Here is a 72,089-nt window from a genome sequence, read left to right on the forward strand (position 1 = left end):
TTCGCACGAATATCAAGCTCGGACGAACACGTTCGCTCATCTCTAGTTGGGACCCATCTGAGAGCTTGGTCAGCTGAACGTTAGCAAATGGGCCAATGTAATTTGATCCAATTATATACCAAGAACCTTGCATTATTAAATGTGGTTAGAGTATTGATTATAGGTATGTATACCTCTGATAGTAAATACATTATGAGTGCTGTTGCTGTTTTTTGGTTCTGCTTCTATTGTATGTTGCAGCCGTGGTTTAACGTGCACCTGCATAGTTCTATTGGGAAGTGCTGACCTATTTTATCCTTTTTTCTACTTTAACCCCCAACACTCACAGCATAAATGGTAAAAGGCAGCACTCCTTACAGCAGTAGAATAAAAGAAATACGACCTTTATTCAATCCATGGTCAAACAGAATGCCTCAGCAACGTTTCAAACCCAGCGTGGGTTTTTTTCAAGCTGAATGCTCAAAGGACAGACACAGCTATAAAAACATATAAACACACCCCCATCACCACAGGTATCCAATAAAACAACAGGCATAGTTACCGACAGGTGTGCGGAGATCCAGTCGGCATACTTCTAGTTGTGGTCTCCATGTTCAGGTTACCTGTTGTTTTATTGGATACCTTTGGTGATGGGGGTGTGTTTATATGTTTTTATAGTTGTGTCTGTCCTTTGAGCATTCAGCTTGAAAAAAACCCACGCTGGGGTTGAAACGTTGCTGAGGCATTCTGTTTGACCATGGATTGAATAAAGGTCGTATTTCTTTTATTCTACTGCTGTAAAGAGTGCTGCCTTTTACCATTTATGCTGTGACTGTTGTTTCGGACAACGGGATCCAATCCCTTGTTTGGAGGCGTGCACAAGCAAGTTTTTGTAAACTGCATGAGGAGTGTGGGTGCTGCTGGCTACTAAAGTCCCCCACACACTCAGACTTAGGGATAGCTCCATCATTTTTCTTCTCCTCATCCTACCTGCTATGAATAGGCTACCAGGCAGAATCACAAATAGTGCAGGAAGAGCAGCACTAAATAGGTATGTCAGCCTGAAGAGTATCGAAGGGGGGACTTACCTAGTGGTATATGAAGTGGGACCAGGCAGTTGTCCTGTGGCTTGTGGAGCCAGAGCTAGAGTGACTCAATACATAGTGGAATAATCTCCATATTGAGGTCGTATATACAGTTAGGAACCATAGAGAAAATTTATGGGACAATATAGTAACTTTATTAATGCAAATTTATTTCCCCGGTCAGTAAGAGGGACGTTTAAGGGACAAAGAGGGACAGAGGGTCTTGGGATTAAACGTAGAGACTGTGCTTTCAAAAGAGGAACACTTGGGGGATATGGTAAAGATAAAGGGTAAGCGAGGAACAAATAAGTGGGATAAAGGAATTTACAAACATAATAAGAGAACATCCAAATATCATTGAATAAATACAAAGACACGCACTAGTATTAAACAAATAACTAATGTATACAAAAGGCAGTGAAGATAACCAAAAAGCCAGAGACTGTAAATATTCTCTATTTAAACCGTGTGGATGGAGAGTATCTGATGTTTCAAACCACCACCATGTTCTGTCTAGGATTGGCTGTCTACTACTTCTATGTCTCTATGGGGAAACCCAGTATATAATTTAATAGTGAAGCTGGTCAATGGTGTGTTGGGCTAAACGGAAATGGTGGGGAACAGGGAGATCAATTTATGCTGCGAAGTTCTATCCTTGGCTTTTTGTGTGCTCTCCCCAAGATAGCCCAACTCACATAGACATTTCAGCAGGTACAACACAATGCTAGTGTCACAGCTATAGTGATCTGGTATATGTGAGGCAGCCAGTGTGGGTGAGAAAAGATTTTGACATTTTGTAAGCTGATGCATTGCACACAGTTCAGGCATGGGTAGCACCCAGGGTTTTGGGAAAACAATATGATAGATTACACCAAGGTTTTGCTAGAATCTAGGTCTGAATAGATTAATTTGTCACATAAATTGTAGCTTCTCTTATAAGCCATTAAAGGTTGTTCTGAAAAAAAGGAGAGGAGTCCGTGGCTAAGAATGTGCCAATGTTTAAACATAGTAGAGCAAATTGCCCTACTTTCTGTGGGGTATGTAGTAATACAGGGTATATGTGTATTATTAGGTTTCATGTCAGTGTCACTCCTGGTCCTGTTATTAACCTTAATGTATGTTCCATGAGAATGGACTTGGGAAATCCCCTGTGCATAACACTGTCATTTCATTAAGACATGTTTGACATCTCGCCTTGTGCAAGACTATGCATTTGACCCTCATGTATTTTGACAAGCATAATGATCTGATAAGGCCTGGAGGGTGGTGACTTGAAAATAGCAGGCGGCTATTTTTGTCCATGGGTTTCTGATAGAGGTCGCAATGACTATTCATGCCAATTACCTTCCTAGTGACATCCAGGAAAGTGGCTTTTTGTTTATTGTACTCCATCGTAATGTTAATAGAAGGCAAGGCTGAGTTCAGAGAGTTAAGCAATATGGTATTGCTTTCTGGGTTGCCCTGCTAAAGAAGAAAAGTATTATCAATGTATCCTAGGCACAAAACACAATGCGTTACACCATACCAATGCATACTCCGTATCCCAGAATGCATTTGTTATGGACTTGTTAAATTTTGTACTAAGGGTGGTTTCACATCAGCGTGGTAATCTCCAGTCGGAGGTTTCCACTGCAGATCCAGCTGAAAATACCAGAAGAAAAAGCGCTGCATGAAGTGTGTTTTTTTCCAGCTAAAAGCCGGGCAGCTGAGTGGATACCGAGCAGATCTCATTATAGTTAATGGGTCTGTCCGGCATTGTTTGGTTCTGTCTTGAGATGGAGCCGTTTGGCCGCAGGGATTCTCTATTCCTGATCCTTGAATGGATCAGGAAAGCAGAACCCGGGATACAGATGTGAAAGCATCCTAATTATTTTTTGTTATTTCAAGATCAGTTCTTCATACTGGTTTCCAGCCCAAATGTGGCCATCGTCATGAACCAGTTTGAGAATGATTATGTAAACTCTAATGCCTTCTTTGCATAACATTATGCTTTCTACCAAATGTATATTAACCCTTTCCAATCCACTGTCTGACGTCTAAAGACATTCTGATTGAGGCTATACAGCTTCGATGTCGGAAGATGTCCGTCAGGGTATTCTTACTGTATATTACTCTCCGCTCTGTTGTCGGGGGCCTCTCTAGCATGTCACATACCGCAGTACTGGCTCTAAGCAGCAGATGGCGCCGTTATATAATGGCAGAAAGAGAAAGCCCCCTAGAAAACTCTGAATCCAAAATTGGATTGCAAAGGGTAAATAAAATAGAATTACTTGGATAAAAAAAGCATTCCAATTAAATTAAAAAATTGAGCTGCGTCCACAGATCCAAAAGTGTCTGAGTCCTTAAAGGGATATTCCAGTTGTCAAGCAAATTTTCAAAAATTTCAGATAATAAAGATATTTGTGCTCTATTTATGTACAGCTGGTTATGGGTATAGATCACACAGCCATTACCGTCTTATCCTTTCCTCCATTTCTAAAATGTTGGCTATTTTCCAAGATGGACACTGCATCCCCTCGGACAAGCAAATTTTACACAATTTCTCACTCTGTACTTGCTTCTTGCGCGCGTCCCCACTAAGTGCTGCCCTGCTATTGATCAGCAATCTGTTCCCAAAAGCTGAATAGAAAAAATAGAAAAAGCCATCCCTGGTCATTCCTACTGAGCGAGCCTGACCTGTAGCGCTGGAATACCTACAGGTCATATCCAGAGACAACCTGGGAATAAACACTTCTGAAGTGCCTGGAGCAGGTGATGGCTTATAGAGCTACAAAATCCAAAGCAGAACCACACTGCAAACTTCAATAAATTTTGATTAGCAGTAACTTTGCACAACTGGAATACTCCTTTATATAGTTAAACCATGTTTTAGAACAAATATAATGATGCTTGTGTCATATTCCATAAGCATATCTCTTCTGCAAGTGCTATTTTATTTTTTGATACCTTTTCCACTGCATATACAGTATCCATGACTGTGACCCAGTACTCCAGGGTACAAAGTGTAAGGCCGAAAACCATGGCCATATTACAATTTTGTACAATGTCCAAGTTATACAGAGCTGTATTGCGCACCCTTACAAGTTTATGGCCAATTACTTACTGTGCCTATGATTTCATATGAAGGCATTTGCAAGTTTTTAATGTTGCTTTTATACAGCAGAAGAAATAGTGCCATGCTTCATCGGACGCCATATGTTCTATCCTAGAAGCATTGCTTTCAGGGGAAAATTGTTCTGTACATAGAGCATCTGATGAAGCAAGGCATGGTAGCCCACGGGAGTATGGCCTCTGTGTGTTGCCATACAGGCTAGGTTCTGATGTGTACATTGGGCCTAAAGTGGAAAATTTACCTTTTAAACTGATCCAATAAAGTTAAATACCCCTGTGCCTGTAGAATTACATTCATATCATCAATTCTACAACACAGAAGTGTGAAGAATTATAACATCTTTTGATGTATACAGGGTGTCCCTAAATATACACACCTCAATAGTGGTTATCTATGCCCTTTCTTATTGAGTATATGATGGCAGTATGCAGTATTATCTTGTCTCTTCAGAGGTCAGTAGTCGCACGATTGCTAAAGTCACCATGTAGTTGTCAGGAATGGGTCAGGTTCCACATGCAAGAGCCCGCAGCGGAATTCGACCCTGTGTCTGGCCGCCATTTGCGTGTACCTTTTTTTTTTCATCTGTACTTTGGATGGTTGCCACAAGCCGCCGTTGGACATGCGCAATACAGATTTTTAAAAAAAATTTTTTTTTTCCACGCCGCCACTAGGGGATGACTTGGAATCCGTGACCTGTCCACAATGTCAATGGAAGCCGTGCATGCAGACACCACACGGAAATAGAGCATGCTGCGATTTTCCTCCACTCATTGAAACCACAATTGGTTTCTGCGAGTGTGCAGGAAGAATTGATTTCCCATAGCATTCTATGAATGGTATTTGCTGTGGATCTGCAGGGCAGCCGGCCTTAAATAAAATGGCAGAAGCATGTTTGCCTTTCGAACACCACTGTTGTTTGTGTAGTAGTTTGCCAAAGTCAGAAGTGTCTGGATGTTAATTGTGACCACTCTGAGCACCTAATGTGATTGCAGAAGTCAAACATGACTTAGAGCTATCCTTTGATGTCTATATAAATCTAGCAATAAAGCTTTTATGCAGATATTTTTCATGTTGAAGTGTGTATATGTTTTTGGAACACCCTGTATTAGCATAGCACCCTTAGATATAATGCACTGTAGGCAATCAGCTAAAGTGACATTTTGCTATCCATTATGAGTTTAAGTGCATTTGTTGTCTCTGCCACAGCTTCATCAGATTTGACATGAAATGGACTTATAGTTAATTCCAGAAGAACGTGGATCCAATTATAACAACTTTATAATCTCTAGCCCTGTTTTCCATGGGCGATATGGTCTAATTAATATGCTAACAGGCAATATAGTGTGAGCACAGTTGAGCCACATACACTATATTCACATGACAGCAAACAATAAAGAATTTTCTTTCTGGTTTTTGCTTTCATAGATAATCAGCCCCTTATGGTACATAAATAATCATATTGTTGAAACCTGCATCAACCAATGAGATAATAAAGTCCTGGTCACTGTTAAAAAAAACGTAACATAATGCATGATAGTACTTTACCTTCTTACAAACGAACATTGCAAGTGCACAAATAATTCTGGTACTTGTGATTCCTCATACAGCTTTTATTTCTTTTGTTGGAAATTTGCTTTTTGAAAATGGTTTCCATAGAAACTAAATAATAAAAAAGCTTTCAATACAGTTCACTTTACAACATAAACCTACAACTACTTATGGTGTTTAATAATAAATGTGGGAGCATTTAGCTTAACCTTGCAGACTATATCATGAAAAAAGTGAAAATAAAAATACATTATTTTAAAATATGTTTTGTTAAGCCAAATAATGATGTTTACTTGCAGCAGATGTACTTACAATTTTCTGATCTATGTAATACCACAGTTGTACACTTGAGGGCAGCAAAGAACAAGCTAAAGACCATCTACCAGCAAACTATACTGATGAGCTGTAGAAGCAGCAGAACCTGCTGTAAACTTGTATATAATTACATGCTATTCTCTATTTCCTCTGCATTTGATAAAAAGATACAAAATAGAAATGATCATGAGCAATTAGATGTTTTGCACCATTTCAAGAGCATCCTCCACATAAAACTTAATTTCTGCAGTTGTTTTCATGTTTTGGTTGAAGCTAAAGCACATCAAACACTAATTTGCTTATTTTAATTACTGCACTCTCATTGAACCATTGAGTACAAGTGGAGAAAATATTGAATTATGCAAGTGTATTAGTAAGCACAGGTTCCTTTGTCAGGTGGGTAGGTTACAGCTTTCTCCATTGGCATAGTTAATGTTTTTTTGTTAATGCTTTGCATTTTCCCTATTGCTAGGTTGTGTTTGCATTGAATTGTTTGGAATATCTGTGTAGTCTAAAAACAGATCAATCTACTATGTGTATCTACAGAAACCATACAGTAAACATTTTAGATGCTGAACTTTGCATTCCAGTGCAATGGAAAAGAAATCTTAAGGATAACTGCAATTCTGCAGAGCTACGAGTCTATGGATGTGCAAATATGCATTGCCTACGTGCAATAGCTATCTTTGACAATTGTTTAACTATTCAGATATATGGTTTTTCACTGTATACAGGGTTGAGGGAAACCTCTCATCCCTGGACAGTACAATATTTTTAATCCTTTGTAGTAATTTCTTTTATTGTATCATATATAAATGTATTTTATATAATAGATCTTGTAACTGTCAACTATAGGCTGCTGTATGATCGAGTAACCTTAAGAACTGATCATGTATTTACAATAATGTGTAATGCAACTTTTTCAAAGGACCACTTCTTAGAGAAAGTCACCCCATTATCTACATCAGATTTTCTACAACAGATTTTCAATTCCGTTATATAGTCTGCCTACTGACCATCTACTTTTAGAGGAACACCCCTCTAGGAGAGTATTTTTAAATGCAATATTTTGTGGTCATTTGCAAAGATGTCTAGAGGCAACTAGATGGCAGTAAAGTCATGTTTGTACGGGGATTCAACTGTAGAATGACGCAGACCTTTTGCAGTTGAACAAATAACTTTATTTTCTTCATAGTGGCCTCTGTGGGTCTTTGTAGCTAATATGTCACAAGGACTCACAGAGCAGTTTGGCATTGATTGCCCAACTACCCACGGCTGCAAATGTGTGGTGTGCATTTCATACAATACTCTGTGTAAAAGGAGAATAGCCCCAGGCCACAGAGCAAGAATACAGCCTTGGGCCAAGTTCTGCTTAGAAAAGGATACCATCTCTCTAAGAATCCCTTGGGCTTGATACTAGCCGTCTTGACGACATAGCCCACACAGTTTTCTCGAGCTTGAAGAACACGCCTCTCACTTGGCCTCATAGCAAACAGTTTCTCATTACTGCTGATGTGTCTCTAACTCAGGGCTGGTGCTTCCACAGCCCATGTGGACTTCACCACTTACTGACCTATTTCCCAGTGTCAGCACTTGGACCTACTTGTGCTGTACTCCTCAAAGATTATGCAAACTCTGGTCTCTCCCCAGTGAGAGCCTCATGGTGGCTCCACTGGTCTATTCTGCACCACTTCACACAGGATTGCCGTCACACTGTCTCTGTTTATAGTAAAGTGGCACACTCCATGGTGGATGCACTCAGAGCTGCTGTGTTTACAAATAATGATGAGCGATTAGTGGAATAGTAAGTTTGTGTCAGTAGTGGACCAATTTCATGAAAGCCATTGTAAATTGGGATGGTTGATTCCGACTCCCAATAAATTCAATGGGAGTAAATATCAGGCTTACTAATTTGCCCTTCATAATGTTTCCAATGTAGCCAAAGCCCCCCCAAATTTCACGGGAATGCAGCCACACCTGAGGAACACTGTGTTTAGGGGTCAGTCATACTACATTGGTGTTACTGAAAACAAAAGAAGGCACACATAAGGTCTCCTAGACCAAAAATTGCACCAAAGAAGACAGCAGATGTGCTGCCTGTTTTAAAAGCAGTGTCATAAATTTTACAAGGAGAAATTCTGCAAGATGAACACAACACTCAAGCACTGGCCTGCTCCAAGGAAAAGAGCTACAGCTGTTTCTTGTACTTTTCATTTTAAGAGAAGAAGGAAGAGAAGGAGCAGGGGGGTGAGGAGCGGAGAGACAAGGATGAATGACAGTGTGTTGTTAAGGATATGTAACACCCCTGGCAATGTTTGCTGGTCCATGTGTTCATGGTCAGGTACACCCTGACATCATTCTTCAAAATTAAGGACTATTATCACTCACATGGTGATGCAGGGCAAGGACGGCTTTTTGAGAAAATAAATGGTGGCTGGGCATCTGATGCTGTTAGTTAGCACAGAGCGTCACTTTTCAGAAGGCGTCTGTGTGCACTAACCAGAAGGGCAGCATTTCCATTGCAAGCAGCTGTGCAATGCTTGCATTCAGGCTCTATGCTCATGGATGGTTGGGGTGGTATTTTTTTTCCTATTCCCATAGTTTAGGGATGGAGGACTGGTTACTGATGTGGGACACACTGGTATATGGGTAGATATTAATGTTGGGGAAGGTGGTGGTGCTGGTAGCAACTCAAGTTCTGCTTTACTTTTTCCACTCCTGGCTCTGAAGCCTGCAGCCTGATCATCAATTGCGGAGGAGAGGCCTTAAGTAGGCATGCAACTGCCACTACACAAAGCTGCCTCTTTACCTATATTTATGAATCTATATACACATGCCAATCATATGTACTTTGCTACTTTCAATTTTTTAAATAAAAAATTTAATGATAAAAAAACAGAAAAACACTGCCTCTCTCTGCTCAGAGGCCACTACATGAACAGGGAGGGAGATGGAGGAAGAGACAGTTACAGCAGCGGAAGGAAGCAGGATGAGGCTGACTCTTTGCCCTCTGGTCCAGGTAGGCTCTGCAAGGCAGCGGGTTGGGTGGAGAACACATGGCTGTTCATACATGTTGTGTTGAGGTTGTTTACAGTCTTGCCACGTTTTAAACACTTACCACAGATCTTACAGATGACCTTCTGTCATCACGAGTGGTTTCAAAGTATGCCCAGGCTGCACAAGTCATGTGAGTTGGTCTAGCTGTGGGCCGGGTGTTGGTGCTGCTGCAACTAGTAGTAGCTATGGTGATGGTACAGCCCTCATGTTTGTCTGTGACACCTTACTCCCTATCTTAGCATGGTGCTGCCCCACAACATCTGTATTTCCCTCCTTCCCATGAGCTGATACCATAACTCTCTCTGTCTGTCCATTTTGGGTCAAGCACCTCAGCATCTTCCACATCTTTTTCCCTTTTGTTGTCCTTCTCCTCCTGAGTCAACTTTGTGTCACAATGAGTGGTGGGAGCTGGTACCCCATTTCCACATCCCCCTAAATACATATTGCCCATGGAGGGCTGACTGTGTGCACTGACCCAACATCATCTTTCTCTTTAGGGGAAAAAAATTATTTTGCATCAGTGCATTCAATATCTTGGTGTTCTCCCTCTGCCAGTTTTACATCCATGACACTAAATTATCAAATGGCTCCTCAGACTGATCCATGTACACTGCTTTGGATTGTGTGGGGGATTTATCATGTGTGTGAAGTAGAGGGGGATGCTCATAGCCAACCGGTGCAGACTGACTGCTGTGAGCCTGTGACTGGGAGGAAGAGGGGGTGGTGGTACTTGAGGCATGTGGTGTCAACCACTCTACAATCTGTTCTGCGTTCTACAGATGTAACACATGGGCAGAACCAATGCTAAGGAATGGCAGCAGGCTTGCTGTGTTTCCTGCAGAATGTCGAGCGGTAGAAACTTGAAGTACAGCTTGTATATTTGGGCACTGTCCCCATTTAGGGCAGCACAATTGAATTCTAAAAGCCTGTCAAAATCTGTGTTTTTCTAAGGTGGTTTATGGCGTGAATCCACCTCGGAATTTAGCCCTGTCAATAGGCAAAATATGTTTGCGAAATTCGGAAAGAGAAATTGACATTTTTAAGTCAAGAAATATACATAGCCCGCCTTAAGGCCCATTTACACTGAAAGATAATCGCTCAAAAATCGCTCAAACGACAGTTTGAGTGACAGTTTTGAGTGATCATCTTTGCATAACTCTAAGTAGCTAATTAGCTACTTAACAGTTCATGCAGATAGAGCGGTATACCGCCACGATAGCTCAGAGAACAAAGCAGCTGTTTTGTATATGCAAACAGCTGCATTGCTCTCGGAGCCTTCAGCTGGTGTACCGCTGAGAACTGCCAGCGGAATACCAGCTGAAAGAATACTATCAGCGCCACCCACTAAGAAAATTAGCGGTGCTGATAAGAGTCATTGTGATTTCTAGCTTGCTAGAAATCACGATGAACGAATAGTGCACGAACAGTGCACGATGGCCACGCATTTGGACAGAACGATTATCGCTCAAAAGATAATCCTTGTGTCTAAATGGGCCTTTAGAGGAGTCTGACCAGTGCAACTAAATAGGGATCTAAACCCTTACTGCATGAAGGTGGCATGCATCATTGTCTTGTTAAATCACCCAATATCTCTTGAGCTTGAGGTTATGGATAGCTGCCCTTATATTCTCCTGTAAAATGTTTTGATAAACCTTAGAATTCATTATTCCCTCAATAATCGCAACCTGTCCAGGCCCTGAGGCAGTGAAGCAGCCCCCAACCATGACGCTTCCTCCACTATGACCTATCTTTTCACACGCTGTATAAAATTGGTCACCATTTTCGGTCACCGATGTGATATTTTTGCCGGAACAATTTTTTTACGTGCCTAAAAATTGTTCATCAGAATGAGTACATTGGAAACCAATGGTACAGATGGTCACGATTTTTAATGAGACTACAATAACTGCATATATACGGTCATGTAAATAAGGCCTAAGGGAGAAACAGGGGCTCCAAACATAATTCACCCTTTCAAATGCACATAATTCTTTCAATCTGGCAATTTGAGAAACCTTTCTGATCCACTAGCAGATTGTAGGAGCTTCCGTATTGCACCAGTAGAGTAGGATAATAGCCTTAGCTACTGTAATCATCTGGGACCACAAGGATATATTAAAGGAAAATGAGTCCATTTGTACTGCGTTGAAAAATAAAAGTTTAGGAGTCAGCTTAGGAGCACAAGGACAATTAGCACAACTGTTTCAATTATTTTTCTTATGTTTAACCAAAATGACCATATTTGGTCACAGTCCCACCAGATGTGCTTTAAGATCCTTAATTATTGGTTTGCAGAAAGGTGTAGCTAAGGATACTTTTAGACGTAGCAGTAAATCGTTCACTCGAGTGAATAAGCAAAGGATGACACAATTTGTTAGTTGTTTGGGCGATCAGTTTAAACACGAAGATAAATTGTTTCTTTTTTTAACAGGATTGTTCAGTCATTCAGTTCACTTTATCAGTGAATGAGGACGACTGAAGGATCGGTGTTTAAACCAAATGATTAGTAAAGAAGCCACCAATGATTTTCCTGCTGGCATAGAATAAACGATGAATGATAAGCAAACAAATTATTATTTATTGTTCATTTGTTGGCCATGGTTACACGATTTGTTGAGTGATAATCATTCCATGTAAAAGCACCTTTAGGCCCCCTGTCCACAGGCGTTGCGGTATCCCGCGGTGTATCTCCGCCGCAGGAGCCGCCGCTTGGGAGCAGGAGCCTGCAGATGGATCTTCGCTGTCAGCCTATCTGACAGATAGGCTGACCACGGAGAATCGTGGGAATTTGCAGCTCGCGAGCGGACCATCGCAATGATTCTCCGCTTGTGGACAGCTTCAGATGGTGTGATTCGCCGCCGATTTACCGCCAGCGAAATCACGCCAGTGAGCAGGGGGCCATAGTTGTCCTTCATATGGGGCAAAGATTCAGTTTAATGCCAGGTTGACAGGGCAAACCCAGCACAGAATCTATAACACTGGGACTCTGGAAAAGAACTGGAAACATGAAAATACTTGGGCAAAAATGTATGGCTGTTTTTTTAACTAGTTCATTGTGTATTAGTATGAATACACCTACAGGAAAGTGGATGGCAAAAAGGTCTGCACTTGCTCATTTCTTGGGAGGACAAAGAAGAAAATCACATGAGAACAACATAATCATGAGAGCAAGATTAAGTCTTTGTGTAGTTTTTGGACTTATACAGTATCTCTGATTTGATCCAGAGATACTTCATGGCAGGCAGGGTGCACAATGGGCCAAACTGTTGTCCTATAGTGCAGTTTTTGCCTCACCACATGGGTCCATGTACACACTGTTGGGAAGCTGGACAATCTATAGATATGTACTGAACTCGTACCGTATTAAGGGAATCGATGGCTAAAGGGATAGATGGCCAATCTATTCCCAATCCTTCTGAAAGGAATAAATGGCTAATCTATTGGCCATCTATTCCCAAGGGAATAGATGGCTAAAGTGGGGTAAAAATTACAGAACACAGGGAGAATGGAGTCTGGGGGAAAGAGGAAGACATTGTGCATGCAATAGTGTACTTCATTGGGTGTAGTGGGAAAAAGGTGTCAAGTTCAGATCTGAATTTACAGGATTACGGCAGACAATGTCTTATTTTTGTGTAGTTCTCTTCTGTGTGCACTCAGCCTGTCTCTTCTGTTTCTGTCTTCTGCTGTTCTCTCGGATTTGTAAGTTTTCCAGCTATATGCTACAGTAATAAGCAGTTTTCTTCAAATGGTGCTGTGTACAAAAAACACTGTTTGGTGGAGTGGGCCCCCCCCCTTCCTTTGCACTCAATCCTAGCTACACCTGGGGCACATGTCCCGCTTGCCCCACCCTCCCCCTAGTTATGCCGCTGGGTTTTCATGTTGATTCTTGAAATGGAAAATAGGAGTGTGATACTTTCACTAACTATATGTCTGACTGCTAAAAACATATCAGAAATTAATTAGCAGAAATATTTTTCATCTTACATTTAGCTCATAACAAATGACATGTTGATAGAGTATGTGGCATTTCTGGTGTTTTGCAATCCTAAGCATATCTCCATTGCCCAGCAGCAATCTCTTATTATAAATATATTCAATGGATGACATTTCCCCCTTCTTTCATAGATCCCAATAGTGTTTTATTAAAAAAAAAAAGGAAAACAACGCTGCTTCAACACATTGTGTCTGAAAGACAGTTATAACACAGTTTTTCTCAGTAAGATCCACATGAAAAAAAAAAATGAAATGGATTGGTTTGGAAGCTGTGGAAAGGCATTGATGAATCACACTATTTGTGCAGTTTATAGGTTTCTCTTTCTGAAGCATGTGCAACATGATCAAAGCAATCTTTTAAACAGTGCACTGAATAATGCTTTCATCGCTCATCACCTATGTATCTTCCCGCTGCATGCACCGAGCAATTGCAGAGTGGAATCCAATGAAATCCTTACAGTCTTCATTTACATAAATAGATTTGTTCTCTGCAATATAGTACATTAGGCTTTGATTATTGAAAAGAGGCAAGAACTAAGAGTGAAGCAAAGGTCAATAATAAAATCTAAAGTGTACATGACATCTACAAATTGCTATCATTTAGGAATAATGCTGTTCCCATGGCAGTAAAGATATTGCTCAGTTTGCTTACAAATAAAACTGTCAGTCCCTTTGCTCTGATCATACACAAAGCAGCCGATATGTATTGGCACAACGCATTTTCAGTAAAGGTAAGCAGATAATTGTTGAAAAACAATTGCCAATATTTGAGTATATTTATGATATGGTTACATATTAGTCAATATTGTAATAATGAAAACTACCTTCCAAGTTTTACTGTTGGGTGCTTAGTGTTTTCCATGATCTTTTGTTAAAGTAATCATCTATTTATAACGTCTGGAACTAATTTAATAAGAGCGATAACCCATTATATGCTTTGTTTGTAATTAAAATTTAAGTGAAGAATTGAACAAAAATGCCATTTGTATTTGTGTTCTCTTCAGAAATGAGAACATATATTTTATATGAGATCTGCTAATGATTGAACAGCACAAGACGCATGCCCGCATGATGGCCAGCAGTAGCTTAAGCTCTACTGCACATAAAGTGAGCGGCTTCCTCTGTCCTATGCCTGGTAACCTTGGCATCATGATCACTGTGGGTAACAGTTAAATACAGACAGCACTGAGCTTAAAAACGCCCTCAAGACTAGTCATTGAAAGAGCATGTTAGAACAGATGGAAACACAAACACATTTCATATATATATATATATATATATATATATATATATATATATATATATATATATACAAAAGGTGCCCCAACTCGCAATGACTTGTACCATAATACTATCACATCTATTAGGGTTAATGGTGAACACTATTAAAAGAGAGAGAAAACCAATGACCGAATATTTTCTTAAGCATTTCACTACTATAAAATATGACAGAATGCACGGAGACAAAAGACGTTCCTGGCCCTTAAACCCAAAACTGGCTTGGTCTTGAAGAGGTTCATAATTTTTAAGACTTAAACTTCAGTGAAAAAGTTGTCTAATGATTATCCATTCAATGCTGTTAAGCAGGGGATAAAGTCAGCTGGCTATCAGCATGTGGAGGAAGCTGCTGAATTTATGTATAGAAAAATGGCTGAACAGCTGTTGCCTGGAAGAAGGTGTGTGAAAGTATTTAAACAAGTAAGCCAATGTTGTATCTGAATTACAGTTTCCTAAAAGGCATGCGGGACACTAAAATTAAGTTGACAAATGGTTGTATGCTATGATGAGGTAAAAGCTCTTTTCAACCATGATAGTAGTGGCAGATAACTGCAGATATGTTTCTCCTTGGCAGATCCTTCTGAAGATAGATATACAACTAAGGTTCACATCAAATTTTATGTTTATGTTTAGCATGTACACCAGGAAGGCTGTCACCGTAAATTCTGTGCATGTCCATGAGACTTCATAATCAGACAGACGCTAAAGAGTGTCTTTTTTGCTCCTGTCTGGTCGGTATACATCAGAATACCACAGACTGGTATGGAATAGTACAGCAGACTATTCAATCCTGAGGAATGCAGTAATAAGATATACACGTTAAACTAGACTTAAAAAAAAAAGGTATCCTTAGGTTGACGGATGCTTCTGTATGTCATCTATTAAATGCGTACATCATGACCTTTTGATAGCTTTTCATGATATATCCATTAAGCAAATACCATTATAGCTTATGGGTGACAGATGCATTGAGTGCATTCCTAACAGTGACATCCATCACCTATAGCTATAATGGCATCCATTTAGCAGATACGTCATGAAACCCTACTGAACAGTTCATGATTAGAGATGAGCGAGCCTACTCGGCCTCGCCCCTTTTTCGCCCGAGCACCGCGATTTTCGAGTACTTCCGTACTCGGGCGAAAGGATTCGGGGGGCGCCGTGGGTGAGTGGGGGGGGGGGGGGGGTTACAGCGGGGAGTGGGGGGGAGAGGGAGAGAGAGAAGGCTCCCCCCTGTTCCCTGCTGCTACCCCCCACGCGGCCACGCCTCCCCCCGCCCCCCAGCGCCCCCCGAATCTTTTCACCCGAGTACTGAAGTACTCGAAAATCGCGGTGCTCGATCGAGTAAATACTCGAAATGTGTAGATTCGCTCATCTCTATTCATGATGCATCCATTACACGGATGCCATTATAGCCTAAGGATTATGTCTCAATCTTTGTTTAACATGAATTCATGTTTTTCCTATAATGTATATATTAAACAGTGACAAATAATGCAACGTGAATTTCGCCCGATACAAACAACTGCAAGTATAGAAACCCGATGCTGTTAAAATAGTAAAAGAATAAAATCTAGCAATAGCATCTAGATGATTTATTTTGCTTGACAATGCAAGGATTTTAGATTGTTAATGTCCTGGACTGACCATACAGTATGTGAACCAACTGAGAACTTGTGGCTGGACTGTAAATTTGCCTCTGAGTCACATTTGCACAATCTGCTTGATGGAGCTTAAACAGTTTTTCCCTAGAAGAATTAGGTAAAATGCAGTGTCTACATGCACTAAGCTGAAATCTATCCAAATAGATAAATGCTGTAATTGCTGCCATTAGTGGCTCTATTAAAAATTGACTGAAAGGGGTAAATAATTATGCATTCTATTATTGTCAAACTTGGATAGACACGTAGCTAAGTTCCCTGGTGGGTCCCAGAGCTGGGAGTTGGCCTTCAACCCCCACCCACCTGCACAAGTGGTGTTGCATACAGCATCTCAGCTAGCCTATGTTGCCATGTAATAAACTGGATAGCTTATTTAACCAAACACTCAGTACATTATTATATATGCATACGCTGACTGAGATGATCATTTTTTCCTTCCATGAGCTCTACCTTCTTGATGACACCCTGGGGGTTGCCAGTGTGTGAATATGTATCCCTGGCTCACAAAGCTAAATGGTCCCTAATCGAAGGCAAGAGCCAGGCAGCAGGCTATTGAGTTTGCTCAAAAGATAGAAACAGTCCAAGGTAGGGGCCAGAAAGCAGACTACTACTGAAAAACGTGTGTCCCCTCTCCGACTAAGTAATTAAAGAAATGCATTTTCCTGCATGAGGAACTATAAGTCCTGTCATGTCCTAACAGATGAAGACCTTCAGAACCTTCTGGGAGTTGCTGTTTTCCCCCACAGGTTGCATTCCACAAGGAACTTTCTTAAAGGAGTTTTCCAGACAAATACAGTATTATTGATGACCTATCTTCAGGATAAATTATCAATAGTTGATTACTGAGATATGCCTCTCAAGATCCCCAGCAATCATTGGGGTCAGAGCCAGACAACATCCAGGCCTACTGCATTGACAGTGGCCCGGACGATCAGCTGATTGCTGGGGATGGTCAAGTGGCAGATTCCACCGATCTACTATTGATAATTTATTTTGAAGATAGGTCATCAAAAGCATTTGCCCGGAAAACCCCTTTAATGGCTCTTTCACATGGGCGCTATCTGCCCGCAGTGTAGCCGTGTGCATAGCTTGCTCTAAAGATTGCGTGAACAGGCTAATTTAAGCTACTTGAAACAGCCCATTCGCAGAATCCAAGATGCATGCTGTGTGCTTTCCATCTCCTATAGGAGTGTATGGAAAGTATGCAGCAAAGATAGGACATGTCCTCTCTTTGCACGCACCTCAGAGCTGACATGCGAGTTTGCACTCGCATGTCCTATCTTTGTTAGATGCATGAATTCCCTGTGTCTAACAATCGTCCATGTGAACGCTTCTATAGGAACCCATTGGTTTCTATATAAACGCTTTCTGTGTACACTTCTCATGCGTGCCCACAGCGCCCGCGGGAAAGAGCCCTAAGGGTGAGTTCATACATAGAAGCCAAAGAGCAACTGCTATGCAGCTAACTGCACTGACATGTAGTTTTACAGCCAATTAGTGTTTTTTTAAAACTGATTGTTAATGACCCTGTTTTTTTTTGCTGGGTAAAACCGATGCTTAACTGCAAAACTGCACAACGTTTAACCACTCAGTAGGACCATGCCCTGGACCCCAAAGCCTACAATTAGCAAAGTTTTAGACCAATAAGGCCTTATGCACACCGTCGGATTTGACTTGAGGAACCCGCAAGAGAGCCCGCAGAGCAGCTTTAAAGCATGCTCTAATCTTTCCCCACAAATTTATTTATCAATCTCCTCAGCTCCTCCTTCTCCATAACATGCTACCCAGAAAACAAATTATATGTACAACTTGACAGGTCCCCTTTAAATCCACTGTGATTCAACACTGTTACAAAAATAACTTGAAATAAATCATATCAAATAACACAATGGTAGTTTTAAGATCCGTTTTTGAAAAGCTGATTCAAAAGTGATAACTTCTGCCTTCACTTTCTGTTGTCCAGTTTGCAAATATGGAGGCCACAACAAACAGAAAAATATGTGAGGAAAAAGTATATAATTACCAGAGTTCATTTTTCCTTGCCATTGACTAATATGCTCTGAGTTTTTGTTGTAGACTGTGTACACTTAGCCTGCAGATTCAAGGTCATATTCTTTTGGAAGACATAAGAAAACAACAGAACTTTAAATGCTGCTCTGGATGTGACTGGAATGAGGCACAGTGTACAAAAATTGACAGTCAGTACAATATAAGCAAAGTATTTGAAAAGTAAAATAGCCTCATACAAGCTCATGCAATGCAGAAACTAATATAACTTTCTGCATCTATGAATGTTCAAAGACTTTTTTAGTATCAATAAGATGGCAAGAGACAGTGTTTTAGTGTTATATATAACCTCAAAAACTTGATTAACCACCTTACATATTATCTTCATTGTTCTGTCAAAGAAAATATGATACAGAAGAACATTAAAGCAGCAAAACTAGAACATATTCAGTGCTTTTTACAAGCTATAGATCTGAATCTCCATTTCCTTATGTCTGTAATTCATCAGCAATATCAAGGGTTTATGAAGGTGACAAGTATTGCTCTTGTACTGGTATTTTACAGTGCAAAACTCCAGAATTTGGCAGACATACTATGTATCTTTCTGTTAAAAAATGTGGGACACAGACAATATAGAACAACATAGTTATGATTCAGCTATACAACATCTTCGTAGGGTTCATTCACATCCCCATTGGAGCTTCTGTTCAGAAGTTCTGTCACTGATTTCTGCTAGAAAATTCCTTCCTGTAAATTACGGCAAAATGCCGAACTGCCGGTTGGAAATCGAATGGCCCCCCATTACAGTTAATCCTCGAAAGGAGCAGAAAAACAGAATCCCCTAATGTTGATGTGATTGAGGCCTTATATGTCATAGACAGGGGTCTGTGAGCTTATATCCCTGCTGATGCCCTCAAGCAGGAGTCACTAAACTGTATATATTGTCTGAAGCCCCTTCAGGTGGAGTCAAAGTCTGAGGCTGATTTCTCTGGCACAGTTTTGGTGCACATATCCCATTGAATTCATCGACATTGTAGAGCAAACTACAGGGTTCCAGCTATAGAGCACCCCAAGCCTTTTAGAAATATAATAGTTGTAGAGACTTTTTTGACTGAAATGCCAACATATCATTGCATTGAGTGGTGAAAAGATCATGACAAATTGAGAAACAGACATATTCCAAAGTTGTCTTCTGTCATGTCACAGTGACCTCCTTTACAATACTTTAGGTATTTCATCTTAACCCTTTTATGATCAATGGTCATTAATGCTCCTGTATCCAGATCATATTTTTCAGTTCTACTATTCCCACTTTCAAACAAATCATAGTTTTTGTTTATTTTTTTCAGAGATATATCTACAAGAGGACTTGCTTTTGTGGGATGACTTGTATCTTTAAATGGTACCATTTAACGTACCATATAATATATTGGAAGACTCTCCAAAAATTTCTCAATGAGAATAAATTGGAAAAAAATGCAATCACACCATTTACAGCTTTCATGGTGCAGTAAAAATGACATAATATCTTCATTTTGTGGGTCAGTATGATTACAGAAATACCAAATTTTTATAGTTCTTTTATGTACTACTACTTAAAAAAGTAAAATATTTTTTCAAAAGTTACCACCTTTTAACTCCAGTAGGCCTTTTATTTTTCCATTAATTAGGCTGTATAAGGGCTTGTTTTTTTATGAGGCAACTTATAGTTTTTATTGGTACCATTTTGGGGTACATATGACTTTTTTCCTATGAAACACAATGGGAAACACATGCCTATTCTCTAGCCAGAGAATCTCTACTTCCCTACAGCAATGCAAGGTGTTTTTGACACAAAACTGCATCACATCCATGGGGAAATTGCACATTCCTGAGCGCGATATCGAGCCAAGTTCCACAGCCAGATTTTGCACTTGCCTGTGTGAAATTAACCTCCGTCTGTGTACTTTGACAACTTGAGGTAGGCCTAGAACTTGTTCATACAAGTTGCTCAAATTACTACTGCTAAATCGCAGTCTTTTAACAGGCCTCCCTTGTTGATCAAAGGCATTGTTATCATTGTGATAAACGTCAAAGTAAAGAGGGAATAGAATTGAATATTCAAGTTGTGACTCCTTTACTTTTCCTATTTAGGACCTAAAGAATAGACCTGCTAAATTTCATGAGAAGTTAGAGAACTAGATTAGGTACATTACACAGGGTTGCCAATATTTTTGCAATTAGCATTGAATTATAAAGTTGTGACCTATATACTTTTCTTATTTAGGACGTAAGGAATGCTCCTTCCAAGTTTCATGTTTGTACGGCGGCGGGAAGTTGGGGAATTAGTGATGAGTCAGTGAGGGCTTTCGCTTTTATATTTATAGATATGAATATATATATATATATATATATATATATATATATATATATACACAGTATATATATACAGTCATTGTCAAACAAATCAGGCACCTAGAAGGAGGTGTTGGAATAGAAGCATACAGGTTCTGTCTGGTATCCTGCAGCATATAGGTCCACATTTGCTATAACTGCAGCTCTAGATCATCCAAGCTCATAGGCTGTCGAAGTTGGCGTCCCAGGTGGTCCCACAAATGTTCTATTAGCAAAACATCTGCGACCAGGCAGGCCACAGAAGTGTTATGGAGGCAAATCCTTCTCTCGCTGACAGCTCACAATGAAATGAAGGGGAGTAAAGGAAGTTTAGAGATTAGAACTGCTAGAAAATGTTTATTTTTCAAAAAAATTTTATCTGATGACCCTGATTGGATAATCATGATGATCAGTAGCTTATTATCTGCCCAGAAACCAAGCTGGTTGGCTCAGTTATTGTTGGCCAGGAGAGAGTAAGCAGAAGTCAGTTGCTGGATACTGAGAGCAGAGAACAGGGAGATAAATTGATCCAAAAGTGCAAGAAAAATTGGCTCCAATATGTTCAAAACCATATAAATAAGCCACAGAAGTTTTGGGATTCTGTTCCGTGGAGTGATGAAACTGGAACTTTCAGTCCTATGGATCAGCAGTTTGTTTAGAGGAGGGAGAATGAAGCATACACTAAAAGGAATAGCATGTCTACAGCATGGTGTCAGAGGCTCAATGATGTTCTGGGGCTGCTTTGTTTATTTTAACACTGGAAACCTGCAGTATGTGGAGTGCAAAATGGATTCAAGCAAGTATCAGGAAATCGTAGGAGAAAACATGACACTTTCTGTGAAGAAGCTGAAGCTTGGACATCATTAGATCTTCCAAAAGAACAATGATCCCAATCATACCCCAACGTCCACCAAGAAAGATTGGAAGAAGAAATCCTGGAAGATTCTGCAATGGCCGTCATAGTTGCCTGACTTGAACAGCATAGAAAATCTTTGGTGGATTTGAAGAAGTAGCTTGCAGCCTGCAAACCAAAATAAACTAGCAAACCGGAAACCATTGCCCATAAAGAGTGGGATAGGATTCCTCAGGAACGCTGTCAGAAGCTGGTGTCTGCCTATGTATCATTTTTGTAGCAGGTCCTAACAGCAAAAGGATGCTCTACTAAGTACTAAAAACACTTATGATGAAGGGGTTGAATAATTTCGAGACAGCAGTACTCATTAAAAGTTACATTTTGTTTTAGAGTTGGAGAAACAACTTGCCACATGAGTTGTGTTGAGCTATTCAAATTGTTTTGTTTGATTTTTTTTTTTTTTTCAAACAGCTGAAAATTTGAAAGTTTGTAAGTTTGGCAAATAAACCTAATTTTCAATAGAGGTTGAATAATTCTGATTGCAACTCTATCTATCCATCCATATATATGTGTGACAAAGTAATAGTGCTTTTTTTATTGTACGGAAAGTTTCCATCTGAGCTAAAAGCACAGCATAATAAACTCTTCGTAAAAGCTAAGGAATAGCAAGGTCAGCAGAGAAGACATTAATAGTTAATGCAATAACCAGTACTATTGGCATGCTATCAGTACAAAGAATTTAATCAAGTAAAGATCTTCTAACTGTGACATATCTCTAAGGTGGCTCATTTCTGCTTCATATTGATGCATACCCTGGATACATTATTGATTCAATCATTCTTTTCAATTAAATCATTGTTGGGAACAAGTTGATTCCACATTGAGGTTTCCCTTCACATTCCCTGGCTCACAGTAGCTGGTAGTTAATGTAACAGTCATTTATTAACAGACTGAGTGCTTATTTAAAATTGCCCTTTTTGTCTATAACCCATTTGTTAGGGAGCTGTTGTTGTGTTATAAGTCTTGCCAAAGCCTGCTGTCTAATTATGATTGAAAAGAACGCATATACTGTAAACAAAGGAAATGCATTGCTGTTATTAAGCAAATCGGTTTACTTTGCATATTACAACAAACATCATTGTAAGTCCTGGCTTTACATTGTAGAACAACATTGCCTTTTTGTAGATATTAAGCAGAATCAGCTAAATGAGTAACTTACAAACATTGTATTTTTTAAATCAACGAATTCATCACAATGACAGGCAAGTCACCTTCCTTCCAAAGAATACATTTCCAGTCCCTTCAAGAATGCACACACTTTTTTCTATGACTCGACTCTGCTACCTTGAATGTTTCATGTCTCCACTTCTTTATCTCGGGAGCACATGAAAAGACTGGATTTTTCCTTTGTTTCAGGAACATGTTCATTGCACTAACACCCACACTAATACCCACTGGCAGTAGCATAGCAATACCACCACAAAGGTTTTATCTCCAGCAGCGCAATTGATCTTAGAGGCCAGCAAAACTCAAGTTGCATTATGTAGGAAGTTTACTCTACTTTATGTTGTCGGCTTATCAGTTCTTCCATTACCTCTGGATATTGCAATTTGAGGAAAATACAAAAAGGTAGCATACATGCATACAATAACATAAAGTTACATACATGTATATAACATGCTGGTATCAGATTTATATAACTGTATATATAGCATGCAGCATCTGGAAAATATAAAGAAAGTAAACTAAATAGTAAGCCCACAACTAAAATAAAACAATCAATATCTCATGTTTATTACAGCAACTGAAGATTAACGTACATGTGAGCAAGCCCCATCCTATCACCAGTGTTTCACTGGCATTACCATATTGCAACTTCTGATCAAATAGTACTTTTTCAACCATATATCAACTATACATGGCCTCGGTTTTTTGTTTGCCGTACTGAAATGTATATCAAGAAGTCTTTTAACTACAAAAGGCAAGAAATGTACACAGCGTGTGTTACTTTAACACAGGATCCTATGGGCGGCATATACAACTGTGTGTCGGTGGATACAATGTAAGATTTGTCTGGCTTATCCACCATGGGTAAAGCAGTAGCATACTATAAAAAATGTCTACATTGTCAATGTTGCTGTATAGACTGTTATAAAATGAGCAGAGACATTATATTATCATTATAGGGTGGATGATTTAATGACAGCTCTATTATACTGTTGGAGACCTATCTATAGTAATATAGCAACACTATATAGTTGTCATGAGTCATGCTTCGACCATCAGATATCAGTCTGGTCACTGCATATGACTGCAGATTTCATTGCCTCATTACCTATTCAGCTCTGCTAGACTATCAGTGTTACCATTTCCGGTGGTGTCATTCTGCTCCTTGTTCTCAGTCACTCACCTCTATACCCTTTACTAATCTATCTGGCTATAAAGCTTTGCTGTTCCAGACCTCTGGTGCCAGTTAATGTTGCTGCTAGTCTGTGTGCTTTGGTGTGACTTATTCTGCGTGTCTACCTGTGTTTCTGACCTGTCCTACGTTTGACTCTCATTTTGGATTTCTGCCTGCTGAGCTTTACCTTGTTTTTCTCCAGATTCCAACCCTGCATTATGCCTGATTTTGTCTTCTGAATATCCTTACTTTGGCATTTTCCTCTGACTACTTTGTACTAACCCCTAGCTTGTTTTCTGGCATCCATCCATGCTTTTCCTCTCAGCTTGGTGGTTGGGGGTCGCTCTGTGGATGTACCCGGGGCTCCTTACAGCCAAATGCAACCCCTCCTGAGTGGGCAATGGACAAATTCAGGAGCCCCAAAGACTCTACTAAGCAGAGGGACTAGTCAGACCACTGCTGCCAATTTAGTTGGGCGGGCTAAACCAATATCATTACAACAAACAGATAAGGCTCTCTATTCATCTCCCATGTCTAGGGTGTGGGGCTGTACTCTCTATCATTTCCTGGACACCATAACAGTCTATGAGATTTCTCTGACATTTGACTTCCAGGAGCAGATCATGTCTACCATTGGTCCTGAGCTGTATGAAGATTATGGTTCCCCCACCAGTCTAAAGTTTTAAAATAATCTGATGCTTACTACAAAGATATGGTACCATAACCAAGCTTATTATATAGATACGATAACAGAATCAAGCCTACCTCAGAGATACAATACCAGAATGAAGCTTACTACATACAGTAGATATGGTACCAGACCTAGACTTACTATATATATACAATACAGATATAAGCTTACTACATAAATATGGTTCCGTAACCAAGCTTACTACGTAGATAAAATACTAGATCTAAGTTTACTACAAAGATTTGATAACGGAAATGAGCCTGCTGCATACAATAACATAACTAAGCTCGGTACATAGACAGTACCAAAAACAAGATTACTACATAGTTACAGTACCAGCTCCAAGATTACGTTTGCTTTTGTCACAATTATACTTTATATCCACTACCAGTGTAAAAAAAGCAAACAATAAAGCTGAATTGTTAAAAACAGCTTTAGCTGACATACCATTTTGCCCTCTTTCCTTTTTTAGTGGTATACTTGAAAAAAACTGTAAACTGTGTAAATCTATCCTAAGTCACCGATATAGAAATATGCCCCAAACATTTGTACATGTATATACCTTGGAGTTCGCTCATCTATAGTTCCACATGAAGTAAAGCTCCAAAGCTCACATGGTCACTGGCATTACCACTCTCCACATCCAGCATCACTCACAATGGGCCAGGCAGCTTTTAGATTGGGCAGTGAAAGCATGTGGCTGCAAGACTGCCCATGGAAAATAGAGCCTGGATCTGGAGTCTTTGATTGGCTGTAGACAGGGCTAGAGGATGTGAGAATTGTACTATAATGTTCTGCTTTAGTTTGTCATTTAAAAGTTCTATGTGACTACACGACTGTATGCGCTTTCATGCTTGCAAGCAAAAATCGCGTAAATGAAGAATAGCTGAGATCATATCCCGATGTAAATTAGCGGGGTTTTCTTGTCAATTTACATGGGCAGTTGTGGCGTATCAGCAAAAAAAAAATGCTGCTGTGTGGAGATCCCTCTGTCGGCAAAAATCCTCAGAATTACTATTAATGCTAAAATAGGGGCACCTGTCTTCTTCTCCCAGCGTTGGACGCAGCTAAACTCTCTCCCCCTCCTTTTTTTTCACTCCCTTAGAAGCCTATGGGAGCCTCTAGTGTATCTTGGCAAAAGATAGGGCAAGACTAGAGATGAGCGAATATACTCGATCGAGCACCGCAATTTTCGAGTACTTCCGTACTCGGGTGAAAAGATTCGGGGGGCGCCGGGGGGCGGGGGGAGGCGTGGCGGAGCGGGGGTAGCAGCGGGGAACAGGGGGGAGCCCTCTCTCCTCTCCCTGCCACTCCCCGCTGCAACCCCCCACTCACCCACGGCGCCGCCCGAATCTTTTCACCCGAATACGGAAGTACTCGAAAATTGCGGTGCTCGATCGAGTATATTCGCTCATCTCTAGTCTTGCCCTATCTTTTGCCAAGATACACTAGAGGCTCCCATAATCGCGGCGCTCGGGTGAAAAAGGGGCGTGGCCGAGTAGGTTCGCTCATCTCTAGGCAAGACCTATCTTTTAGGACACCATAGAAAATCAGTCGTCATTTTTGGTTGCCAATGTGCTATTATTCCCGGTACAATGTTTTTACGCGGCTAGAAATCGCTCATCTAAATAAATATATTGGAAACAAATGCTTCAGATGGTCGCTAAATTAGCCGCGTATTAAAGCTCGTGTGAATGAGGCCTTAAGGTGTGACCAACTTGATGGTCAGAGTCTAAAAGTGTGGCTTCAGGAACTTGAGATATAAATTCAGTACTGTTTGTAACCCTTACAATTTTATTACTTTAACCTCATTAAAATAATCCACAAGCAATATGGTAATAGAGATCATAATTAGAGATGAGCGAACACCAAAATGTTCGGGTGTTCGTTATTCGTAACGAACTTCCCGTGATGCTCGAGGGTTCGTTTCGAACAACGAACCCCATTGAAGTCAATGGGCGACCGGAACATTTTTGTATTTCGCCGATGCTCGCTAAGGTTTTCATGTGTGAAAATCTGGGCAATTCAGGAAAGTGATGGGAATGACACAGTGACGGATAGGGCAGGCGAGGGGCTACATGGTGGGCTGCATCTCAAGTTCACAGGTCCCACTATTAAGCCACAATAGCGGCAAGAGTGCCCCCCCCCCCCCACTGTCAGCATAAAGATCGTCCTCCTCTGGCACAGCTGTAACAGCTGTAGCAGAGAAGAACGATGTTTGCCCATTGAATTCAATGGAACCGGCAATACAGCCGACTCCACTGAATGCAATGGGCTGCCGGCGATCGCAGGATGAATGGTCGGAAAGGGGTTAAATATATAACCCCTTTCCTGCAATTCATCCAGAAATGTGTTACACTAAAAATATATACCGGCGTATAAGGCGACGGGGCGTATAAGACGACCCCCCAACTGTCACCTTATACGCCGGTAATACAGTGGAGCAAAGAATAAAAAGCATTACTTACGTTTTTAGATGATCTGCGGCGCTCCTGCAGACTGTCACTCCCTCCTGGTCCACGGCAGACAAGCTTTCTCCACGAAAGACTTTAAATCCCTGCCTCCAGAAGCACATGTGCCTTCAGCCAATCACAGCCAATGACAATGATGTCATTGAATGGCTGTGATTGGCTGTGTTTCTGGAGGCGGGGATTTCAAGGCTTGAAATCCCCGCCTCCAGAAACACAGCCAATCACAGCCATTCAATGACATCATTGTCATTGGCTGTGATTGGCTGAAGGCACGTGTCTTTCTGGAGGCAGGGATTTAAAGTCTTTCGTGGAGAAAGCTTGTCTGCCGTGGACCAGGAGGGAGTGACAGCCTGCAGGAGCGCCGCAGATCATCTAAAAACGTAAGTAATGCTTTTTATTCTTTGCTCCACTGTATTACCGGCGTATAAGGTGACAGTTGGGGGGTCGTCTTATACGCCCCGTCGCCTTATACGCCGGTATATATTTTTAGTGTAACACATTTCTGGATGAATTGCAGGAAAGGGGTTATATATTTAACCCCTTTCCGACCATTCATCCTGCGATCGCCGGCAGCCCATTGCATTCAGTGGAGTCGGCTGTATTGCCGGTTCCATTGAATTCAATGGGCAAACATCGTTCTTCTCTGCTACAGCTGTTACAGCTGTGCCAGAGAAGAAGGATTTGTCTTCTATATGTTCTCAATGGGGTCAGCGCTGCTGCCGCTGGCCCCATTGAGCGCATATAGAATGCATCCATAGCGAGCAGCGGGAGGGGCAGATTTCAATACTCGGGTGACACCTTATCTCCCCAGCCACTCACAGCAGGGGGGTGGTATTGGGCTTAAACGTTGCAGGGGGAAGTTGTAATGCCTTCCCTGTCTTTATATTGGCCAAAAAAAAGCGCTAACGTCTCAGGGAAGAAAGTTTAATTTACCAGAACACCGCATGGTGTTCGTTACGAATAACGAACATCCCGAACACCCTAATATTCGCACGAATAGCAAGCTCGGACGAACGCGTTCGCTCATCTCTAATCATAATACATCATGAATATGAACACTAAATAATCATTCCTACTTTGTATTTGATGAGTTTTAAAATATTTAAGTACATTATTAATAGTCAGTATCTTTCCTGTGAAAAGGCCTACTACCTTTACTATAAGACAGTCATGAGTACGGTGAAATCTGCATAAGACACTTTTAGAATTTAAAGCACAAGGTAACTTTGGGTCAAAGAGATAATCTGGAAAGTATGTTGCAGTCATTAATCATTTCTCTTAAGGAATCCTTAACAATGTGAAGGGAACAATGATTGAAATCACAGGAGTAGGTCTTGTTCTCATTTAAAATCACTATTCAAGCATTGTAAGAAGAATGGGATGCCACAGCTACTCTGTACCACATTTTCTTCAAGCAGACATTAAAGGATAGATATTTATTTATTTATTTATTTGTATTAAAGGATGTTTCATTATTTGTATTAAAGAATATTTATTTATTAGCATTAAAAGATTCTTATTTATGTGTTTTAAAGGATGTTTCTTCATTTGCATTAAAGGATTTAAGGCTCTCTCACACAGGAATATTTTACCGTGAATTGCGCTCGTATTACGCGGCACAAATCTCGACATTACTTTCAGTCGTGCCTTTCACACACAGCGTGCAAAATGCGCATGCAAAAACAATCATAGCATGCACTATCTTGGCACATATTATGTGCATGTAGTGGCCGAGCTCAGACCTTACTGGGTGAGGGAGACAGCAGGGTTTAGAAGATGGCTGTCACAGATGGCTCCGCGCCGTGAATTGGCTGCGGACTGGCTCAGATACATGCCTGTTGCCAATAAACTTAAATGAGAGCTCGTGACGTCAGTACCCTTTAACCTAATCAGGTTTGTGAAGATAATTGAAGACAGTCCAGACATCAGAAGTTATGGTAAACCAAGTGTATAAAGTTTACTCAACTCTTGAACTCAGTCTATTAAGAGTTTCTATGGTAACAAGCATAAACGTTGGTTATTCAATATACATCAGAATTAGGTAGATTTCTCACAGACACTCTGTAAACTAAGCTGGCACTCCTGTGGTTTCTATCCTGCTGCTCTTCAGTGGTAGCTCTACTCATGGTTGACAATGACTGCTTGACTGTTGCTCCCGGGGCTCATGAGGTCTTGTGTTCACTGGGAATGATTCTTACAGTGGGACGGAATAAGACTCTCCAGTTACTGAGGCTCTCCTTCTCTGTCCACTATTCTTAATCTAGGCTTAGACGAGGCACAAGCTTTTCCTTTTCTCATACTCCCTCTCATAGACTCAGATGCAGACTCTCCTACTGCACCCCTGTGCTGCTATTTATGAACTCCCCTCTAGCTAACCCCATGAGATTCTGGGTGAACTCCTCTCTCAAATCCCATGACTGCTTTTGGTCGTGACACGTATGACACATCACGGTAGGGTGTCTCACATACAGACATATACAAGTTAGATGGACACAACAGCAGACTTTTGACCTGACAGTGACTCTACATAATGCACAAAACCACCTACTATCTCCTCCATTACACAAGACAGACACATAATCATGAATACAATGGCACAGACTACATGAGGTAATTAAAGTGATGAGTGGCTCCAAAGTCTGGGACACTACATACATATACAGACTAAAGGCCCATTTAGATGGGGCGAATGTCGGGCAAACGATGCAGGACACTCGTCCCCGCACATACTCGCTCACATGCTGCTGCATGGCAGCTAGTATCGCTGGCTCACAGTGGGGAGGCTGGAGGAGATTTCTCTTCACGCGCTCCCCCGCTTCTCTGCATTGACTTAACATAGCCGCCATTCAGAACTGAAAGGCTGTTATTTTCATTGTCCATCATTTATGCTGCATATGTTAAGCTAATAGAGAGGGGCAGGGGAGCGCGGGGAGAGAAATCTCCTCCAGCCTCCCTAATGCCCAGTGTTGGGTATCGTTTGCCCGACATTCGTTCCGTCTAAATGGGCCTTAAGATAGTGTATGCGGATTGTCGGCACATAGAATGCATGCAATGAGTACTACTGCGTGCTCCCGAATAGTGCGCTGGCAAAAGATGCTTGTGCAAAAACCTTGGTCATGTGACTGAAGATTTCATAGAAAAGTAATAAACTGCACAATTTGTAATTGTACAATCATGTTTTAATCATTTCAATAGGAGGCATGGGAGACTTTTCTGTTTTGTAATTCATGAGTACCTCTATAAAAATGTATGTTGAGACAAGAATAAAAAGCCTATGCAATAAAGTTGCATAAGAAAATTGGTCCATTTATTGCTTAGAAGAGCCTTTTTCAGGCATTGTGATGAGTGCATAAATGGACCATTTACAATGACTACTGCTTCCATATCCTTCTTTGAGTCTACATTTTGGGACTTTGAATCAGGTCTTTGAGAATAGTGCACCAACTATCTGAAGTTTTTTTCTCCACTCTGCTGCTATTTTATATTTTGTTAATGTTCCATTAAAGAACAGCTGCACCTTTAAACACCTTTGACATGTCAGAGCATTTTGATCAGTGGGATCTAAATGCTGAGACCCCCACTGATTGATGAAACAACTGGGAAGCAGCTCTCACTTCAGCACTGTGCCCCTTTAGCCATCTTCATTGCCTGTCAGCTCCACTTGGCAGCTAAAGATGGACGCATAGAAGATCTTGGGTAGGAGACCATGTGATTCTGCAGGCATCCTTTATTAGTATGCTATAGTCTACTGTGGCTATGCAATGATTGACTCCTTAGTGATTACCCGTATGCCTTTTTATTTCAAAACTTTTTATTAGTTTTAAAAGATTATAGAGAATGTATACTAAACTCCATTACAGCGATACTTTGTATATAACATGAGGAAAGCAAGGAGTATTGTAATCAGACATCAAGAATCAAAAAATATAACCTGAGCACTTAACAGGAATATATAGGTAGGATGGAAGGGAATATAGGCCCATTTACACGCAACGAGTATCGCTCAAATTTTGTTCAAATGATGGCATACGAGTGAATGGTTGCATGTAAACGCCGCCATTTTTCACTCTTTGGCTGAACAATGATTTTAAGGTGAGCTTAAAATCCATTGTTCAGCCGGAGAGAAATGACAGGGACCGCAGGCTGTGTTCTGCATGGGAGTCAGAGATTACATTGTATTTTGCCAACAGCCCTTGTGAGAACAATGGAGCTGTGTGCAGTGCTCAAACCACATGCTGTGCTCTGGAAACAGCTCCTGGAGGCCCTTTTTCACACAAATGAAGCTGATAAAGTGTTAATGGACATTAGTGTCCAGTAACACTTTATGCAAAACGATCGCTAAAACTGCCAATCTTTCATTTATTTGAAAGATTGTCTTTGCATATAAATGGGCCTTTAGGAGAAGGGTACATTTCATCAACTCACATCTTAAATTCATACAATCATCACTAACTCAGTCAAGTTTGTGTCATTGTAATATACACAATGATTATCAAGATAGGAAAGTGACAGAACATGGATTCCACCAGGAGGAAAAGGCTGAGAGTATGTCTTGCTGGGTTCAGAACAAACATTCATATATAAGAACTAGAAATTAATTATCTTAGTGCATTGAGGGATAGAGATGTGGGAAAACGCCAATTTTCAGCTACTAGTAAAATAGCTGACATCAATATGTTACAGACTAATCTTCTTAACTCAAAGGAACGCTTTCAATTCCCAGTGTGGAGTTAGCATTTATAATAATCTAGTTTAGGAATGTTGAACTTGCAGACTAAGTCAGTAAAGAGGATAACTTTGACGCTAATATATAGGTCTAAGACATACTGAAGAACCATTAGAGAGCCAGTGCTCTAGTCTGATACGAGGGAGAGAAAGCTCAAGGGAGTTTAACGGTGGAGGAACACAAGATGCAGGAACCCCTCTTTTAAAACACATTAATAAGTGCAGCCCAGAGTGGAATGAGTCTTTCAGCATGAGTGCTGGTGGTACTGACACACGGGGATTAAAATTATAACCTATCAAAAGGCAGTATAAAGTAATGTGCCCTACAAAATATGATTAATAGAGATGAGCGAACGTACTCGGTAAGGCCGATTGCGCAATCGAGCACCGCGATTTTCGAGTACTTCACTACTCGGGTGAAAAGATTCGGGGGTCGCCGGGGGGCGGGGCGTGGCGTGGTGGAGCGGGGGGTAGCAGCGCGGAACAGGTGGGAGCTCTCTCTCTCTCCCTCTCCCCCCCACTCCCCTCTGCAACCCCCCGCTCACCCACAGCACCCCCGAGTACTTTTTCACCCGAGTAGTGAAGTACTCGAAAATCGCGGTGCTCGATTGCGAAATCGGCCTTACCGAGTATGTTCGCTCATCTCTAATGATTAAATAGCTGGCCACATTCTCATTGTGCCAAGGACCACCACATTCTCATTTGCTTTATTACAATGGCGTTGTTAAAAACTATTAGATTAGATAGCGCTATTCCACATTTATTTATCTGTTTTTGCAAGATACTGAGAGCAACTCTGGAATTTTCTCCCCTTATGCAAAAGTTCTTAGATGCTATTAGAGCCTTGATATGATAAGTCTGGAAAGTGGGACAGTTCAGGGGCAGAACAAATATAAGATCTTGAGTAAGATAATCATCTTGTTAAAAACTATATGACCCAACCATGATGGTTCTGACCTACAGAGGCTAGTCAGGTCACCACAGATATAGTCTAGGAGAGAAGAAACATTGCATTTATGTCATCGACAAATACTCCTAACTTATGTTACCTATGACCCACTGGGATGCCCCTTATAGCAGGCTTTAATCTAATTTTCTCTGCTAGGGGTTCCATGACCATGGTCAATAATTGAGGATATAATTGACAGCCCTGGCATTTGTCAATGGTAATCTGAAATGGTTTAGGTATAATTTTCATTTGTCAGGACTTGAACTGATGGACTCAAAGCCCAACTTGCTCAATATCACGAACTGAAAATTTGCAGTGGATCCAAATCATCCTAAGATGATGATTTGCTGGCCATGGTTCCTTACCATGGATGCAGAAAAGGCATCCAATCCCCATCTGCCCTGGCCATCAAATTAATTATCCTCCCAGTACCATCTGGTGCTTGCCTATCTTTAGTGAAACCCACTTGATCAGAGTGTATGATAGTCGGCAAAACATCAAGAAGCCATTTATAATTTTAGCATATAGTTTTGTGTCACAGTTTAATAAAGATATGGATCAGAAATTAGCAGGATGGTCCTGGGTCTTCCCCGGATAAGGTAGAGTTATGATAGTAGCCTGTGGTACCTCTTGAGGTAAACTACCTGAGTTGATACCGGTCAGGAAAGGAGTCAAAGTGGCAGAGAAAGCTTGATAATATTGTAGTGACCCGAAGACATCAGTGCCTGGAACCTTTCCTTTTTTGGCCAATTATTCTGCATACTTTGGAGCATGAGATAGGGGCATTGAGAGCTACAAGATTATCAGCAGACAAGATAGGGAGACTTATTTTTCATGAGAAATTATCAATCACATCCTTAGTCAGTTGTATAATAAGAGGATCAGTCCTTAAATTATAAAGTGTTTAGTAGTATCAACTAAAAGAGTCTGCAATATCTTGTAGATGAGTATATTTAATATTGAATCATCAGAGAGGATGAAACAGATCTTAGATTTCATGTGTTGACATTTGAATCTAAGATATAAGTTTGCTGGCTTTATTATGAGATGTGTAATAAGTCATACGAAGGAAGGAATGTTGCTTGTCAAAATCTGATATAAGAATATTTCTGAGTTCTTGTCTCATCTTAGTAAGGGTGATGTGAAGTATGTCTGACGGGTTTTGTCATATGTGTTCCTCCATGTTTTAATTTGAGTTCCAATTTTTTTTTTATATCAGCTTTTGTTTTTTATATTGCCTCCAATGAATGCCTTATGGGTATTTCTAAGGGAGAAGGGTCTCACACCCAGTAACCCAGTAGCAACCGATGTGTGGTCTGACCAGGCAATCTGGCCGATCTCCAAGAATTTAACACTTTGAAGTGGCCACTTATCTAGAAGAAACAAGTCAATCCTAGAAAATGAGGGATGTCTATTAAAATAAAAGGTTTATTTTCTAGAGGACACATTTAGAGATCCAATATGTCAAAAAGATCTTCATTGTGAAGCCAATAAGATAAAGAGGAAACTATTCTCTTTGTTCAGGCGGTATTATCATACACTCTGTCACAGATGATATTAAAGTCCCCTCAAATAATTAACTTGCCTTGACTCAGTTTACGAGTTTTATTAATTAGTCTTTTTAAAAACCGGATCTGTGAAGTACTTGGGGTGTAGATGCTAATGAATGTAAGCATGTCTTCATTGATCTTGTATATTAATATAAGAAATCTCCCTTTTACACTTCTAATACACTCAATAAGCTGAAATGTAACTACTATATCTTTGATCACTATTAACACAGTAGCTACTTTCTGCTCTGCATTAGCTATAAACACATTAGAAAATCTCTGGTGAGGGAATTTAGGGCACTTTTGATGCGCAAATTGCCTTTTCTGAAGACAGAGAATGTCTTTGTGCAAAGAAAGAGCATCTCTCCACACTAAAGATCTCTTAAAAGGGTTATTTAAACCCTTGGTAGTAAGGGAGGTTATCAACATTTGAAAAGAATTTGGAAAATGCTCATGCAAAGTTTAAGGAAGTGAAGTAAGCAAGCAAATACTTGTTGCCAGATCATACATAAATATATGAATATAACTAGCTTATAATATGCACTCAGATGGACTTTTGGGAAAATAGGGAAAAATTGGATTAAACTACACAACAATTTAAATCTAAAACTCTGCAGCATGCTTTAGTTATCGATGTAAGACAGTACTATCAAGCAGTGAAATAACACTGCAACAAATTAGGAGAAACGTTTACCTGAATTATGCCTCTATACCTGAAAGTGAAATGACTACCTGCATAGGGAACATATTCCAGTATTTAGGTGACAACTCTAAAGACACACTGGAGACGCAGTGGGCTTTTGATTGGATCTGTTGTAGCAAGGACCCAATTCTAGAGCATTGCAGGTCCATCCTCTGAACCAGTTGTTTTGTTGGAAAAACCCACTTTTAAGCAATATTGTTGTTCTATAAGGTTGTTGAAAAAGAAAAATTTCTTCCATGCTTATATTGTTGCCTGGGATAGATTAATGAAGCAATGCACATCTTCATATGGTTTCGAGAGCTTCACTGCTTTCTTTGCAGCCAGCATTAATTCTTCCTTAAAATGGAAAAAATGCAACTGAGTTATTACATCTCTTGGGATTTCCTCAGGTAAGGCTTTAGATCTTGTAGTCTGTGAGCTCTGTCAATGAGCAAGTCTTTGGGCTTGCATGGAGAAAGAACTGTTTGAATCAACTTTTGGAGGTATCCTGTTATGGGATTAAGGAAGGGTGTGACCTAGAGCCTGATATGAGCAGTGAAGATACACCAGGAGAGCTCCCACCTCTTATGCTTGTTTTTTTCTCTAAGGCGGTATTTTTTACTCTGCTATGCTAGTTGCCCTGCTGGTGCCTGGGCCTCTGGTTGTGTTGTACCATGGTTCCTGTTGTTGGAAGGCGGGGGAGCAGAGGAGCGGAGACGTGGAGGAGCAGTGATAGCACAGGTTGGTCTGTTGTGAGGCCTATCTGTTGTCTAACAGAGTTACGATAATGAGGAAGAAAGAAGCCAGCGTTGCACATGTGCTTCATGATGGTGCTCAGGCGCAGATGCTGCAAATGCTACTGTAAGTACTTTGCACCATGAGGCTGCACATGCAACATTAGAGGCAACATCGAATATTGAGCTGGATGATCGTGCGGAATGCTTTGACTATTCTGATTGCTTTACTGTGAAATGCTGCAATGCGGCAAACAGGATGGTGAAATTTGCTCGCTCAACTTCTCTTGCGACCCCGGTAAGAAATGCTCATGAAACATCTGCAGTTGTATTTCATCATCTGATAGAACTTTTAATATGCTATCTCACTCTACTGAGAAGGGTGAACATGGCCCTGTTTTATAAACTTCATCTGCCTCTGAAATTACTAATATGCAGGCTAATATTATAAAAAATGTTCAAAAAGTGAACCTGGAAACTACAAGTCTAACTTTTATTGCGGGTAAAATATTTAAAAAGTTTCTAAGAGATGCTATCCTGGAGTATCTCAAGGAAAATAGTTGTCTAACTCCATATCAGCATGAGTTTATGTTTTTCTAGCTGTGACTAAAAGTAACACTGTTCAGCTTCTACAAGGATGTAAGTTCTAGACTGAATTTGGGAGATTCATTGGCTCTCATGTATCTGGATTTTTCCAAAGCATCTAATACTGTGCCACATAAAAGGTTAGTATATAAAATGAGAATGCTTGGTTGGGCGAGAATCTGTGAATAGAAAAGTGAATAGGTAATTGGCTCAGTGATAGAATGCAGAGAGGGGTTATTAATGGTACATACCCTGATTGAGCCACTGTTACTAGTGGGTCAATATTGGGCCTTGTTCTTTTTAATATATTTATTAATGACCTGATAGAAGGATTGCACAGTAAAATAGCAATATTTGCAGATCATACAAAGCTGTGTAAAATAATTAACACAATAGGGGACAGAATGTGGTTGCAAATTGATGAAGATTTGTTGGTGGCTTGGGCAGAAAAGTGTCTAATGAGGTTTAACAGTGATAAATGTATGGTTATTCACATGTGCAGGGAAAATACATGTCACCATTACACACTAAATGGGAAACCACTGGGAAACACTGAGATGGAAAAGGGTTATGAAGATTTTAGTTAACTGTAAACTTAACTGGAGTAACCAATGTCACACAGCTTCTGCAAAGGCAAATAGGGTGCATCAAAAGAGATCTAGGGGCACAAGACGAGAACATTGTTTTTCTTCTTTATAAGTCACTGGTCAGACCACACATGGAATATTGTATACAGTTTTGGGCATCGGTACTCAAGAAGGCCGTCAACTAAAGTAATAAATGGAATGGGTGGACTATAATAACTAGAGAGCTTATCGAAATTGGGGTTAGTTAGTTTAGAAAAAAAGATGACTGAGGGGCGATCTAGTAATTATATATAGATACTAGCTGATATACCCGGCTTCGCCCGAGTTAATTTGGTACTGGTGTTTATCTGGTGGTCACACGGAAATCTTATAAAGTCATGGTTACTTTAAAGATACCGGAAAAACATATGTTCACCATTTTGCATAGTTCGTTGCGTTACCCAGGAAACACCACGGGAGGTAACAATGCGACGTTTCCTTTATATAAAATGACATCAGGAAGTGAGAGAATTAGATTTCATACGTAAAATGTGGACGCTAATTCTTTTGCGCATAGAATTGAATAATCGAGTTAGGACCCATTAGATTTTCCTATTTATAATATAATCAATGCTCGTGCCAAATTTCACGTTTTTATGACACTGGAAAGTGAGAAATATACATTCCGTACGTAAAATTTGGACGCTAATTCTTTTGCACATAGAATTGAACAATCGAGTTGGGACCCATTAGCTTTTCCTATCTATGACATAATCAATGCCCGTGCCAAATTTTAAGTTTCTATGTGAGAAAATTACATTCCGTACGTAAAATTTGGATGCTAATTCTTTTGCGCATAGAATTGAATAATCGAGTTGGGACCAATTAGCTTTTCCAATTTATGACATAATCAATGCTCGTGCCAAATTTCACGTTTTTATGACACCGGAAAGTGAGAAAATTGCATTCCGTACGTAAAATTTGGGCGCTAATTCTTTTGCGCATAGAATTGAATAATCGAGTTGGGACCCATTAGCTTTTCCTATTTATGACATAATCAATGCTCCTGCCAAATTTCGAGTTTCTATGACACTGGAAAGGGAAGAAATTACATTCCGTACGTAAAATTTGGACGCTAATTCTTTGGCGCATAGAATTGAATAATCAAGTTGGGACCCATTAGCTTTTCGTATTTATGACATATTCAATGCCTGTGCCATATTTTAAGTTTCTATGACATTGGGAAGTGAGAGATTTAGATTACGTACGTAAAATTTCGACGCCAATTCTTTTGCGCTAGTATTGAATAATCGAGTTGGGACCCAATTACTTTTCCTATTTTGAAGATAATCTATGCCTGTGCCAAAATTCATGTTTCTACGACATCGGGAAGTGGGAGAACTTTTGGCGAGTCAGTCAGTCAGTGAGTCAGTGAGTCAGTGAGGGCTTTCGTCTTTATATATATAGATATCAAGGAACAATACAGAAATCTCTCCCATGAGGAATTTATACCCAGAACTGTGACTTTAACAAGGGGGGGCGTCATCTACATCTAGAGGAAAGAAGGTTTCTACACCGACATAGAAGGGATTCTTTACTGTTAGAGCAGTGAGAATATGGAACTCTCTGCATTAGGATGTGGTAATGGCCAATTTGCTGAAAGAGTTTTAGAGGGGCTAGGGAACACTAGGGAAATAATAGGCTGAACTTGATAAACATATGTCTTTTCTTCAGCCTTAGGGTGGGTTCACATGAGCGTGTTTTGGTGCGTGCATACGCACGCACAAAAACACGCTTGTATTTACAACAATGCATTCCCTATGGTGTGTGCACATGTCCGTGATTTACAGGTGCATGCCTGCAAAGATAGGACATGCGTGCACCATAGGGAATGCACGCATTGTTTTCAATGGAGCCGTGGCTGCTGCCGGTGGCTCCATTGAAAACAATGGTCTGCCGGCTCCCTGCATTCTTTTTCAGGGAAGGGCTTTACATATAAGCCCTTCCCTGAAAAAGAAAGATTTTAGTGTAAAAAAAAAAAAACGCAGGCATTCTCTTCAATGGAGCCGCTGCTGCTGCCGGTGGCTCCATTGAAGACAATGGTCTGCTGGCACACCTGAATTGTTTTTCAGGGAAGAGCTTTACATATAGGCTCTTACCTGAAAAAGAAAAATTTTGGTGTAAAAAAAAAATGCAGCCATTCACTTCAATGGAGCCGCTGCTGCTGGCAGCTCCATTGAAGACAATGGTCTGTTGGCAGACCTGAATTGTTTTTCAGGAAAGAGCTTTACATATAAGCCCTTCCCTGAAAATCAAGTAAAAGTGATTTAAAAAACAAAAAAATAGATAGTCTCCTCTCTTCGGCTGCCGGGGTTCAGCCGTGTCTTCTCCTGCTGTCCCCTGCACTGTGGTGCTGATCTATCAGCAAGTGGGGACTTAAAATCCCCGTCTGCTGAAAGAGCTGAATGTGATTGGCTGAGGTGCTCAGCCCATCACAGGCAGCTCTCCCCGAATGAATGACAGGTGAGAGCTGCCTGTGATGGGCTGAGCACCTCAGCCAATCACATTCAGCTCTTTCAGCAGGCAGGTATTTTAAATCCCCGGCTGCTAATAGATCAGCACCACAGTGCAGGGGACAGTAGGAGAAGACGCGGCTGTGCCCCAGCAGCTGAAGGGAGGTGAGTATCTATTTTTTTGTTTTTTTAAACCTCTTTTACTTAATTTTCAGGGAAGGGCTTATATTCAAAGCCATTCCCTGAAATCAATTGTCGGCAGCAGAATCCTCTACCGCAGCTAACATGTGTGACAGCTGCGGTAGATAATTAAAGAATTCCTCTGCGGGGGACACAGCAGCGGCAGACAGGTAAGTCATTTTTTTTTTAACACTACTTTTAATAGGCTTTTTAGGGAAGGGCTTATGAAGCCCTTCCCTGAAAAGCCATTGACAGCTGCTGGGGCTCAGCGTTGACTTCTGCCGCTGTCCCCGACTCTGTAGCACTGCTGAGCTATCAGCTGCCGGTGATTTAAAATCCCCGCCTGCTGGTAACTCTGATTGTGATTGGCTGAAGCACTTCAGCTAATCACAATTAGAGATATCAGCAGGCGGGGATTTTAAATCCCTGGCTGCTGATAGCTGAGAGCTACAGAGTCGGGGACAGCGGCAGAAGTCAACGCTGAGCCCCGGTAGGTAAGTATTATTTTTTTTACTATTTTAAAAGGCTTTTCAGGGAAGTGCAAAGCCACTGACAGCTGCCAGGGCTCAGCTGAGACTTCTGCCGCTGTCCCCCGGCTCTGTAGCACTGCTGAGCTATCAGCAGCTGGGGATTTAAAAATCCCCGCCTGCTGGTAGCTCTTCAGCCAACCACAATTAAAGCTACCAGCAGGCACGGATTTTAAATCCCCGGCTGCTGATAGCTCAGAACTACAGAGCCGGGGACAGCGCCAGAAGTTGTGGCTGAGCCCCGCAGCTGAAGGGAGGTGAGTATTTAAAAAAAAAAAAATTTTTGCACTATTTTAAATGGCTTTTCAGGGAAGGGCTTATGAAGCCCTTCCCTGAAAAGCCATAGACGGGATGCTGGCAGCAGGATTCTCTACCGCAGCTGTCATGTGTGACAGCTGCGGTGGAGAATTGAAGAATTCCCTTTGCTGCATCTGCCACAGATGTGGCAGATGTAGCAGCAGGGAATTCTTTTAACTAGCGGGGGTGAAGGAAACATCTACCGCATGCGGCAGATGTGTTCTTCATGCCCGCGGGGTTCACAGCAGTGGTGGAGGGGTAAGTTTTTTTAAATATTTTTTTGTTTTGCACTAAAATGTTTCTTTTTCAGGGAAGGGCTTATATGTAAAGCCCTTCCCTGAAAAAGAATGCAGGGGACCGGCAGAGCATTGTTTTCAATGGAGCCACCGGCAGCAGCCACGGCTCCATTGACAACAAGCATGCACGCAACTGTGTTCACGCGTGTTTTTGCTCGTACCTAGGTGCGGACATATGTACGCACCTAAGTACACACCAAAACACGTTCGTGTGAACCCACCCTTAAACTCTATGTTACTATTTACAATTGAGTGCTGTGGGTATGCAAAATGATACACAAAATGAATCTACTTAACACAACGTTTTTCTAGCTGTGACTAAAAGTAACGCTATTCTTGCTTCCAGGTTGGTTGCCTGAAAGAGGATCTTGGATTTATAAGGCAGATCTAAGGCAGAGACATGTATTAGGAAAATGCAAGAAAAAAATGTTCCATTGCAGGATGTTTTTTGGGGGTTCTTTTTTTTCTCCACTCCTTTCTCTTCCTCTAGCATGCAATTCAGCCGGCGTTTTAAATTATATGTGTAAAACATAATGAATATCATTCACCATTGTTCAAGAGGTTAATATAATTTCATGAAATGTCTGGGATATGAGGGACAAAACTGAAAGATATGCTGTTTTTTCATCTATTCAACAATTTGAACCAGCTATTGTTTGTCTATTAGAAACACACTTTGCAGGAGCTGCTGCACACTAGCTTCACTATTCTGTAGGGCACATTCTTTTCATTCTGTGTAGTTAAGTTATTTGCGTGGAGTAAATGTACCGATTTAAAAACATCATCTTCTATAGATTTGGTTGTCTTAAATGTATTACTGTGCAAGAGAAATAATTTTTGGTAGCAATATATATTCACCCTCTGTATTCCAAAAAATGTATTAGGAAAGTAATGGAATTTGGGGCAATATCCCCATCTGTTTCTTAATGTTCGCAATTTTAATAAATGTCTGGATCCCTTTTTAGACAGATTTAATAAAGACACCAACTATTTTTGCATGTTTATTAATGTAACTAGATTTATGTGATCTGTTGGGACTGGGAAATCCAGAATAGATCTCCAAATAGGTATGCTTCCTTATGTTCATAGAGTAGAATATCCACAATGAACTGTGTCTGATCACTCCACTGTATTTTTTATTGATTATGAATGGGTGGGGAATTTGGTTTGGATAGAGTTCGGTTGAACCTGCTTGATTCAGATTAATATTAACTCTTCCTCAATGCCTGTGGTGTGGGATTCTATGAAGTCATTTATATGTGGCCATTATAAGCAGAAGATTAGCCCACATAATCAATGGCCTGCTGGCAACCCCTGCAGGGATTTTTGGGGAAGGGCTTTAAATATAAGCCTTCCCCTGAAAATCATCTCTAGTTGTAGTGAAAAAATAAAAAAAATATATACTCACCTGTCTGCCGCTGCCGAGGCTCAGATGCGTCTAACTACTCGTTCTCCATGCACTGCTCTGAAGCACTTTCAGCAGGCGGGGATTTAAAATCCTGCTGAAAGGGCTGCATCTGACCAATCACAGGCAGCGCTCAGCTGTCATTCAATGAATGGCTGAGCACTCAGCCAGTCAGACACAGCCTTTTCAGCAGTCTGGGATTTAAAATCCCTGCCTGTTGAAAGAACTTTATTACAGTGACGGGACCCAAGCGGCTAGACGCGCCTGAGCCCCGGCAGCGGCAGAGAGGTGAGTATATATATTTTTTTATTTTTTTACACTTATATTTAAAGCCCTTTCCTGAAAATCATTGCAGGGGTTGCCGGCAGACCATTGCTTTCAATGGGGCTGCCTGTAGCAGCCGCGGCCCCATTGAAAGCAATGCTGCATGTACCTGCATTCTCGCATATTTGTGCACGTATGTAGATGCATCAGTTTTGTGCGCACCTATGTATGCACCAGCACACGCTCATGTGAATGCACCCTTACCGTGAACAGCAGAAGCTGGCAATTCTGTTCCTCGATTTCTGCATCCCCCTCTGCCACTGGGGTGCTTACTCTGCACACTCATCTTCAGAGGAGGGGGAAAAAGATGGTTGAGCATCAGTGCATTCAATGTCTTGATCTTCCTCCCTCTGGTTGCTTGGACTGCCCAACTGACATTCATGACACAATGTTCAAAAAGCTCTAGTGGACTTCTTCAGAGTGTGTGGTTGGGATTTGGCAAGGGGTGAAGTAGAGGGGAGTGCTCATAACTGACTGGTGCAGATTGACTGTTGTGTGTCTGTGACTGTGAAGAAGAGGAGGTGGTGGTAGTTAATGCATGCTGTGTCATCCAATATTACGACCTGTTCTGCATGCTGCGGATGTAATTCACAGGCAGAACCACTTTTAGGAGTTCTTGGAGAACATGGAGCTGTTACTACTGTGGGATTCTCTTGAAGTCAACTAGGACCATCCTCTGCCACCTCCACACTAATGACATGTCCCGTACCTCTTGCTTTTTATTTTATTAGCATTTTTTAATTTAGTTTTTGGTTTACTTTTTAATTTAGTTTTATGTAACTTTTAAGCTAAAGGCCCATTTACACGAGCAGATAATCGCTCAAAGACCACTTAAACAACAGTTTGAGCAACAGCTTTGAGCGATTATTTTGCATCAAAAATAATTGGTATTCAAGTAGCTTCTCAGCTACTTAAATGCCAATTATGTATGTTAATAAAGCCTTTGCTGAGTGCAGGCTAATAGCCCGAGGATATTAGCTCGCTCAGATCTTTTGTTCTCCATGGGGAAACAATGCCCATGGAATGTTTTTCGCCAAGTGTCTACAAACTTTCTCGGAAATGTTAGGGTAGAAAACTACAAGGAACTAGTTCAAGACATGGTGATGCAGTATCAGAAACTTGGCTATAATATGTCTCTAAAGATCCACTTTCTTCATTCCCATCTGGATTTTTTTCCAGACAACTGTGGCATGGTTCATGGTGAACATGGTGAATGTTTTCATCAAGCTATCACAACAATGGAACAAAGATACCAGGGAAAATGGTTCCCTACCATGCTGGCTGACTACTGCTGAACACTCCGCAGAGATGCTCCCAAACAGCTGTACAAGAGACAGGCAAAGAAATCTAAGACGAAAGCCCTCACTGACTCACTCACTCACTGACTCACTCACTCACTGACTCACTGATTGACAGACTCACCAAAAGTTCTCCAACTTCCCGATATCGCAGAAACATGAAATTTGGCACAAGCATAGATTATCTCCAAAATAGGAAAAGCTATTGGGTCCCAACTCGATTATTCAATTCTAGCGCAAAAGAATTAGCGTCAAAATTTAACGTACGGAATCTAAATCTCTCACTTCCCAATGTCATAGAAACTTAAAATTTTGCACGAGCATTGATTATGACATAAATAGGAAAAGCTAATGGGTCCCAACTCGATTATTCAATTCTATGCGCAAAAGAATTAGCGTCCAAATTTTACATACGGAATCTAATTCTCTCACTTCCTGGTGTCATAGAAACTTGAAATTTGGCAGGAGAATTGAATATGTCATAAATAGGAAAAGCTAATGGGTCCCAACTCGATTGTTCAATTCTATGCGCAAAAGAATTAGCGTCCAAATTTTACGTACGGTATGTAATTTTTTCACTTTCCGGTGTCATAGAAACGTGAAATTTGGCACGAGCATTGATTATGTCATAAATAGGAAAAGCTTTTGGGTCCCAACTCGATTGTTCAATTCTATGCGCAAAAGAATTAGTGTCCAAATTTTACGTACGGGATGTATTTTTCTCACTTTTCGGTGTCATAGAAATGTGAAATTTGGCACGAGCATTGATTATGTCATAAATAGGAAAAGCTAATGGGTCCCAACTCGATTATTCAATTCTATACGCAACACGAGCATTGATTATGTCATAAATAGGAAAAGCTAATGGGTCCCAACTCAATTATTCAATTCTATGCGCAAAAGAATTAGCGTCCAAATTTTACGTACGGAATGTAATTTTTTCACTTTCCGGTGTCATAGAAACGTGAAATTTGGCACGAGCATTGATTATGTCATAAATAGGAAAAGCTAATGGGTCCCAACTCGATTGTTCAATTCTATACGTAAAAGAATTAGTGTCCAAATTTTACGTACGGGATGTATTTTTCTCACTTTTCGGTGTCATAGAAACGTGAAATTTGGCACGAGCATTGATTATTTCATAAATAGGAAAAGCTAATGGGTCCCAACTCCATTATTCAATTCTATGGGCAAAAGAATTAGTGTCCAAATTTTATGTGCAGAATGTATTTTTCTCACTTTCCGGTGTCATAGAAACGTGAAATTTGGCATGAGCATTGATTATGTCATAAATAGGAAAAGCTAATGGGTCCCAACTCGATTATTCAATTCTATACGCAACACAAGCATTGATTATGTCATAAATAGGAAAAGCTAATGGGTCCCAACTCAATTATTCAATTCTATGCGCAAAAGAATGTGTCCAAATTTTACGTACGGGATGTATTTTTCTCACTTTTCGGTGTCATAGAAACGTGAAATTTGGCACGAGCATTGATTATGTCATAAATAGGAAAAGCTAATGGGTCCCAACTCGATTATTCAATTCTATGCGCAAAAGAATTAGCGTCGAAATTTTACGTACATAATCTAAATCTTTCACTTCCCAAAGTCATAGAAACATGAAATTTGCCATAAGCATTGATTATGTCATAAATAGGAAAAGTTAATGGGTCCCAACTTGATTATTAAATTCTAGCGCAAAAGAACTAGCGTCCAAATTTTATGTACGGAATCTAATTCTCTCACTTCCTGATGTCATTTTATATGAAGGAAACGTCGCATGGTTGCCTCCACGTGGGGTTTCCTGGGTAACACAGAGAACTATGCAAAATGCTGAACATGTTTTTCCGGTATCTCTAAAGTAACCACGACTTCATAAGATTTTCCGTGTGAACACCAGATAAACACCAGTACCAAATTAACTGGGGCGAAGCCGGGTATATCAGCTAGTATATATTTATATATATATATATATATATATATATATATGTCGGTTTCTACACCGACATAGAAGAGGGCTCTTTACTATAAGAGAAGTGAGACTTCTGGAAGTCTGTGCCTGAGGATGTAATGATGGTGAACTCGCTAAAAGAGTTTAACAGGGGCCTGGATGCCTTTCTTGAGTATAATAGTATCACATGCTATAGTTACTGATTACTTTAGATGGGTTGTTGATCCATGGAGTTATTCTCATTGCCAGATTTAGAGTCAAGAAGGACCCCCCCCCTCTAAAATGAAGAAAATTGATTTCTAACTCATGAGATTTTTTGCCTTCCTTTGGATCAACATTGCAGAATAATAGGCCAAACTGGATAGATATGTCTGTTTTCAACCTTCAATACTCTGCTTCTATGTTACTTATCACTAGAAAGGAGTACATTCTGGCCACATTAGTTAGAACCTCCGATATCTGCTTTGCAACTCTATTGGAAATCCCCTAATGAACTTTTCTTTAATTAGAAAGATACAATATTAGGGAAACTGTAGGGACTATCTGGGCTATATCTGTACCTCCTCTATTTTATATTGAAGCATTAGGCCTTAGTCAGACGGGCGTTTTTAGCTGCAATTTGCGCATGCGCATGGCGATTTTATAAAACCATTGCTTTGCAATGGTATCGGACACATGAGCGCTTTTTATGCGCTCGTCCGATAAATTATAGAACAAAAAATCGCAGATCGCACCTATCTGCGATCTGCGATTCCTGTTCTCTTCTGTATATGCGCTCAATGGGGCCGGCGGCAGCAGCGCCGACCCCATTGAGAACATATAGAAGACAAATCATTCTTCTCTGCCACAGCTGTAACAGCTGTGGCAGAGAAGAACGATGTTTGCCCATTGAATTCAATGGAGCGGCAATACAGCCGCTCCATTGAAAGCAATGGGATGCCGGCGTGCGCGGGGTGAATTGTCGGGAAGGGGTTAAATATATAAGCCCTTCCCTGCAATTCATCCTAAAATGTGTTAAAATAAAAAAAAATTGTATACTCACCTTTCCGCTGCAGCCGGAGTCCAGCCGCGGCCGCTGTCAGTTCTCCTGAACTGCTTCTCGGCACTATTCAGCCGGCGGGGCTTTAAAATCCCCGCCTGCTGAATGATCTGCCTCTGATTGGTCACAGCCCTGACCAATCAGAGGCCGGTTTCACTCACACACCCATTCATGAATTCATGAATGGGTAAGTGACTGCTGCCTCTCAGCGCTGAGCCAATCAGGGGCAGGTCTGACTCACATCCATTCATGAATTCATGAATGGGTGTGAGTGAGGCATGCCTCTGATTGGCTCAGCGCTGAGCCAATCAGGGGGCAGGTCTGACTCACACCCCCTTCACACCCACTGCAGGACGGCCGCACGGAGCTCCGGCTGCCGGGAGAAGGTGAGTATACAATTTTTTTTTATTTTAACACATTTTAGGATGAATTGCAGGGAAGGGCTTATATATTTAAGCCCTTACCGACAATTCACCCCGGGCTTGCCCGCAGCGCATTGCTTTAAATGGAGGCGGCTCTATTGCCGTCTCCATTGAATGCAATGCGCTGGACAGCTCCGGCCCGTTTCTAATGAAACGCGGCTAGGAGCAGATTTTCGGGCGATTTGCGGGCGACTTGCGCACACCGGTCACGCGATTTGCGGATGCGCATCCATCATGCGATCCGCAAATCGCGCAAAAAAACGCCCGTCTGACTAAGGCCTTCTGAGGAAGACTGAAAGCTTGTAAACTGGACTACAATATTCTCCAAACTGTGAGTAGGTCCTGTTCTAAAATTCCAAACTTGGTGGTCCATCCTGCGCCATTCTCTTCTGTCCTATATGCCAAGGATAACAGGATTTGATATGTAACATTTTGTATTTTTGTTGTTGTTTGTCAGGTGTTTTAAATCATTTGTACTACAGTGTATATTTTATTGAGGTAATTCAATGTAGTAGTCTCAGGTCAGAAATCAGCCAACAGCATAGTGCAACTTGGACATGGACACATGTCAAAACAGTTTTTTTTTTCCATGACAAAGGCCAATACAGTAACAGGATTGATTATACAGTATTTTGTTCCAAATTACCAATAAAATCACATCAATTTTTATTTAACAATGTGTCTTCTTATTTTTTAGAAAGGTTCAGTCATGTTTTGTAACAATTCAGGTTTAATATGCTGTAAGTTAAACAGAATAAACTAAACATTAGAAAGAATTAATGATGTATGTCGCTCAGTTCATGTTAGATGGAATATTTTTTGATTCTTGTAAACTGAAGGAATAAAATAACAACTGCAAGGCATATATAAAAAAAATAATAAAAATGAACAACTAATCCTTAGGCACACTGCAAACTTAGAACTTTCAAACATTTATCGAAGCAATGATCCATGCTTTCAGCAGCATTCTTAAGAAGCAAATTTGAATCCCTCATTTCCAGCTGTACAATTTTACTCTACCAAGGGTAATTCTGTGTATGCTTTCTGTGCATAGATTTTAAGATGTGTCTAGGAGCAAGGTTATAAAAAGTGCATTTAGGTTAGATCAGAGGCTGACAATTGTTTCATGCAAACATTTCTTTAAAACATTTTTTTCCTTCCCTTAGGAAATGATCTAACCCTTACACTTTTATTTTTAATACACATATATAATTCCGCTATTCTAAAACATTATGTCTTGTTTATGCTGAATTATAGTAAGAAATGTATTTTTCTTGTGACTTATTTTTAATACTTATCTTACACTGAAACATATGTTACTGTTAAAAGGAAATCTACTCTTAACTACAGGAGCTCTCTCCACTGAGCCACTGAATTTTTCAAATATTGTATTCTGATTCTTATCAACATTTAAAGAGATACTACAGGATTAGACAAAAAAAACATGGTCAATTTTTTTTTCAGAAAACACACCATACCTGTCATATCTGTCCATGTACTGTGTCTTTTATTGAAGCTCAGCTATATGGAAGTGAATAGTGCTATGTTTTCAATAAGCCACTTAATATAACCCATTAAAGGTCAGGCTATTTTTGGGCTCAAGTACCAGACACATCTTCATTTTTATTTCATCTCAGGTTTCAGGATGATATAACGTTTGCTCTTTCAATGAGGCCTAGTGTTTAGTAGGACATGTTGTATTTACTATTTTACCATTTTGGGATGTGTATGTGCTTCCATTTGATTTGAATATATGGAAAAAGAGGATATTTGACCACTTAACATTTTGTACCCTAAATAGCAGAGCTTTACTGAAGGCAGATCATGTCAAACTTATCTTGTTGACTTCTACGACTATGTCACAAAAATGGTGGAAGAAGGTGGTGTCATGGATATTGTCTAGCTAGATTTCAGTAAAGCCTTTGATACAGTTGCACATAAAGAGCTTATAGATAACCTATTGACAATTTGACTTATTGTTTTGATAGTCTAGTAGATTCACTGTTGCTTATGTGTTAATAGAGTGTATTCTGAACAGAGACTCGTTGCAAGTGCTGTTCTGGGTCCTATTCAGGAGTATAACTAAAGGTTCATGGGCCCTGGTACAAAATTTGAACTTGGGTTCTCTACTCCCATGCAACTTCAGGTTGTCTTAACTAGCAACGAGGGTGCTGGAGTCTTAGAAGATCAGAGGCAAAACCACAACAAAGTAATAATGCCATCCTATAAGGTAATAGTGCCTAAACAATGCCGTAATATATGATGAACTAGCTCACAGGTGTCAAACACAAGGCCCGCCGCCTCATTTTCTGTGGCCCACTGGCTGTGCAGTAAGTTCCCTCACTTCCATGCTGCAGTCAGTAGGCAATCTGCTATCGGCTTGTTCTGTCTAGTGCAGACAGTAATAGAGGAGTGCCTATTGCAGACTGACAATGGCTGCAGAGGAGGGAAGAAGACTGCAGAGAGCTTGATCTCTGCAGCAAGGAGAGCGATGTTGAGGAGGAGCAGCTACAGGGTGGGAGCCTGGTGAGCGCTGACCTCCTCTCACCGCCCCAAGAAGGACTGAGAGGAGCCAGTACACCTGCCAGTGGGACCACATTAGATGCAGGTAAGTATAAATATGTGTATCAAAATGCAGAAGTGTCCTTGTGTGTGTCTGTAAGTATTTATGTCTAATAGTGTGCGTATATGTTTAGAATGGTGTGCGTCTATGCGTGTGTATGCAGAATGGTGTGCGTTTGTGCAGGTGTATGGGCAGAATGGTGTGCGTCTGCGCAGAATGGTGTGCGCGTGTTTGCGTAGAATGTGTGCGTCTGTGCATGTGTATGCGCAGAATGTGTGCGTCTGTGTGTGTCTATGCGCAGAATATGTGAGTCTGTGCGTGTGTATGCGCAGAATGTGTGCGTCTGTGCATGTGTATGCGCAGAATGGTGTGCGTCTGTCCGTGTATGTGCAGAATGGTGTGTGCCTGTGCGTTTGTATGTGCACAATGGTGTGTGTCTGTGCGTGTGTATGCGCCGAATGGTGTGCGTCTGTGCATGTGTATGCGCAGAATGTGTGCATCTGTGCGTGTGTATGCGCAGAATGGTGTGCGTCTGTCCGTGTGTATGCGCAGAATGGTGTGCATCTGTGCGTGTGTATGCGCAGAATGGTGTGCATCTGTGCGTGTGTATGCGCAGAATGGTGTGCGTCTGTGCGTGTGTATGCGCAGAATGGTGTGCGTCTGTGCGTGTGTATGCGCAGAATGGTGTGCGTCTGTCCGTGTGTATGTGCACAATGGTGTGCGTCTGTACGTGTGTATGCGCAGAATGGTGTGTGTCTGTGCGTGTGTAGGTGCAGAATGGTGTGCATCTGTGCATGTGTATGTGCAGAATGGTGTGCGTCTGTGCGTGTGTATGTGCAGAATGGTGTGCACCTGTGCGTGTGTATGTGCACAATGGTGTGCGTCTGTGCGTGTATGCGCAGAATGGTGTGCGTCTGTGCGTGTGTAGGTGCAGAATGGTGTGCGTCTGTGCATGTGTATGTGCAGAATGGTGTGCGTCTGTGCGTGTGTAGGTGCAGAATGGTGTGCGTCTGTGCATGTGTATGTGCAGAATGGTGTGCGACTGTGCGTGTGTATGTGCAGAATGGTGTGCGTCTGTCCGTGTGTATGCGCAAAATGGTGTGCATCTGTGCGTGTGTATGCGCAGAATGGTGTGCGTCTGTGCGTGTGTATGCGCAGAATGGTGTGCGTCTGTGCGTGTGTATGCGCAGAATGGTGTGCGTCTGTCCGTGTGTATGTGCACAATGGTGTGCGTCTGTACGTGTGTATGCGCAGAATGGTGTGTGTCTGTGCATGTGTAGGTGCAGAATGGTGTGCATCTGTGCATGTGTATGTGCAGAATGGTGTGCGTCTGTGCGTGTGTATGTGCAGAATGGTGTGCACCTGTGCGTGTGTATGTGCACAATGGTGTGCGTCTGTGCGTGTATGCGCAGAATGGTGTGCGTCTGTGCGTGTGTAGGTGCAGAATGGTGTGCGTCTGTGCATGTGTATGTGCAGAATGGTGTGCGTCTGTGCGTGTGTATGTGCAGAATGGTGTGCGACTGTGCGTGTGTATGTGCAGAATGGTGTGCGTCTGTGCGTGTGTATGCAGAATGGTGTGCGTCTGTGCGTGTGTATGCAGAATGGTGTGCGTCTGTGCGTGTATATGCAGAATGGTGTGCGTCTGTGCGTGTGTATGCAGAATGGTGTGCGTCTGTGCGTGTGTATGCAGAATGGTGTGCGTCTGTGCGTGTGTATGCAGAATGGTGTGCGTCTGTGCGTGTGTATGCAGAATGGTGTGCGTCTGTGCGGGTGTATGCAGAATGGTGTGCGTCTGTGCGGGTGTATGGGCAGAATGGTGTGCGTCTGTGCAGAATGGTGTGCGTTTGTATGCGCAAAATGTGTGCATGTGTGCATGCGTATGCGCAGAATGGTGTGCGTCTGTATGTGTAGAATGGTGTGCGTCTGTATGCGCAGAATGGGGTGCGTCTGTATGCGCAAAATGTTGTGCATGTGTATGCGCAGAATGCTGTGCGTGTGTATGTGCAGAATGTGTGCATCTGCGTGTGTATGCGCAGAATGTGTCTGTGCATGTGTATGCGCAGAATGTGTGCATCTGCGTGTGTATGTGCAGAATGTGTGCGTCTGTGTGTGTGTATGCGCAGAATATGCGCATCTGTGCATGTGTATGCGGAGAATGGTGTGCGTCACTGGCCACTATGGGGGACCTTATTACCAATCGGGCCATTGTGGGGTTCACTTTTACTTTACTGTCTTACAATTAGAATCGGCCCTTTGAAGGCACCCATAAAGCTGATGTGGCCCTCAGTGAAAATGAGTTTGACACCCCTGAACTAGCTGATATACCTGGCTTCGCCCAAGTTAATTTAATACAGGTTTACGTGTTGTTCGCACGGAAAATTTTATGAAGTCAAGGTTACTCTAGAGTAACCGAGGAATAAAATATATATACATATAGAGGAGCTTTAGATTCTCCTCAGGCTGCATGTACCGATGTCCCTCTGCAGAATGTGCCACCCCTCCCACTCACCTCATTTAAAACCTAAAGAATGCTCACACCAATGTTCACACTTGTATGACACTGGGAAGTTACATTACACAGTGGTGTACTTACCTTTGCAATTAGCATTGAATAACCGAGTTGTGACCCCTTTACTTTTCCTATTTAGGACCTTACTTTTCCTACTTAGGACCTAAAGAATGCTTTCACCAAATTTTACGCTTGACGACAGTGGGAAGTTACATTATATAGGGATGCACTCACTTTTGCAATTAGCATTGAATAATAGAGTTGTGACCCCTTTACTTTTCCCATTTAGGACCTAAAGAATGGTCGTGCTAAATTTCATGTTTGTACAACACCAGGAAGTTAGAGAATTAGATTAGGTACATTACATAGGGGTGCTAATAATTTTGCACTTAGCATTGAATAATCAAGTTGTGACACCTGTACTTTTCCTACTTAAGACCTAAAGAATGGTCGTGCCAAATTTCATGTTTGTACAACACCGGGAAGTTACATTACATAGGGGTGCCAATACTTTTGCACTTAGCATTGAATAATCAAGTTGTGACCCCTTTATTTCTCCTATTAAGGACCTGAAGAATGAACGTGCCAAATTTCATTTTCCTACAACACCAGGAGGTTAGAGAATAAGATTAGGTACATCACACAGGGGTGCCAATGCTTTTGCGCTTACAATTGAATAATCAAGCTGTGACCCTTTACTTTTCCTATTTAGGACCTAAAGAATAGTCATGCCAAATTTCATGTTTGTATGACAGTGGGAAGTTAGAGAATTAGATTTGGTACATTACATAGGGGTGCCAATACTTTTGCACTTAGCATTGAATAATCTAGTTGTGACCCCTGTACTTTTCCTATTTAGAACCTAAAGAATGGTCATGCCAAATTTCATGTTTGTATGACATTGGGAAGTTAGAGAATTAGATAAGGTACATTACATAGGGGGTGCCAATACTTTTGCAATTAGCATTGAATAATCGAGTTGTAACCCCTTTACTTTTCCAATTTAGGACCTGAAGAATATTTGTGCCAAATTTCATGTTTGTACGACACTGGAAAATAAAGAATTAGTGATGAGTGAGTGAGTCAGTCAGTGAGGGCTTTCACCTTTATATATATAGATAAGAGAGTTCTGATTTTTTTAAAATACACTTTTAAGTCCTTCACAATGTGGTATAAATGAAATGTTACGTTAATTCTGAAATACTTTTTTTTATTAGGCTTATACCAAATTTATTGCATTTTATGCTTTACTCCTTTTTCACAACATAATTGTTTTTTCCCTTGACGAAGCTATATGAACAATTGTTTTTTGTAACTCAAGCTGTAGTTTTAATTGATACTTGATATTTGGTTACTCTACATATGGTTTTTTATCACTTTTTATTACATTTTTTGGGAGCCAAGAAGAACAAAAAACAGCAGTTCTAGAATTGTTTTTATTATGGCATTCATAGAGCAATGTAAGTGATATCTAAACTCTATTCTGCGGGTTCATTAAATCACAACAATTTTTATATATACTTTTTCTAATATTTTACTACTTTTGCACAGTAAAATGACTTAAATATTTTATTGTTGCTTCATATTCGAAGAGATATACTTTTTAAATTTTTCCATTGACAGAGCTTTGTCAGGGCTCCTTTTTGTGGGATGAGCTATAGTTTTTATTTGTACCATCTTTGTGCACCTACAATTTTTTTATACTATTTTTCGAAGGTGCATAAACAAGAAAATATCAATGTTGCCATTTTTTTTTTGCAATGTTCCCCAGTTGGACTAAATGTTATAATAATGTTATAGCTAGGGTTATTATTACAAATATGGTGAAACCAATTATGCGTAATTTGTTCTCTGTAAGGAAAAAAGAATTGTCTTTTTCTCTTTTAGCATACATTTGCACAGGCGAACCGTAATATCAGGCCAAGAAACTCGGCCTGATATTGCGGATTACCGCTGTGCGTTTTTCATGCTGATGCGAGGAGTTTTAAAAATGAAAATTTCATTAGAAAATGCCTCACATAGCTTCTGCGAAATTGCGATTCTCAGACACGTTCCATGTGCATCAGAGGAATGCAAGTGTTTCACAATCATTTCAGTGTAAAAAATCACATTGCACTTGCATGCACAACGCACGCCATGCGAGTGCCATGCAATGTTTTTTAAGGTCCCATTGAAAATAATGGGTGAGGCGTCTCAAAGGAACGTCAAAAGATAGAACATGCTGCAATGTTTTTTTTCCTCACAGCATTGCTGTGAGGGAAAAAAAAACACTGGTGGATAAGTCCATTCCAAAGAATGGAGTTTATATTTATGCAAGCTTTGTGCGTCTCACACATGTAGTTTTCGCCATGTAGAATAAGTAGCATATTAGGCTATTTAGGAACTTGGTGATTCCAAATATATGTAGGTAGTTTTAGTTTCTATTTCATTGGTAAAAAGGCTATTATTCTGTTATTTAACTTAAAGTTTTAAAATTTATTAGTCTCACAAAGGGACTTGTACCAGCAATCCACTGATCCCCTACATAATACATTGCACTACCTATGTAGTGCAGTATGTTATTGCTTGCGTGTCAGGCAGCCTATAATACCCTACGTCTGGATCTAATAGGTTTCAGTACATGGCAGACCTGGAAGCCATTCTTAGTTCTCATGCTGCCATAGCAACCCAGTAGCATCCTTTTATCATGTTAGGAGGGGCCAATGGCTGACAGGGGCGGCCTTATTCCATGTCTTACACTGAGGTTTGAGTGAAATATCCACATTTATGAAATGTACATACTTCTAAATAAATTTACTACATTTTGGTCTCCCTTATAGCTCAGAAATTAAATATATGTCTCCTAAGAGCAGATAGAGAGTTGCATAGTTTTTCACAACATTTTATGGCTATGAAATTAATACATTTGTCAAACTCTTGTTGACCATGCTGCTTTGGCTAACACCATGCACTTTTATTGCCACTCTTATCAGAGTAAACATTTCAAATTACAGTGCAAATATGGAGTGCAACAAAATTTGAGACTTTTTAATGTCAAAAAATCTACAGAGAAAAGCAATCCATGTACTGCATACATATAAGACAAACATGGAAATCTTTGTCAGGTCCTGCCAGCACTGGAAAATAATCTGCCAGAACCAGCAAACACCATTAAAAGTGGAATCATTCTTGGACAGTGGGATTATGCTTGATTATAGTACTAAGAAGTTTAACTGTCAGGATTGGATTCTTTTCTTTGATGTCAGCAGTTAAAGGGGTTGTCCCGCGAAAGCAAGTGGGGTTATACACTTCTGTATGGCCATATTAATGCACTTTGTAATGTACATTGTGCATTAATTATGAGCCATACAGAAGTTATCTGAAGTTATTCACTTACCTGTTCCGTTGCTAGCGTCCTCGTCTCCATGGTGCCGTCTAATTTTCAGCATCTAATCGCTGGATTAGACGCGCTTGCGCAGTCCGGTCTTCTTCTTTTCTGAATGGGGCCGCTCGTGCCTGAGAGCGGCTCCTCGTAGCTCCGCCCCGTCATGTGCCGATTCCAGCCAATCAGGAGGCTGGAATCGGCAATGGACCGCACAGAAGCCCTGCGGTCCACCGAGGGTGGAGATCCCGGCGGCCATCTTCACCAGGTAAGTAAGAAGTCACCGGAGCGCGGGGATTCGGGTAGGTACTGTGCGTTTTTTTTTTTAAGTCCCTGCATCGGGTTTGTCTCGCGCCGAACGGGGGGGCCATTGAAAAAAACAAAAACGTTTCGGCGCGGGACAACCCCTTTAAGGCAGCAGGGCTTTGACTAAGGGCTGCTGTTCAAGGGTGATAGTGCATTGCGTTACTCGTGGCGATATGAAAAGCGCAGCACCCTGTCCACGAGGAGAGAATCAAATCGCGGCATGCTGCGATTTGCCACGATTCTCCGCGGTGAGCCTATCTGTCAGATAGGCTCACCGCAGAGAATTGACAGTTCTCCCCCTGCTTCCCAGCGGCAGAATATCGCTAGCGATATTCCGCCTCGCCCGTGGACAGGGGGCCTTACAGACAGTGCTTGCAAAATCATCATGCCAAGTGCATATCGTTGTGTACCAAATTAAATCCACCCATAATTTATGGTTCAAGTGTATTTTTACTAAGACAGACTTATTAAAGAAACATCAATTTGATAGCTTGATAGAGATATTCTAGTGGGTACAGCTATACCCAGTGGACACATTTCCAAAGTATAAGAAGAAGATATCAGATGCTCATTTGCTGACTCTCTGAATAAGATAAACAGATGCAAACTTAGGCTTGCTCAAAATTAATTTGTGATCACACAACATTGATTGTGCAGATGGGTCTTGGCTCACTCCCTCGATGCCAAACACCCGCTTAGCAGGTGGAAAAATGGAATTAAATGCTGAAGTCTGAATGGACTAATAAAGAAAACAAGGAGAGCGCCTTGTGTGTTTCCATAACTTTAAATATGATGAAACTCATGTAAGATACTGCTCACCTGATGAGGCTGTAAATCACACAGCACTAAGTGATTAATCCTGAGGGCTGCTCGTTCTGCTCCTTTTTGGGAGGATTGCAACAATGCTTCATTTGGAACCTCAAAGCATCAGAACAGGAAACCAGGAGGAAAGTATAACACCTTTTTTTTAATTTAACAAGTGGAAATATAGGTATAGGTAATAATGTGTTTTACAGACAAAACCAGCGGCTTAAACAGATGTCGGTTCTAAAAATGCAAATAAGGGAGATGGAATAAATCCTCCACAGTGCCACCTACTAAAAGGCAGCATTCCTTCGAGTCAAAGTGGGACTTTTTATACAAGTCTTGCTACAATGACTGGGAATCAAAAGCAAAGCCAGACCCCATGTACATACAGCTGTTTCCGGGTTATTGCCCATCATCAGTGTACAGTAGGAGTCTGGCTTTTGCTAGTGAGAGGCCTGGGACAGGGGTCAGAAACACTCTTTTCTCCTTAGGGAGAGCAACTATATACTATAAATAAGTGAGGAGACTCAAATGGCCACGCACGCTCCTCTGGGTAATATGCAAATAAGGGAGATGGAATAAATCCTCCACAGTGCCACCTACTAAAAGGCAGCATTCCTTCGAGTCAAAGTGGGACTTTTTATACAAGTCTTGCTACAATGACTGGGAATCAAAAGCAAAGCCAGACCCCATGTACATACAGCTGTTTCCGGGTTATTGCCCATCATCAGTGTACAGTAGGAGTCTGGCTTTTGCTAGTGAGAGGCCTGGGACAGGGGTCAGAAACACTCTTTTCTCCTTAGGGAGAGCAACTATATACTATAAATAAGTGAGGAGACTCAAATGGCCACGCACGCTCCTCTGGGTAATATGCAAATAAGGGAGATGGAATAAATCCTCCACAGTGCCACCTACTAAAAGGCAGCATTCCTTCGAGTCAAAGTGGGACTTTTTATACAAGTCTTGCTACAATGACTGGGAATCAAAAGCAAAGCCAGACCCCATGTACATACAGCTGTTTCCGGGTTATTGCCCATCATCAGTGTACAGTAGGAGTCTGGCTTTTGCTAGTGAGAGGCCTGGGACAGGGGTCAGAAACACTCTTTTCTCCTTAGGGAGAGCAACTATATACTATAAATAAGTGAGGAGACTCAAATGGCCACGCACGCTCCTCTGGCTAATATGCAAATAAGGGAGATGGAATAAATCCTCCACAGTGCCACCTACTAAAAGGCAGCATTCCTTCGAGTCAAAGTGGGACTTTTTATACAAGTCTTGCTACAATGACTGGGAATCAAAAGCAAAGCCAGACCCCATGTACATACAGCTGTTTCCGGGTTATTGCCCATCATCAGTGTACAGTAGGAGTCTGGCTTTTGCTAGTGAGAGGCCTGGGACAGGGGTCAGAAACACTCTTTTCTCCTTAGGGAGAGCAACTATATACTATAAATAAGTGAGGAGACTCAAATGGCCACGCACGCTCCTCTGGGTAATATGCAAATAAGGGAGATGGAATAAATCCTCCACAGTGCCACCTACTAAAAGGCAGCATTCCTTCGAGTCAAAGTGGGACTTTTTATACAAGTCTTGCTACAATGACTGGGAATCAAAAGCAAAGCCAGACCCCATGTACATACAGCTGTTTCCGGGTTATTGCCCATCATCAGTGTACAGTAGGAGTCTGGCTTTTGCTAGTGAGAGGCCTGGGACAGGGGTCAGAAACACTCTTTTCTCCTTAGGGAGAGCAACTATATACTATAAATAAGTGAGGAGACTCAAATGGCCACGCACGCTCCTCTGGGTAATATGCAAATAAGGGAGATGGAATAAATCCTCCACAGTGCCACCTACTAAAAGGCAGCATTCCTTCGAGTCAAAGTGGGACTTTTTATACAAGTCTTGCTACAATGACTGGGAATCAAAAGCAAAGCCAGACCCCATGTACATACAGCTGTTTCCGGGTTATTGCCCATCATCAGTGTACAGTAGGAGTCTGGCTTTTGCTAGTGAGAGGCCTGGGACAGGGGTCAGAAACACTCTTTTCTCCTTAGGGAGAGCAACTATATACTATAAATAAGTGAGGAGACTCAAATGGCCACGCACGCTCCTCTGGGTAATATGCAAATAAGGGAGATGGAATAAATCCTCCACAGTGCCACCTACTAAAAGGCAGCATTCCTTCGAGTCAAAGTGGGACTTTTTATACAAGTCTTGCTACAATGACTGGGAATCAAAAGCAAAGCCAGACCCCATGTACATACAGCTGTTTCCGGGTTATTGCCCATCATCAGTGTACAGTAGGAGTCTGGCTTTTGCTAGTGAGAGGCCTGGGACAGGGGTCAGAAACACTCTTTTCTCCTTAGGGAGAGCAACTATATACTATAAATAAGTGAGGAGACTCAAATGGCCACGCACGCTCCTCTGGGTAATATGCAAATAAGGGAGATGGAATAAATCCTCCACAGTGCCACCGGGCTATAACCCGGAAACAGCTGTATGTACATGGGGTCTGGCTTTGCTTTTGATTCCCAGTCATTGTAGCAAGACTTGTATAAAAAGTCCCACTTTGACTCGAAGGAATGCTGCCTTTTAGTAGGTGGCACTGTGGAGGATTTATTCCATCTCCCTTATTTGCATATTACCCAGAGGAGCGTGCGTGGCCATTTGAGTCTCCTCACTTATTTATAGTATATAGTTGCTCTCCCTAAGGAGAAAAGAGTGTTTCTGACCCCTGTCCCAGGCCTCTCACTAGCAAAAGCCAGACTCCTACTGTACACTGATGATGGGCAATAACCCGGAAACAGCTGTATGTACATGGGGTCTGGCTTTGCTTTTGATTCCCAGTCATTGTAGCAAGACTTGTATAAAAAGTCCCACTTTGACTCGAAGGAATGCTGCCTTTTAGTAGGTGGCACTGTGGAGGATTTATTCCATCTCCCTTATTTGCATATTACCCAGAGGAGCGTGCGTGGCCATTTGAGTCTCCTCACTTATTTATAGTATATAGTTGCTCTCCCTAAGGAGAAAAGAGTGTTTCTGACCCCTGTCCCAGGCCTCTCACTAGCAAAAGCCAGACTCCTACTGTACACTGATGATGGGCAATAACCCGGAAACAGCTGTATGTACATGGGGTCTGGCTTTGCTTTTGATTCCCAGTCATTGTAGCAAGACTTGTATAAAAAGTCCCACTTTGACTCGAAGGAATGCTGCCTTTTAGTAGGTGGCACTGTGGAGGATTTATTCCATCTCCCTTATTTGCATATTACCCAGAGGAGCGTGCGTGGCCATTTGAGTCTCCTCACTTATTTATAGTATATAGTTGCTCTCCCTAAGGAGAAAAGAGTGTTTCTGACCCCTGTCCCAGGCCTCTCACTAGCAAAAGCCAGACTCCTACTGTACACTGATGATGGGCAATAACCCGGAAACAGCTGTATGTACATGGGGTCTGGCTTTGCTTTTGATTCCCAGTCATTGTAGCAAGACTTGTATAAAAAGTCCCACTTTGACTCGAAGGAATGCTGCCTTTTAGTAGGTGGCACTGTGGAGGATTTATTCCATCTCCCTTATTTGCATATTACCCAGAGGAGCGTGCGTGGCCATTTGAGTCTCCTCACTTATTTATAGTATATAGTTGCTCTCCCTAAGGAGAAAAGAGTGTTTCTGACCCCTGTCCCAGGCCTCTCACTAGCAAAAGCCAGACTCCTACTGTACACTGATGATGGGCAATAACCCGGAAACAGCTGTATGTACATGGGGTCTGGCTTTGCTTTTGATTCCCAGTCATTGTAGCAAGACTTGTATAAAAAGTCCCACTTTGACTCGAAGGAATGCTGCCTTTTAGTAGGTGGCACTGTGGAGGATTTATTCCATCTCCCTTATTTGCATATTACCCAGAGGAGCGTGCGTGGCCATTTGAGTCTCCTCACTTATTTATAGTATATAGTTGCTCTCCCTAAGGAGAAAAGAGTGTTTCTGACCCCTGTCCCAGGCCTCTCACTAGCAAAAGCCAGACTCCTACTGTACACTGATGATGGGCAATAACCCGGAAACAGCTGTATGTACATGGGGTCTGGCTTTGCTTTTGATTCCCAGTCATTGTAGCAAGACTTGTATAAAAAGTCCCACTTTGACTCGAAGGAATGCTGCCTTTTAGTAGGTGGCACTGTGGAGGATTTATTCCATCTCCCTTATTTGCATATTACCCAGAGGAGCGTGCGTGGCCATTTGAGTCTCCTCACTTATTTATAGTATATAGTTGCTCTCCCTAAGGAGAAAAGAGTGTTTCTGACCCCTGTCCCAGGCCTCTCACTAGCAAAAGCCAGACTCCTACTGTACACTGATGATGGGCAATAACCCGGAAACAGCTGTATGTACATGGGGTCTGGCTTTGCTTTTGATTCCCAGTCATTGTAGCAAGACTTGTATAAAAAGTCCCACTTTGACTCGAAGGAATGCTGCCTTTTAGTAGGTGGCACTGTGGAGGATTTATTCCATCTCCCTTATTTGCATATTACCCAGAGGAGCGTGCGTGGCCATTTGAGTCTCCTCACTTATTTATAGTATATAGTTGCTCTCCCTAAGGAGAAAAGAGTGTTTCTGACCCCTGTCCCAGGCCTCTCACTAGCAAAAGCCAGACTCCTACTGTACACTGATGATGGGCAATAACCCGGAAACAGCTGTATGTACATGGGGTCTGGCTTTGCTTTTGATTCCCAGTCATTGTAGCAAGACTTGTATAAAAAGTCCCACTTTGACTCGAAGGAATGCTGCCTTTTAGTAGGTGGCACTGTGGAGGATTTATTCCATCTCCCTTATTTGCATATTACCCAGAGGAGCGTGCGTGGCCATTTGAGTCTCCTCACTTATTTATAGTATATAGTTGCTCTCCCTAAGGAGAAAAGAGTGTTTCTGACCCCTGTCCCAGGCCTCTCACTAGCAAAAGCCAGACTCCTACTGTACACTGATGATGGGCAATAACCCGGAAACAGCTGTATGTACATGGGGTCTGGCTTTGCTTTTGATTCCCAGTCATTGTAGCAAGACTTGTATAAAAAGTCCCACTTTGACTCGAAGGAATGCTGCCTTTTAGTAGGTGGCACTGTGGAGGATTTATTCCATCTCCCTTATTTGCATATTACCCAGAGGAGCGTGCGTGGCCATTTGAGTCTCCTCACTTATTTATAGTATATAGTTGCTCTCCCTAAGGAGAAAAGAGTGTTTCTGACCCCTGTCCCAGGCCTCTCACTAGCAAAAGCCAGACTCCTACTGTACACTGATGATGGGCAATAACCCGGAAACAGCTGTATGTACATGGGGTCTGGCTTTGCTTTTGATTCCCAGTCATTGTAGCAAGACTTGTATAAAAAGTCCCACTTTGACTCGAAGGAATGCTGCCTTTTAGTAGGTGGCACTGTGGAGGATTTATTCCATCTCCCTTATTTGCATATTACCCAGAGGAGCGTGCGTGGCCATTTGAGTCTCCTCACTTATTTATAGTATATAGTTGCTCTCCCTAAGGAGAAAAGAGTGTTTCTGACCCCTGTCCCAGGCCTCTCACTAGCAAAAGCCAGACTCCTACTGTACACTGATGATGGGCAATAACCCGGAAACAGCTGTATGTACATGGGGTCTGGCTTTGCTTTTGATTCCCAGTCATTGTAGCAAGACTTGTATAAAAAGTCCCACTTTGACTCGAAGGAATGCTGCCTTTTAGTAGGTGGCACTGTGGAGGATTTATTCCATCTCCCTTATTTGCATATTACCCAGAGGAGCGTGCGTGGCCATTTGAGTCTCCTCACTTATTTATAGTATATAGTTGCTCTCCCTAAGGAGAAAAGAGTGTTTCTGACCCCTGTCCCAGGCCTCTCACTAGCAAAAGCCAGACTCCTACTGTACACTGATGATGGGCAATAACCCGGAAACAGCTGTATGTACATGGGGTCTGGCTTTGCTTTTGATTCCCAGTCATTGTAGCAAGACTTGTATAAAAAGTCCCACTTTGACTCGAAGGAATGCTGCCTTTTAGTAGGTGGCACTGTGGAGGATTTATTCCATCTCCCTTATTTGCATATTAGCCAGAGGAGCGTGCGTGGCCATTTGAGTCTCCTCACTTATTTATAGTATATAGTTGCTCTCCCTAAGGAGAAAAGAGTGTTTCTGACCCCTGTCCCAGGCCTCTCACTAGCAAAAGCCAGACTCCTACTGTACACTGATGATGGGCAATAACCCGGAAACAGCTGTATGTACATGGGGTCTGGCTTTGCTTTTGATTCCCAGTCATTGTAGCAAGACTTGTATAAAAAGTCCCACTTTGACTCGAAGGAATGCTGCCTTTTAGTAGGTGGCACTGTGGAGGATTTATTCCATCTCCCTTATTTGCATATTACCCAGAGGAGCGTGCGTGGCCATTTGAGTCTCCTCACTTATTTATAGTATATAGTTGCTCTCCCTAAGGAGAAAAGAGTGTTTCTGACCCCTGTCCCAGGCCTCTCACTAGCAAAAGCCAGACTCCTACTGTACACTGATGATGGGCAATAACCCGGAAACAGCTGTATGTACATGGGGTCTGGCTTTGCTTTTGATTCCCAGTCATTGTAGCAAGACTTGTATAAAAAGTCCCACTTTGACTCGAAGGAATGCTGCCTTTTAGTAGGTGGCACTGTGGAGGATTTATTCCATCTCCCTTATTTGCATATTACCCAGAGGAGCGTGCGTGGCCATTTGAGTCTCCTCACTTATTTATAGTATATAGTTGCTCTCCCTAAGGAGAAAAGAGTGTTTCTGACCCCTGTCCCAGGCCTCTCACTAGCAAAAGCCAGACTCCTACTGTACACTGATGATGGGCAATAACCCGGAAACAGCTGTATGTACATGGGGTCTGGCTTTGCTTTTGATTCCCAGTCATTGTAGCAAGACTTGTATAAAAAGTCCCACTTTGACTCGAAGGAATGCTGCCTTTTAGTAGGTGGCACTGTGGAGGATTTATTCCATCTCCCTTATTTGCATATTACCCAGAGGAGCGTGCGTGGCCATTTGAGTCTCCTCACTTATTTATAGTATATAGTTGCTCTCCCTAAGGAGAAAAGAGTGTTTCTGACCCCTGTCCCAGGCCTCTCACTAGCAAAAGCCAGACTCCTACTGTACACTGATGATGGGCAATAACCCGGAAACAGCTGTATGTACATGGGGTCTGGCTTTGCTTTTGATTCCCAGTCATTGTAGCAAGACTTGTATAAAAAGTCCCACTTTGACTCGAAGGAATGCTGCCTTTTAGTAGGTGGCACTGTGGAGGATTTATTCCATCTCCCTTATTTGCATATTAGCCAGAGGAGCGTGCGTGGCCATTTGAGTCTCCTCACTTATTTATAGTATATAGTTGCTCTCCCTAAGGAGAAAAGAGTGTTTCTGACCCCTGTCCCAGGCCTCTCACTAGCAAAAGCCAGACTCCTACTGTACACTGATGATGGGCAATAACCCGGAAACAGCTGTATGTACATGGGGTCTGGCTTTGCTTTTGATTCCCAGTCATTGTAGCAAGACTTGTATAAAAAGTCCCACTTTGACTCGAAGGAATGCTGCCTTTTAGTAGGTGGCACTGTGGAGGATTTATTCCATCTCCCTTATTTGCATATTACCCAGAGGAGCGTGCGTGGCCATTTGAGTCTCCTCACTTATTTATAGTATATAGTTGCTCTCCCTAAGGAGAAAAGAGTGTTTCTGACCCCTGTCCCAGGCCTCTCACTAGCAAAAGCCAGACTCCTACTGTACACTGATGATGGGCAATAACCCGGAAACAGCTGTATGTACATGGGGTCTGGCTTTGCTTTTGATTCCCAGTCATTGTAGCAAGACTTGTATAAAAAGTCCCACTTTGACTCGAAGGAATGCTGCCTTTTAGTAGGTGGCACTGTGGAGGATTTATTCCATCTCCCTTATTTGCATATTACCCAGAGGAGCGTGCGTGGCCATTTGAGTCTCCTCACTTATTTATAGTATATAGTTGCTCTCCCTAAGGAGAAAAGAGTGTTTCTGACCCCTGTCCCAGGCCTCTCACTAGCAAAAGCCAGACTCCTACTGTACACTGATGATGGGCAATAACCCGGAAACAGCTGTATGTACATGGGGTCTGGCTTTGCTTTTGATTCCCAGTCATTGTAGCAAGACTTGTATAAAAAGTCCCACTTTGACTCGAAGGAATGCTGCCTTTTAGTAGGTGGCACTGTGGAGGATTTATTCCATCTCCCTTATTTGCATATTACCCAGAGGAGCGTGCGTGGCCATTTGAGTCTCCTCACTTATTTATAGTATATAGTTGCTCTCCCTAAGGAGAAAAGAGTGTTTCTGACCCCTGTCCCAGGCCTCTCACTAGCAAAAGCCAGACTCCTACTGTACACTGATGATGGGCAATAACCCGGAAACAGCTGTATGTACATGGGGTCTGGCTTTGCTTTTGATTCCCAGTCATTGTAGCAAGACTTGTATATAAAAAGTCCCACTTTGACTCGAAGGAATGCTGCCTTTTAGTAGGTGGCACTGTGGAGGATTTATTCCATCTCCCTTATTTGCATATTACCCAGAGGAGCGTGCGTGGCCATTTGAGTCTCCTCACTTATTTATAGTATATAGTTGCTCTCCCTAAGGAGAAAAGAGTGTTTCTGGGTTCTAAAAATGAAATGCATAACCTGTGCCTATATTTCTACTCGTTAAAATATAAGAGGTGTTTTTCTTACCTCCTGGTTTTCCGGTCCCAGCACTTTGAGGTTCAAAGTGAAGCATGAAGTCTGAATGGAGCCTTGTGTGATGCGGTTTCCAAATAACTCGTCTAGAGATTGCTTCCTTAGTAAAAGTCTTTATTAAGTTATTCAGTAATACACAATTTGTTTCAAATCCATACTGGATCCTTCATCAGGTAAACATAACAAAAACATACACTGCCATATTCTGCTTACTTACATAGCTGAAATTAGACTGAAATACAAAAAGGAAATCATACAAGATATAACATCCCTCACAACAGTAATGGGCCATTTACATGGAACAATTATCGCTCAAAATTCGTTCAAACTAATGAAGGGAGGTAAGAGGGGGAAAGAGACTTATTTGTATAGCGCCAACTTATTCCACAGTGCTTTCAGGTAATTTATTTATTTATGTATTACCCCCCAGGAAGCTCATTTTACATACCTCGAAAAGATGGAAGGCTTAGTCAACCTTGAGACGGCTACCTGAACCATGCGGGGATTAAGTGAGGGCTTAGGACTGCTGCATACTGCTGCCTTAACACTCTACACCACACAAGGCTTGTGTGAATTTGAGCAGATATAGCAAAAATGCACAAAAATTGCTCACTTTTCGTTCACAGGTTGTTAAGCTGACTTTTCAGTGTGCTTTAAAAACCATCGCTGGATCGCGGGCTTGTCATTCTATCTAAACACTCCCCACTCAGTACTTTATTTAGAGGGCTCAATCACACGGGTGCCAATCTGCAGTGCGGCCGTCTCATTGTGCAGGAACACGGGCGGATCGGCGCCTATGTGACTGAGCCGAGAAGGTTAAGCACTGAATGAAAAGCCGATGGGAAGCTCGCAACTCAACAGCAAAGTCTTTCAGTGTAAATGCTCTGCACGAGCACTGACGACTAGAGATGAGCGAACGTACTCGTCCGAGCTTGATATTCGTGCGAATATTAGGGTGTTCAGGATGCTCCTTACTCGTAACGAGTACCACGCGGTGTTCCGGCTACTTTCGGTTTCCTCTCTGAGACGTTAGCGCGCTTTTCTGGCCAATTGAAAGACAGGGAAGGCATTACAACTTCCCCCTGTGACGTTCAAGCCCTATACCACCCCCCTGCTGTGAGTGGCTGGGGCGATCAGATGTCACCCGAGTATAAAAATCGGCCCCTCCCGCGGCTCGGCTCAGATACCTTGTGAGTTAGCTGAGGGACAGTGGTATCGTGCTGGAGCTGCTGTAGGGAGAGCGTTAGGAGTTAGTGTAGGCTTCAAGAACCCCAACGGTCCTTCTCAGGGCCACATCTAATAGTGTGCAGTACTGTGTTAGCACTGTATTTTTTTTTATTTTTTTTTAATTGGATCTGCAGAGCATTGCGCCCTGCAATAGGGACAGAAGTGGTGGTTAGGCAGGGAGAGTGTTAGCAGTGAGTGTAGGCTTCAAGAACCCCAACGGTCCTTTCTAGGGCCACATCTATCCGTGTGCAGTACTGTCCAGGCTGCTGTTAGCAGTGTTGCATATTTTTATTTTTTTCTCAAAACCGGCTGTGCAGACCATTGCACCCGGCATTAATACTACAGGGATAGAATTGTGTAGGCAGGGCCAGAAGACATACATTATTCATTGAATAGACGCAGTGTGGCTTGTCCTTTGAAAAACAAGGGAAAAAATTCTATTTCGCCTGCCTCTGACAGTCCTCAGGGCTCTGGGTACGTGTGTGCTGCGTGCAGAACGTTAAAAAAAATCAGACGCAGCCAGCTACGTTTTACTGCAGGCTTGCGCCAATTTTTTTCCTGCATGGGAAATCCCTGATCTGCTCTAGCCAATAACTTTGCATCACTGCAGTTCTCTGACACATTTGCAGGGCCACAACACAGTTATTAAACTTAGTAGTATTCATTGAATACACGCAGTGTGGCTTGTCCTTTGAAAAACAAGGGAAAAAATTATATTTCGCCTGCCTCTGACAGTCCTCAGGGCTCTGGGTACGTGTGTGCTGTGTGCAGAACGTTAAAAAAAATCAGACGCAGCCAACTACGTTTTACTGCAGGCTTGCGCCAATTTTTTTCCTGCATGGGAAATCCCTGATCTGCTGGAGCCAATAACTTTGCATCGCTGCAGTTCTCTGACACATTTGCAGGGCCACAACACAGTTATTAAACTTAGTAGTATTCATTGAATACGCGCAGTGTGGCTTGTCCTTTGAAAAACAAGGGAAAAAATTCTATTTCGCCTGCCTCTGACAGTCCTCAGGGCTCTGGGTACGTGTGTGCTGCGTGCAGAACGTTAAAAAAAATCAGACGCAGCCAGCTACGTTTTACTGCAGGCTTGCGCCAATTTTTTTCCTGCATGGGAAATCCCTGATCTGCTGGAGCCAATAACTTTGCATCACTGCAGTTCTCTGACACATTTGCAGGGCCACAACACAGTTATTAAACTTAGTAGTATTCATTGAATACACGCAGTGTGGCTTGTCCTTTGAAAAACAAGGGAAAAAATTCTATTTTGGCTGCAGGCTTGCGCCAATTTCATTCCTGGCTTGGAAATCACTGGTAATACAGCATGCTGAGGGGTAGGGGTAGGCCGAGAGGACGTGGACGCGGCCGAGGACGCGTAGGCCCAAATGAGGGTGTGGGCACAGGCCGAGCTCCTGATCCAGGTGTGTCGCAGCCGACTGCTGCGCGATTAGGAGAGAGGCACGTTTCTGGCGTCCCCACATTCATCGCCCAATTAATGGGTCCACGCCGGAGACCTTTATTAGAAAATGAGCAGTGTGAGCAGGTCCTGTCGTGGATGGCAGAAAGTGCTTCGAGCAAGCTATCATCCACCCAGAGTTCTGCGCCGTCCAGTGCTGCAAATCCGAATCCTCTGTCTGCTGCTCCTCCTTCCTCCCAGCCTCCTCACTCCACTACAATGACACATGCTCAGGAGCGGGAAGACTCCCAGGAACTGTTCTCGGGCCCCTGCTCAGATTGGGCAGCAGTGGTTCCTCTCCCACCAGATGAGTTTATCGTCACTGATGCACAACAATTGGAAAGTTCCTGGGGTCCGGGGGATGAGGCTGGGGACTTCCGGCAACTGTCTCAAGACCTTTCAGTGGGTGAGGAGGACGATGACGATGAGACACAGTTGTCTTGCAGTGAGGTAGTAGTAAGGGCAGTAAGTCCGAGGGAGCAGTGCACAGAGGATTCGGAGGAAGAGCAGCAGGACGATGAGGTGACTGACCCCACCTGGTGTGCAACGCCTACACAGGACAGGTCTTCAGAGGGGGAGGCACGGGCAGCAGCAGGGCAGGTTGCAAGAGGCAGTGCGGTGTCCAGGGGTAGAGGCAGGGCCAGACCAAATAATCCACCAACTGTTTCCCAAAGCACACCCTCGCGCCATGCCACCCTGCAGAGGCCGAGGTGCTCTAAGGTCTGGCAGTTTTTCACCGAGACGCCTGACGACCGACGAACAGTGGTGTGCAACCTTTGTCGCGCCAAGATCAGCCAGGGGGCTACCACCAACAGCCTCACCACCACCAGCATGCGCAGACATATGATGGCCAAGCACCCCACAAGGTGGGACGAAGGCCGTTCACCACCTCCGGTTTGCACCGCTGCCTCTCCCCCTGTGCCCCAACCTGCCACTGAGATCCAACCCCACTCTCAGGACACAGACACTACCGTCTCATGGCCTGCACCCACACCCTCACCTCCGCTGTCCTCGGCCCCATCCACCAATGTCTCGCACCGCACAGTCCAGCCGTCGCTAGCGCAAGTGTTGGAGCGCAAGCGCAAGTACGCCGCCACGCACCCGCACGCTCAATCGTTAACCGTTCACATAGCCAAATTTATCAGCCTTGAGATGCTGCCGTATAGGGTTGTGGAAACGGAGGCTTTCAAAGCTATGATGGCGGCGGCGGCCCCGCGCTACTCAGTTCCCAGTCGCCACTACTTTTCCCGATGTGCCGTCCCAGCCCTGCACGACCACGTCTCCCGCAACATTGTATGCGCCCTCACCAATGCGGTTACTGGCAAGGTCCACTTAACTACGGACACGTGGACAAGCACAGGCGGGCAGGGCCACTACATCTCCCTGGCGGCACATTGGGTGAATTTAGTGGAGGCTGGGACAGAGTCAGAGCCTGGGACCGCTCACGTCCTACCCACCCCCAGAATTGCGGGCCCCAGCTCGGTGGTGGTATGTTCGGCGGTTTATGCTTCTTCCACTAAAGCACCCTCCTCCTCCTCCTCCTCAACCTCTGTCTCGCAATCTAGATGTGTCAGCAGCAGCAGGATGTAGCCAGCAGTCGGTGTCGCGCGACGTGGCAGCACAGCGGTGGGCAAGCGTCAGCAGGCCGTGCTGAAACTACTCAGCTTAGGAGATAGGAGGCACACTGCCCACGAACTGCTGCAGGGTCTGACAGAGCAGACCGACCGTTGGCTTGCGCCGCTGAGCCTCCAACCGGGCATGGTCGTGTGTGACAACGGCCGTAACCTGGTGGCGGCTCTGCAGCTCGGCAGCCTCACGCACGTGCCATGCCTGGCCCACGTCTTTAATTTGGTGGTTCAGCGCTTTCTGAAAAGCTACCCACGCTTGTCAGACCTGCTCGTAAAGGTGCGCCGGCTCTGCGCACATTTCCGCAAGTCCCACACGGACGCTGCCACCCTGCGCACCCTGCAACATCGGTTTAATCTGCCAGTGCACCGACTGCTGTGCGACGTGCCCACACGGTGGAACTCTACGCTCCACATGTTGTATAGGCTCTATGAGCAGCGTAGAGCTATAGTGGAATACCAACTCCAACATGGGCGGCGCAGAGGGAGTCAGCCTCCTCAATTCTTTTCAGAAGAGTGGGCCTGGTTGGCAGACATCTGCCAGGTCCTTCGAAACTTTGAGCAGTCTACCCAGGTGGTGAGCGGCGATGCTGCAATCATTAGCGTCACCATTCCTCTGCTATGCATCTTGAGAAGTTCCCTGCAAACCATAAAGGCAGCCGCTTTGCGCTCGGAAACAGAGCCGGGGGAAGACAGTATGTCGCTGAATAGTCAGAGCACCCTCCTGTCTTTATCTCAGCGCGTTCAGGAGGAGGAGGAGGAGCATGAGGAGGATGAGGAGGAGGGGGAAGAGACAGCTTGGCCCACTGCTGACGGTACCCATGCTGCTTGCCTGTCATCATTTCAGCGTGTATGGCCTGAGGAGGAGGAGGAGGAGGATCCTGAAAGTGATCTTCCTAGTGAAGACAGCCATGTGTTGCGTACAGGTACCCTGGCACAGATGGCTGACTTCATGTTAGGATGCCTTTCTCGTGACCCTCGCGTTACACGCATTCTGGCCACTACGGATTACTGGGTGTACACACTGCTCGACCCACGCTATAAGGAGAACCTTCCCACTCTCATTCCCGAAGAGGAAAGGGGTTCGAGAGTGTTGCTATACCACAGGACCCTGGCGGACAAGCTGATGGTAAAATTCCCATCCGACAGCGCTAGTGGCAGAAGGCGCAGTTCCGAGGGCCAGGTAGCAGGGGAGGTGCGTAGATCGAGCAGCATGTACAGCCCAGGCAGTGCAACAGTCTTTAAGGGCCTGGACAGCTTTATGGCTCCCCAGCAAGACTGTGTCACCACTCCCCAGTCAAGGCTGAGTCGGCGGGAGCACTGTAAAAGGATGGTGAGGGAGTACGTAGCCGATCGCACGACCGTCCTCCGTGACGCCTCTGCCACCTACAACTACTGGGTGTCGAAGCTGGACACGTGGCCTGAACTAGCGCTGTATGCCCTGGAGGTGCTTGCTTGTCCTGCGGCTAGCGTCTTGTCGGAAAGGGTGTTTAGTGCGGCTGGGGGAATCATCACAGATAAGCGTACCCGCCTGTCAACCGACAGTGCCGACAGGCTAACACTCATCAAGATGAACAAAGCCTGGATTTCCCCAGACTTCTCTTCTCCACCAGCGGACAGCAGCGATACGTAAGCAATACGTAGGCTGCACCCGCGGATGGAAGCTACGTTCTCTCTCACCATCCAAAACGGGGACATTTCTGCTTCATCAATCTGTGTATTCTATTCCTCCTCCTCCTCCTGCTCCTCCTCCTGAAACCTCACGTAATCACGCTGAACGGGCAATTTTTCTTAGGGCCACAAGGCTCACTCATATAATTTTTCTAAAAAATTTTTATACGTTTCAATGCTCTTAAAAGTGTTGGAACTTTAACTTGAACCAATTTTTCGTTAAACTGGGCTGCCTCCAGGCCTAGTTACCACTTAAGCCACATTAACCAAAGCGATTAATGGGTTTCACCTGCCATCTTGGTTGGGCATGGCCAATTTTTACTGAGGTACATTAGTACTGTTGGTACACCAATGTTTTGGGGCCCTCACCTACAGTGTAATCATAGCAATTTGTATGTTCTTCGCCTGCACTCATGGTACAGAAGTGTGTGTGGGGTTGGCCTACACTTTAGCTACATAAATGTAACTTGGGCCTTGGCTATACTACAGCTACTGAAATGGAACTAAGACTGCGCTCCCACTATACTGCTGCTTCGGAATTGTTCCTGGGGCCTGTGTAGGCTGCTACAATGACTTAAATGGAACTAAGACTATGCTCCTCCTATACCGCTGCTTCGGAATTGTTCCTGGGGCCTGTGTAGGCTGCTACAATGACTTAAATGGAACTAAGACTATGCTCTTCATATACTGCTGCTTCGGAATTGTTCCTGGGGCCTGTGTAGGCTGCTACTATTACTGAAATGGAACTAAGACTGTGCTCCCCCTATAATGCTGCTAGTGATATGTTAGTGGGGCCTGTCGCTAATGCTACGGCTGAAATGTTACTAATTCTGGGCTCTGCCTATACCGCTGCTAATGGTATGTCTCTGGGGTGTGGAAACAGAGGCTTCCCAAAGACATGATGGCGGCGAGGCCATTTCCCACCAACGCTGTTACTGTTAAGGTGCATATAACCA

Source organism: Eleutherodactylus coqui, chromosome 1 (assembly GCF_035609145.1).
Source record: "Eleutherodactylus coqui strain aEleCoq1 chromosome 1, aEleCoq1.hap1, whole genome shotgun sequence".
Taxonomy (NCBI): domain Eukaryota; kingdom Metazoa; phylum Chordata; class Amphibia; order Anura; family Eleutherodactylidae; genus Eleutherodactylus; species Eleutherodactylus coqui.